Genomic DNA, 71,826 nt, shown 5'->3' with positions numbered 1-71,826 from the left:
ACCCCCAATGCTTTTCTGATGCCCCTCATTTCTGACCCATAACCCTTTGCTCCCCTCCCAGTTCTGATGATGCCCCTCAATCCCAACCCAAAGCTTTCTGCTATTCCAGAACTGGGATTCCCCTCCCTCCCAGCTCTGCCAGTGTCCCTCAATCCTGTCCTTGCAATTCCTAGACAAAGGGATTCTAGTCAGAGCTTTGGGATTTGCTATCATGTCTCTTGCCCATGTCTGGGGAAAGGGGCCAAGAACTTTGCAGGGTTTTTGTAATGGCAGGAAATGCTGTGTGAATACTGATTCTGGGGGCTTCAAGCTCAGCTTTGGCTCTGGCACGAAGTTGTCTGTCAGACAGAGTAAGTTGCCTTCCTTTGTATGTAATTTCTTTGCCTTAAAATATGTTTTGATCTTCGAAGCTCAGTCCTGTTTCTAGGGTTACATATCCATCTGTCCATGCGTCTATCCATCCATCTATTTATCCATCCATTCTTCCCTCCAGAAGAGAGGGAAAGAAATACAGAGTGAACAAAAGATTCCTTGAAGGGAGGGATAGATAGATAGACTTGTAGATTCCAAGACCAGAAGGGACCATTGTGATCATCTAGTCTGACCTCCTGTGTAACACAGGCCATTCAACTTCTGCTCTAGGAATAATTTTTGGGGAAGTTCTCTGGCCTGTGTTATACAGCAGGTCAGACTAAATTATCACAGTTGTGCCTTTCTGTCTTGCAATCTATCTAGATATCCATCCTTCCTTTCAGGGAATCTTTTTTTCTTTCTCTTCTGTCTTTTCATATTTCTTTCTCTATATTCTGATTTATTCTCTCTCTCTGAATATCTCGCTGTTCTTCCCCCTAGAAAATCTTTCTTTCTTTCACTATGCCTGTGATGGTAGTTTCTGACTGCCCAACTCTGTTAAGTCTCTTTGTTGGTTCACTCATTTGTGTCAGCTCTGTAAAGTGCTTTATAGAGGTGGCAAGCAATGTTTTTGTTACTGTGAGCAATAACAACTTCAAGTTCACCTTTGGAAATGGAACAAAGCTAGCAGTGAATCACACTAAGTATCAGGAATATTATTCAATATGTCTAATAAGGCAAGAACAAGAGGCCATTCAATAAAACATGACAGGCAGCAAATTTAAAAAAGCTAAAAATACTTACACATAATTAGCCTGTGGAACTCACTGCCACATGATACCATTGAGCTTGACAGGATTTTTAAAGAAATGATTGGATATTTAGGAATAGAAGACTGGAAGGGGCATCCTGAGACACTGATAATGAGTTGAGATTTTTGGAGGAACATAGAAAACCTAAATCTACCTACCTCCCTACCTATGTTTGTAAATTCAGTTATGGTCAAATATTGAAGTAGTAACTATTTGAATATGTTGTTTAGCCAGTGTATGGACCTAAACTCAACTTGCAAAAAAAGTGCTTCAGCATCAGATTTTCCAAGATATTTAGGCACCAGAAGGTGCTGATATGGCATCTTTCCAAAAGCACCTAGATACCCAGGTACCTTTGAATTAGGCAACTATGCTCTTTTGAAACTCCCAGTAGGTGCCTATCTCTGTCTTTACCTACCTAAACACCTTTAAACTTCTGGTGCTAGATCCTTAACCCTCCTGTATTATGCGATGAAGGATGGAAGTGTAGGGAGCCTTCCATTGCACAGGAGAAGGCTCTTTTTTCTTGCTGTGTGGTTCTTGTAAAGCTGCTGTGGGGATTCTGGAGGATTCGGCGCTAAACTAATTTTTGGAAAGGGAACGAAACTCTTTGTAAAACTGAGTAAGTGGTGAGGTGCTAATAGAGTTTCTATAAATGCAACCCACATGACATGAGCTAGGAATTTCCAGAGCTGCTCAGGTACTGTCGCGATGGTCTTTGCATCATTGCCTAGATGTATAGATGGATTATGAGTGGGGATAGAGAGCTAGATAAATAAATCTGTTTTTAGACAGACAGACAGACAGACAGACAGATAGATATGATGGACAAATAAACAGAGATCATTCCATATCTACTCACGTGGGACTTCATTGTGCCAAATCTTGAGTAAGAATAATGTTCATAACACTGAATTTACAATCGGTTGGGGGATATGGCAGTAATTGCTGTATGGGCCTATCTCAGTTTTATTAGGGAAAGAAAGCAATTCACAATCCCTGGGCCCTTAATATCTTATGTATACTAGCAAAGATGGAAAGGTAGGAAGCCTTCCTATTTGGAGAAATAGGTTCTCTCTCTCTCCCATATATGGTTCTTGTAAGGCGGTGTATTGTTGTGGGAACTATGGGGGAAGCAACATTAAGCTCATCTTTGGAAAAGGAACCAAACTCTCTGTTAAACCAAGTAAATGGTTTTATAGTGCATAGTATGTACAATGTAATATATCTGATTAATATTCAAACTCAGAGTTACTAGAGGCAGTCTCACAAATTGGCTGGTTAGATAGGTAGACAGACAGACAGATAGACAGATGCCGAAGAAGGTCTTTTCCAATTTTAATTTGTATGATTCCATGGTACACAATTGTTTTGTGGCTAGATAATTATCGGATCATCAAGGAGTTGGAGTGAGGTGCATAGCAAGTTTCTGGAGGGGCTAGTAACAAGCAGTGACTCAGTAAAGACCCTTTTTGTAAGGGGGATTGTCACAGTGCTTCTTCAGAATATGCAGAGAAACTTATCTTTGGAAAGGGAACTAAACTGCTGATTGAACCTGGTAGGTACTTTCAGATTATGGTCCAGAAAGATTCCAGTCATGTGGGATTGGTGTGATCAGCAGGAATCTTTGGAGCTGGTGTAAACTGAGTATAGCTCCATTGGAGTCAGGGGCCAGATCCCCAGCTGATGAAAATAAGCCATAGCTCCATGGCCAATGGGGGTTGATCCTCAGTTGATATAAACCAATCATAGCCCCATTGGAGTCAATAGGGTTGGGACCCCAAGTGGTGTGAATGGATGTAATACCACTGAAATCAATGACTCAAGTGCCAGTTTACATGAGCTCAGGATCTTATTCAAAATCATCAGGATCCTACTTTGCCCCCAAACTTGTAATCCCTATGGCTAGAGTAAGCGAGGAGAGTTTTTGCATTGTTCTAAATCACTGTGCCATATACAGGAGGAGCAGACAAGTTGATTTTTGGATCTGGCACTAAACTGATTGTCCGGCCAAGTAAGTGTCAAGGGTGAGGGCAGCAAATTATTTTTTCTATGAAGAATTGCTTGGCAGTCTTCTTCATTTGCCTCACTTTTTATTGATCTGTTGCTTTCGTTTGTGGGACTAGATTCAGTAGGAGAAGACGACAGTAAAAAGGAGCTGAGATGTTCAAAAGAGCCTAAGGGAATTAGGTGCCCAATTCCCACTGAAATCCCGTGGAGGTCAGACCGAATGTTCTAATGGTCCATTCTGGCCTTCAAAGTCTATTAGTCTACCTCAGTAGGTGTTCTTTGAAATCCCAGCACTAGGGGTTTGTTATTGGGTTTGTCACTGTGCGGCTTCTGGATCGAACTGGAAACTTACCTTTGGCAAAGACACAAAATTAATGGTGAATCCAGGTAGGCATGGATATGGGCAGAGGTAACACTGGAAAAATAGAAGGCTCAGATTCTGCTGTCCTCCTTAATCATGATGAATAGCCCCTTGCTTCTGGAATAGACCCACTGAGGTCAAAGGAGCTATGCAGCTTCACACCAGCCAAGGGTCTGGCTCCTTGGACACAATGGTCGCAGAATCAGGGTGTAAATATGCTTGCTAACAATAACTATGAACCAGGCAGGAATTCTGGAGATACAAACCTGCATGTTTCCTCTTAGAGAGGACAGACTGTCTCAAAGACAGTCTCATCAGATAGTGGTTACATAGCTTGGGCTAAATCCTCCACTGATGCAACACCATTAAGTTAATGGATTTGCACCAATAGAAAAGTTTAGCTCCTACATCTACTGTTTGGTATAGGAATTTCTACTGCATTGCAACCTGTCCATCCTGCAAAAATAGCAAATTCGTTGAGTCCCACTAATATTACTGTGAAATATATCTATTGGTTCTACCTTTACTTGACACTTGTAAAGACTGTTCATTGGGTCAAATTTATTCATGATCTGTGGTTTGGTTGGTAACTACTGGATGGCAAATTTATTATTTTATCTAATCTGATCTCTTTTGTTATGCTTGTGATCAAACTATATTATTATAGGAATTCCTTTTGCTAAAATAACTTTCTTTCTTTCTTTCTTTCTTTCTTTCTTTCTTTCTTTCTTTCTTTCTTTCTTTCTGTCAACAGGTTAGATCGTTTGTCTGTAGAGCTAGTAGCAAAATTAAAATTTTAGGCCAGATCTCCAGTTGTTTGGAAATTGGCACAGCTGATTGAATTGAATGAAACTATTGTAGTTTACCCTAGCTGAGGATCTAGTCCCTTCATTAGATGGTCACACTGTGAAAGTAATCCTTTTAAAAGAAGATTCATTGTTGAATGTGTCCCTTTGTTGGTTCACTCATTTGTGTCAGCTTTACAGAGGCAAAAAGCGAGGTTTTTGTTAAGGTTTTTATTACTGTGAGCAATAACAAGTTCACCTTTGGAACTGGAACAAAGCTAGTAGTGAATCCCAGTAAGTAACAGGAATATTATTCAACATGTCTAATAAGGCAAGAACAAGAGGGTGTTCAATAAAACATGAGAGGCAGCAAATTTAAAAGAGCTAAAAATACTTACACATGTTAAGCCTATGGAACTCACTGCCCCATGATACCTTTGAGCTTGACAGGATTTTTTAAAAAAATGATTGGCTGTTTAAGAATATAGGACTGGAAGAAGCCTCCTGGGACACTGAGTCCCCTCCTCTACTATTGTAGGCAACCCTGTCATATAATGCCATTGATTATTGGGGCAGGGGGTGCTCAAAGTGCCTCTGGTATTTAGAAGCATAAATGTCATTGATTTGCAATGGAACAAATGCTCCTAAATCCTTAAGTGCCTTTAAAAACTTCCTCATATATGGATTATGAGTGAGATTTTCAAAAGAATCTACACCATTTGCCCCACTGCAAGTCCCCAGGAGTTAGGTGCCTAACTCACATTGGAACTTTTGGAAAGCTCACCCAACGACACCACGTGCAGAGTCATACCAGAGAGGGTGGAATGCAACAGAGCTATAAGTCTGCTTGCTTCCCTACATGCACCCACCACTAAATGGTGTGGAATTAGGGAGAAACAGCAGACTACAATATCACTCTCTAAGTAGGGGCTGTGGTACCTTCCTCTGAGATAGCGGGTTCTAGTTATTGTTGGAGCCTGGTCAAGGTGGTCTTATCCACTCTGGCTATTCCTATGTTTCTGTTTCTAGTAGGAGGCGGAGAGGTATGCTTTATTGGTCTAAAATCACCCCTTTATTAAACTGACTGATCTGAAAGGAGTTACACCTGGGAGGAAGAATTTAGTCCAAATATCCCTCTTATTACAGCCAGTTGGCAGTAATGACATGAACCAGGGAATTCAGCATGGTCATTTATTTCAACAGCTGTGATTGATTAATTTAGAGTACTTAAAACATATCCAGAACCCCATGAGAAAAATAAGCCTTTTTTTTAAGGCAATTTTTGTATCAACTGACTGGTCTTATGAAGTTTTAGAGGATTAAAAATACCATTGCTGTCCTTATTGTGCAACTAGGTGTGTATGTATGGAGATAGATAGATAGATAGATAGATAGATAGATAGATAGATAGATAGATAGATAGATCACAAGTTTCCCACTTGGGACACCTATAATGACATCTCTGTGTGGGATTTATTGCTAGATGTCTTAGCCATATACGTGCAAAGAGACATGCATAAAAAGAGCTGACAATGTAAATTGATTCACTTGGTTTTTATTATTGTCTCTGTCACTCTGTTAACTCTGGAAGCAGCAGGAAATACATCTTTGGGAGTGGGACTAAATTGGTGGTGGAGCCTGGTAGGTGTTGATAACGTTTGTAAATATAAAAGTTTTTGTTTCAAATAACTGATAATGAGGTGGGATTTTGGGGAGGAACATAGATAGACAAATGCCCTAAATCTATGTACCTATATTTGTAAATTAAATTCTGGTCAAAGTACTGAATTTGTAACGATTTAGAGATGTGGTTTTAGCCAGTGTATGGACCTAAACTCAACTTGCAAAATAAAGTGATGTGTAAGATAGTGCCAGATTTTAAAAGGTATTTAGGCACCTGAAGGTGCTGATAGGGCATCTTTCCAAAAGCACCTCGGTACCCAACTACCTCTGAATTAGGAAAGAAGTCTGTATTGAAATTCCCACTAGTTGCCTATCTACATCTTCAGCTACCTAAACACCTTTAAACTTCTGGTGCTAGATCCTTAACTCTCCTGTATTATGTGACCAAGGATGGAAGTGTAGGGAGCCTTCCACTGGACAGAAAAATGTTCTTTCTTCTCGCTCTGTGGTTCTTGTAAAGCTATGAGCTGCTGTAGGAATTCTGCAGGATTCAACGCTAAGCTAACTTTTGAAAAGGGAACGACACTCTCTGTAAAACCGAATAAGTGGTGAGGTGCTAATAGAGTTTCTATAAATGCAACCCACACGACATGAGCTAGGAATTTCCAGAGTTTTCCTGTCGTGATGGTCTTTGCATCATTGCCTAGATGTATAGATGGATTATGAGTGCGGATAGAGAGCTAGGGGATAGAGATAGGATGGAAAAATAACAGAGATCATTCCATATGTACTAACTTAGGACTTCACTTCATTGTGGCAAATCTAAAGGAAGAGTTATGTTCAAAACACTGAATTTATAATCGGTTGGGGGATATGGCAATAATTGTTGTATGGGCCTCAACTCAGTTTTATTAGGGAAAGATAGCAATTCACAATCCCTGGGCCCTTAGTCTTCTATGCCATAGCAGCAAAGATGGAAAGATATGATATATTTCTCTGTGGAGGAATAGGTTCTCTCTCTCCCATACACAGTTCTTGTAAGGCTATGTAATGCGGTGGGAACTATGGGGGAAGCAATACTAAGTTCATTTTTGGGAAGGGTACCAACCACTCTGTTAAACCAAGTAAATGGTTTTGTACTGCATAGTATGTACAATATAATATATCTCATTCATATTCAAACTCTGAGTCACTAGAGGCAGTCTGACCATTTGGTTAGATAGATAGATCGATCGATAGATAGATGCCTGAAGAAGTCTTTTCCAATTCTAATGTGTATGATTCCATGGTACGCAGTTGTTTTGTGGGTAGATAATCGTCAAATCACCAAGGAGTTAGAGTGAGGTGCATTGCAGGTTTTTGGAGGGGCTAGGAAACGAGCAGTGACTCATTAAAGACCCTTTTTGTAAGGTGGATCATCACAGTGCATATTCAGGAAATGCAGACAAACTCATCTTTGGAAAGGGAACTAAATTGCTGATCAAACCCAGTAGGTACCTTCAGCTGTTATGGTCCAGAGAGATTCCAGCCATGTGGGGTTATCAACACAAATCTCTGGAGTTGATGTAAACTGGGCATACCTCCATTGGAGTCAGTGGACCAGATCCCCAGCTGATGGAACTCAGACATAGCTCCATGGTCGATGAGGATTGATCCTCAGTTGATATAAACCAATCATAGCCCCATTGGAGTCTATGTAGTGGGATCCCAGCAGATGTGCATTGATGCAATGCCACTGAAATCAATGGGTCAAGTGCCAGTTTACATGAGCTCAGGATCTTATGCAAAATCATCAGGATACTACTTTGCCCCCAAACTTGTAAGCCCTGTTAAGGCAGATTACAAAGCTAGAGTAAGCGAGGGGAGTTTTTGCTTGGCTCTAAATCACTGTGTCATATACAGGAGGAACAAACAGGTTGATTTTTGGATCTGGCACTAAACTGATTGTCCGGCCAAGTAAGTGTCAAGGGTGAGGGCAGCAAATTATTTTTTCTATGAAGAATTGCTTGGCAGTCTTCTTCATTTGCCTCACTTTTTATTGATCTGTTGCTTTCGTTTGTGGGACTAGATTCAGTAGGAGAAGATGACAGTAAAAAGGAGCTGAGATGTTCAAAAGAGCCTAAGGGAATTAGGTGCCCAATTCCCACTGAAATCCCATGGAGGTCAGACTGGATGCTCTAATGGTCCATTCTGGCCTTAAAAATCTATTAGTCTACCTCAGTAGGTGTCCTGTGAAATCCCAGCCCTAAGGTTTTTGTTATTGGGTTTGTCACTGCGTGGCTTCTGGATCAAACTGGAAACTCACCTTCGGCAAAGGAACAAAATTAACGGTGAATCCAGGTAGGCATGGATATGGGCAGATGTATCATTGGAAATATACAAGATTTTGCTATTCTAAATCATGCTGAGTAGCCCCTTGCTCCTGGAGTATACCCACTGAAGTCAAAGAAGCTATTCGGTTTCACACTAGCCAAGGATCTTACTCCTTGGACACAACGGTCGCAGAATCAGGGTGTAAATATGCTTGCTAACAATAACTATGAACCAGGCAGGAATTCTGGAGATACAAACCTGCATGTTTCCTCTTAGAGAGGACAAGCTAGCTCACAGACAGTCACATCAGATAGTGGTTACATGTCTTGGGCTAAATCCTCCGCTGATGTTACTCCATTAAGTCAATGGGTTTGCACCAATAGAAAGTTTGGCTCTTAGTTTTCCTATTTGGTATAGGAATTTCTACTGCATTGCAACCTGTCCATCCTGCAAAAATAGCAAATTCGTTGAGTCCCACTAATATTACTGTGAAATATATCTATTGGTTCTACCTTTACTCCCATTTCTGTAAAGATTATTCATTGGGTCAAGTTTATTCATGATCTGTGGTTTGGTTGGTAACTACTGGATGACAAATTTATTATCTATTCTAATATAATGTAATATAATCTAAACTCTTTTGTTATGCTTGTGGTCAAACTACATAATTATAGTAACTCCTTTGGCTAAAATAACCTTTCTTTCTTTCTTTCTTTCTTTCTTTCTTTCTTTCTTTCTTTCTTTCTTTCTTTCTTTCTTTCTTTCTTTCTTTCTTTCTTTCTTCAGATTAGATCATTTGTCTGTAGAGGTTGTAGGAAAAGTTTAGGCCAGTTCTCCAGTTGTCTGGAAATCGGCACAGCTGATTGAATTGAATGAAACTATGGTAGTTTACCCTAGCTGAGGATCTAGTCCCTTCATTAGATGATCACACTTTTCATATATTTTTTAAAAGAATATTCATTGCTGATTGTGCCCCTTTGTTGGTTCACTTACTCATAGACTTTAAGGTCAGAAGGGGCCATTATGATCATCTAGTCTGACCTCCTGCACACTTGTTTGTGTCAGCTCTATAAACTGCTTTACAGAGGTGCTAAGCAAGGTTTTTGTTAAGATTTTTATTACTGTGAACAATAACAACTACAACTTTATCTTTGCAAAGGGAACAAAGCTAGTAGTGAATCCTAGTAACTATCAGTAATATGTCTAATAAGACGAGAACAAGAGGGTGTTCAATAAAACATGAGAGGAAGCACATTTAAAAGAGTTTAAAATACTTATGCATAATTAGCCTGTGGAACTCACTGTCCCATGATACCATTGAGCTTGACAGGATTTTGTTAAAAAAATGATTGGATATTTAGGAACATAGGACGGGAAGGGGCCCCCTGGACACTGAATTCACTCCCCTGCTATTGCATGCAAGCCTGTTATATAATCTCATTGATTATTGGAGTGGGGGACATTCAAAGTGCCTCTGGTATTTGGAGCATAAATGTCATTGATTTGTAATGGAATGAATGCTCCTAAATCCCTTAGGTGCCTTTAAAAACATCCTCATATTTGGATTGTGGGTGAGATTTTCAAATTCACCCCTTTATTAAATTGACTGATCTGAATGGAGTTACACCTTGAAAGAATTTAGTCCAAATATCCCTCTTATTACAGCCAGTTGGCAGTAATGACATGAACCAGGGAATTCAGCATGGTCATTTATTGATTGGTTAATTTAGTGTACTTAAACCAAATCCAGAACCCTATGGGAAAAATAAGCCTTTTTTTAAGCAACTTTTGTACAGACTGGTCTTATGAAGTGTTAGCGGCTTAAAAATACCATTGCTGTCCTTATAGGGCAGCTAGGTGTGTGTGTATGGGGATAGATAGATAGATAGATAGATAGATAGATAGATAGATAGATAGATAGATAGATAGATAGATAGATAGATAGATAGATAGATAAGCAGAAGGCTATGTCTGCAGAAGGCTATGGCTGCTGTGCATGGTTATTGTAAGGCTGTTTGTTGCTGTGGGACTTATGTAACAGGCATTGCAAAGTTCATCTTTGGGAAGGGAACGAAACTCTCTGTAACACCAAGTAAGTCGTTTTGCTTTTGCATTTTAATTGAATGCGTAGTTGTGGACAGTACAAAGCTATTATAGTTGTTAGTTTAAATAAGTATCAGTCTTTTATGAAAGAAAATGGATTTGATTCCCTAGAGTTTGTAGAATACAATATAGTTGAAGTTAAATTATAAGAAGGGCTCACGTACTATAAAAGGTAGGTAGATAGATCAATCGTTCACAGGTTGCTCTGTTATGGGATGAGATACTGGACTATACTTTTTTTCTTTTGGAACCTTCTTTGAAGTTAAAATTCATGTGTACATCCCAAGAGACATAAATTCAAAGAGATGTCACTGCACAGTGAATGCACTTTGTTTTTGTTATTTGATGTTTCATTGTGTGTCTTCGGGAGCAAGTTGGAAATTGATCTTTAGGAGGGGGACGAAATTGACCGTGGAACCTGGTAAGTGATAATATCCAAGATATGCTGGTAAATATCGAATGGATTTGAAAGCCTAATTTGTATTATTGAAAATGGGCCTTGGAATCTCTTGGGTAGCTTTGAAAATATCAGCATCAATGTTTTTTGAGAAGACTAGAGATGAGTCTTTTTGCCATGGGTTTTATCATTGTGGGTAACAATGACTTCAAGCTCATCCTTGGATCTGGGACACAACTAATTGTAAAGCCAAGTAAGTATTTGGAATGTTATGTGGTATTTTCAAAAACATCTCAGGGAGTTAGTCATAGATATACTTTAGTTCCAACAGGAATATTTTTGGGGAATTTCTCTGGCCTGTGTTCTGCAGGCGGTCAGACTAGATGATCACCATGGTCCTTTCTGACCTCAGAATCTATGAAAGCCAATGAGAAGTAGACACTTAACTCCCTAACAATTCCCTTTGGAAATGAAGCATAATTCCCTTTTATTAAAGTGATAAATAAAATATAAGAGCAGAAGGAGTGAGAAATTAAGAGAAACACAAAAGGGGCAGAAAGTATTTGAAAAGCGGTGGAGTATCTATCTAATCTCCATATAGGGTCATTGATCACTGTCATATCTGAGCAGGAAAAAAAGTCACAGTGCTTCCAGGAGTAGAATTCTGCCTTTTTCTGATCCATACTTAGATGTGTCACCCATGTGGTAACTCCATTTTACATATTCAGTTTGTAATTGTCCAACCAAACACTCAGGGCCAGAGCCTCAACTTTGTTAACTTCAATGTCATTGCATCAATTTACCCGAGATCAAGCACCTGGCCCAGCAATTTAGATCTCTACATTAGTGACCATCGCAATTTGATATGCCGTCATAGAGAAGGGAAATGGTTAATGTAAAGCTGCGTGTTGCTGTGTGAATTCGGGAAGCAGCTTTGCAAAGCTCACTTTTGGAGTTGGCACCAAACTCCTTGTTATGCCAAGTAAGTGGCTTTGTTTTTGGTTGTTGCTAGGGAGTTTGTATAAAAATACCATAGCCAATTTGTGGTTATTCATGGTGTTGGCACAGTGGGAGGTAGAGAATGGAAGATCTATTAAGTTCCATCATCTAAGAGTACTGCAGGATACTTCCTGACTGTAGAACATCTGTCACAGATTTGTCCACTTCTCATGTTATCTGTGTCAAGAAACAGGGTGTCTATTATGTTCCTACTTATCTACCTAGAGGTCCTCATGGCAATAGTATCTGAACCCTTCTTAACAGACTAGTGCCTACATCCTCAATTCACGTCAGGGCACCATGTAGGTTGCCAGCTTTGGGTGTACGTATTCCTGGAGGTCTCATCACATGACATACACTTTAATTAAATATTGATCTTTAATTCTTGGAGACTCCAGGACAACCCTGGAGGGTTGGCAAGCCTAGTGCCCTTGTGCTGGGTCCTGTACTAACATATTAAAACAAACCCAGCCCGCACAGAGTGAGCTGTGAAAGTGGAGGAAAGAAGCATCGTTTTGCCCATTTTACAGATGGGGGAACTGAAGCAGAGGGAGATTAAACCTGGGTTTTCCAAGCAACCTATGGGACTTGGATGCCTTTAATTGTTTTAAATCTATGCATAAACTGGTGTGGCTCCATTGAAGTCAATGGAGCTGTGACAGTTAAAAACGTGCTAACATTCTGGGCCAAAATATGCATGCTGTGATTTCAGAGATGACTAAGGGGTTTGGGCACCTGACTCCCACTGAATTCCAATGGCCTCTTTGGAAATCCCAGCATGCTTTTCTCCTTTACCTCTATCGCGCAACATGCCCCCGGCCTCTGCAGTAGATAAATTTTTGTCAGGGCAGAGAACACTGTGGGACTACAAGTGGGTACAATAAGCCAGTGTTTGGAAGAGGAACTAGATTGGTTGTCATTCCAAGTAAGTTCCTGTCCTTAATTTCTCCTGCTGTATGGCCTCTGAAGCAGGGCTGGCTGGAAGTTTTTCATCAAAACAGTTTTTCCATCAGAAAATGCAATTGTGACAAAATCTTTTTTTTTAATGAAAATATGTTGGTTTTGCTGAAGTTCACAAAGGGACAAGGCACAAAGGGCAATGCCGTTCCTATCTAAGTCCATGGGCATCAGGCATCTGCCTTTTGAATCATTCAAAAATCTCTTCCATTGCACATAATTATGTTTAACAGAGAGCAGAAACATTTCAGACTACATGAGCGACCACTAGATTCCACTCCCCTGTCCAAGCTGGGCATAGAACCCAGGTGTCGTGACTCCCAGCTCTCTGCCCTACTCTAACACACTAGACTCCACTATCTCCCAGAGCAGGGAATTCAGTCCATTCATCCTGATTCCCGGTCCCTTGCTCTAATCTTCAGGACAGCTCTCCCCTCTCTGAGCAGGGGCTAGAAGCCAAGTGTCTGGATTCCCAGCCCATGCTTCTCTTGCCACTGGACCCCATAATTCAACCCAAAGCTAAGGATGGAATTTAGGAATCCTAATTTAGAGCCCCTTCACACTAAAACTCTCCTCACATCCCAGAGGTGCGACTAGAACCCAGGAGTGCAGGGTCCTAACCCTCCCCTTTTAAGTCACTGGACTGGATTCCTTTCTCGGACCTGGGGATAGAACCCAGGAGTCCTGAGTCTTAGAACCCCGGCTGTAACCTGTAATTATTAAATACAATCAGGGAGATGTAGACAGATAAAATACATCCAGCTGCTGTATATTGGTGTAACATCTTTGGCATCAATGGCATTACACCGATTTATAGCAGCTGAGGATCTGGTCCGTTATATGGAACAATATCAACACTAGGCTAGGATGTATTGGCTGATGCATCCTGAAGAACTTGCGTTTGCACAAGGAACAGCTCTTACGTTTTTGTTGGGGTGGAAAACACTGTGTGAACTACGGCAGCACATTCACATTGGGAAGTGGGACGAGACTTCTTGTGAAGCCCCGTAAGTGTAGCTGATTTTCGTTCCTACTTAGCAGAAACCCAGATTTTCCCAGTGGAAAACCGGGCTGCAGCTTGGGCTTTTAAAGGTGTTTTCCTTTTAACTGTGAGGCTGAAATTTGTATCCAGGAAAAGGAGAACAAGAAAGTTCAATTTAGATTCCACCCTGCTGAAGGTGGACATTATGAACAGCTCTCAGAACGTCCCTCAGCGCAGACCCAGAATGGTCCTGGTATTGTACCTCCCAACAAAATAGCTAATGCCCATTGGTTCTGATTCACAACCCCCACTGCTGTCCCAGCCCTGGGATCTTCACACCACATCCAACTCTTCCAGTGCCCCTTAATCCTGACCCACAGCCTCCCTCTCCCTTTAGGCTCTTCCTTGTGATCTGCCAGTGCCCCTCAATCCTGACCCATAGCCCCCTGCTATTCCAGCCCTGGGCTCCCTGGCCAACACATGCAACTCAATCCTGCAAACAAATGTCTCCTCCTTAAATGCCTGGTTTTCATAATCATATTGCTGGCCTTGAGGTGCTTAGCTTTGCCAAGTGATTTGCGGGGGTTTTTGTTGTGGAGGGAAATGTTGTGTGAATGCTGGCACAGGCGGATACGGGCTAGTCTTTGGCTCGGGGACCAAATTGTCTGTTAGACCAAGTAAGTTCTTTGCTTTCATGGGTACTTCTTCTCTGGCACAAGGGTCTTTTTGGTCTTCAAGGCCCTCTTGAAATTAGCTGCTGATTTTAGTGCTGCATTAGTGTTTAGATATAGGTAGATATTATCTATTCATCCATCTATCTATCATTTTGATGGGTCTATTTTCAAGGGCACCATGGGGTGTGTTGCCTAAGGGGCAGATAGTGGTGCAGCATTGTGCCCCTAGATTCCTGGTCCACGGGTGTCAGTTCCATGGGGGCAGTACCATTCTCTTGGCTAGGGTTTTTGTTGCAGTGGGAAACACTGTGTGAATGATGGTACTTATAAGCTCAGCTTTGGGAGTGGGACAAGATTCCTTGTTAAACCTGGTAAGTCCCCATGGCTGTGTCACGGTGATGGGCATTAGCTGAATTGTAAGGTTCTGAGAATGACCATTTTTGATATGTTTGGGGAGTGATTATTTTTGTTAATGGATGTGGGAGACACCTCAGCTACACTGATGTTACTCAGTCCTCCAAACACTGTTTCTGGTTTTGGGGATCCTATCACCATCCTTTAGGTGCTGAGTTCTGCCCAGTGATTTGCAGGGTTTTTGTGATGACAGGAAACGTTGTGTGAACATTGGCAGAGGGGGATACAGGTTAATCATTGGCTCTGGGACTGAATTGTCTGTTAGACCAAGTAAGTGCTCTGCCTTTCCGTTTAAAAGTTTCCTCAGTTAAAAATGAGCGTTTGGTCATTAAGCACCTGATGAGAGCAGCAGAGGATTTTGTGGATGTGTTAAACCTAGTTTACACTAGACAAAGTTAACTAGTATCACTGTATTGATATAGCTGTACCAGCACAACCCTCCAGTGGAGTGCTTACGATGCTACGGCTTATACCACTCCCCTAACAAAATAAGGTACAGCAGAAAACCTACTCTTGAAGGAGGTTGATACATTGGAGAGGTTGCAGAGAAGAGCCACGAGAACGATTAAAGAATTAGAAAACCCACCTTATAGTAGTAGGCTTGAGCTCAATCTATTTAACTTAACAAAGAGAAGGTTCAGGGGTCACTTCCTTACAGTTTGTAAATGGCTATGTGGGGAACAAATATTTAGTAGTGGGCTCTTCAGTCTAGCAGAGAAAGGTCTAACACGATTCAGTGTCTGGAAGTTGAAGCCAGACATAATCAAATTGGAAATAAGGCGTCAATTTTAAACGGTGAGAGCAGTTAACCGCTGGAACAATTTACCAAGTGTCTCCATCAAGATTGGATGGTTTGCTAAAAGAGCCACTCTAAGAATTATTTGGAGGCAGTCTCTTGCCCTGTGTTATACAGGCGGGGCAGACTAGATGATCACAGTGGTCCCTTCTGGCCTTGGAGTCTATGAATTTAGTGTATGTAGCCACACAATACCATTGTGAGGTAGGGAAATAATGTCCCCATTTCACTGATGGGAGACTGAGGCACAGAGAGTACACGTGATGTGCCCAAAGGGACAGGAATTGTCCATGGCAGAGGAGGGATTTAAATCTGGATTTCCCAAATGCTTTGGCTAGCACCTGGATCACTCTACTTCACACACTGCAGAGCTATTTATTTATCTACATATATGACTGGCTTTTCAAAGGAGCCCAGGGGGGCTCTCTTCCTTTAGGTTCCTTTCAATATCCCATTTGGTATCCATGTCTAATATAATTGGAAACGTTGCCTGAGGTGGGAGGGGCAGCACCTTCCTCCCCAATTCTGGCCCAGGGAAGTTAGTTCCTAGTCAATGCTGTCAGGGTTTTTGTTGCAGTGGGAAACACTGTGTGAATATTGGCGCTGGTAAATTCACTTTTGGGAGTGGGACAAGGCTCCTTGTTGCACCCAGTAAGTGCCGTACTCATGGTTTTAGTTGAATTTCTGAGTTTCTGAGGATGTCTATTTTTAATACATTGTGAGAGCTGGAGAATTACTCAGGGCTGGACAGAACTGAATTTCTCCCACACAAAGTTTTTCTGATGCCCCTCATTTCTGGCCCATAACCCTTTGCTATCCAAGCCTTGGGCTCCCCTTCCAGTTCTGCGGATGCTCCTCAATCCCAACCCACAGCTTTCTGCTATCCTAGACCTGGGATTTTCCCCTCTCTCAGCTCTGCCAGTGTCCCTCAATCCTGTTCTTGCAATTCCTAGACAAAAGGATTCTAGTCAGAGCTTTGGGATTTGCTATCATGTCTCTTGCCCATGTCTGGGGAAAGGGGCCAAGAACTTTGCAGGGTTTTTGTAATGGCTGGAAATGCTGTGTGAATACTGATTCGGGGAGTTTCAAGCTCAACTTTGGCTCTGGCACGAAGCTGTCTGTCAGACAGAGTAAGTTGCCTTCCTTTGTATGTAATTTCTTTGTCTTAAAATCCATTTTGGTCTTCAAAGCTTAGTCCTGTTTCTAGGGTCACAAATCCATCTGCCCATGAATCTATCCTTCTATCTATGTACCCATCCATTCTTCCCTCCAGAAGAGAGGGAAAGAAATACAGAGTGAACAAAAGATTTCCAGAAAGGAAGGATAGATAAATAGACTTGTAGATTCCAAGACTAGAAGGGACCGTTGTGATCATTGAGTCTGACCTCCTGTGTAACACAGGCCATTCAACTTCTGCTTTAGGAATTATTGTGGGGCAGTTCTCTGGTCTGTGTTACCCAGCAGGTCAGACTAAATGATCACAGTGGTCCCCTTCTGGTCTTGGAATCTATCTAGATATCCATCCTTCCCTTCAGAGAATCATTTTTTCTTTCTGTTCTGTCTTTCTATATTTCTTTCTCTATATTCTTCTCTCTCTCTCTGTATGTCTCGCTATCCTTCCCTCTAGAAAATCTTTCTCTCTGTTTCTTTCTCTCTCTTTTATACTGTGCCTGTGATGATCGTATCTGACTGTTCAACTCTATTAAGTCTCTTTACTACATTTTTCATTCTTTTAGGACTTTAGGTGAATGTTTACTGACGTTGTAAGGAAAAATAGGAACAGAAGGGTCAGATCAAGAATCCCCTCATCCCAGGTTTCTGTCTCCAATCATTACCAAATGCTTCAGAGAATGGCTGAGGGAACCTCAAGGTGGACAATTATGGAATAACTTGGCCAGGAATAGCTCAAGGAACCCATTTGTAAGTGCCCACCCTTCAGGAAGCTCTGTAGAACTTATTGTAAAGGTGGCAAACACTGTGGGATTATGGGACTAATAACAAATTAATCTTTGGAGCTGGGACCATGGTCATTGTTAAACCAAGTAAGTTTTTTCCTTCTTTAGACTGAGTAGTGGCAAGGGAAAGAAAGACAGTTGATCATTTTGGCAAAATATATCTATACTCAGTAAAGGCCATAGAGCAGAGCCTTTATTCACGTTGATGAGTTATTTTCATGTATAGTAATTGGTCACTAGCATGAGTGAGAAGTTCACAGCCTAGCACTCATATTTTGAGTGTCTTTTTGACTTGTTTCTTGGCTGAATTTGTCTAACTTTGACTCCCAGCAGCTGGATCTTTTTCTACCCTTTCCTATGTGGGCTCTTCCTTACAGCAGACAAAGTTGTAACAAGATGCAGGGGCTGGATGCTGAAGTTAGAAAAACTTTGAAGTGGAAATAAGATGCAGCTCTTTAACAGTGAAGGTGCTTCATTAAGGGAGCAGCTTCCCAAGGCTGTGGTGGATTCTCCATTGCGTGGAGTTTTTAAATCATGACTGGATGTCTTTTTTAAAAAAACACCAGAAGTTATAGGAATGGTTGGGTGAAAGTCTCCAGCCTGTGTTATTCAGGATGTCAGAGTAGCTTACCATAATGGTCCCTTCTGACCTTGAAATCAAGGGATGTGATTTTCAAACCCTCCTGGTGGTCAGATCCCTCAGGTAGCTTTGAAAATCTCATCCTTTGAATCTATGGACATGTTTTGAATCCATGTATCTTTTCCTGTCAGACATAAGAGCAAGGAATTATGCAAGGAATGAACTTCTGCTTTAAAACAAACCAGAAGGGAAAGGTGAAAAGACTGGAAGATGAGTTATTAGTTCGGTGGAGGTGCTCAGAGACTATGGTGATGCAGACAATATGAAAACCTGGACAAACCATTGTCTCCTCAAGAGTCAAAGCAGCAGTTACATTTGTGTTTAAAGTCAAATTTTGCAAATGTTGAAAAAATATCTTGGCATGAAAGCTAGTCAGCTGTGCTAAGATCCAGGGAGGAGTTTGTGGAAGTAATATTAAATCATTTTAATAAGGGACTCCTGAGACTGGACACTGTAAAAGTGCACTGTTTTCAAAGCTGCATAAATTCTTTTTTTTCCCCCACAGATATAGGGAAAAATAAGGTGAAGGAATCACATGAAACTTTTATCACTTGATCCAGGGCTTATATCCTCATAGAATATTTCCTGGAGCTCCCCCGCATGCTCCTCCACCAACATGCTATGAAAACTCAAGGGGGTTAACAATATTTACTGGCACTGTTCTCCAAACAGCTCTGGCTGAATTTAAGCCCTGATTTGATCCCTTTTGTTGAGACCTAGAGCACTGTATGGAAAAGAAGGGTGATAAATGAAACAGGAGAGAGGGAGTCATGGGCAGAAGAAGTGATCAGTGTGGAAGGTTTCAGTAAAGGCCCTAAGCATTGTGTGACTACCAGGTCAAGTGTTGATAAACTGATCTTTGGAGCGGGAACCAAAGTCTTCATCCAGCCAAGTAGGTGGCTTGTCTCCATTTGAAGTCCAACCCTCAGAGATTAAGTAGAATTCAATTTAAAGTTATGGAATCAGATTCCCTAGTGGGTGTAAATTATCCATAGCTCTATTGAAGCCAATTGGCTCAGATCTCCATCTGGTGTAAATCAGGGGACTTCCATTGAAGTCAAGAAAACTGTGAAAATTTCACCAGCTGAAGATCCAACCCTACAGGTTTAAGTAAAGAGCTATGATACTGTGATAATCAAGGCTATAAATATGACTTTGGATCAGGAACTAGACTGACTGTATTGCCAAGTAAGTATATTTGCTACTACTAATAATTTAATGGTGAGTTAGATATATGTATGAGGTGGGATTTTTTTTTTGAAGCTGCTTAATGTATTCTACTGTCTAACTCCCATTCATTTTATCAAGAATTGGGTACCCAGGACACTATGTGGTCTTTGCTTTGAAACTCTCAGTGTCTTAATGTATTGATAATCCTCTGGAACTCATTGTCACAAGATATCACTGACTGCTAGGACACTGCAAAACAACCCAAAGCAGTAGCTATTGCGCCATCCCTCATTGATTTAGGGTGCCTAAATCTCTTACGGCCATTTGAAAATCCCATCCTCAACAAAAATCTTTATCTCTTTGTCATCTGAAAAAAATTGTGTGCAACAAGGGAGTACATTCAAGAGAAATGGGATGAAATAAATATGAGAAAAGCAGGTATATTTCAATGGGATTCAGGGCCTAGGTCCCACTAATGTCACATAAGAAATCTGTAATAGAGTGGGAAATCAAAACCAGGTCTCTCAAATATCACATGAGCACGTTAATCATTGGACCAGCCTTCCTCTTCCTTGGGCACCCAACCCATCAAGAGGAGGGAAGGGAGCAGGAGAGAGAAAGAGCCCAAAAGGGTTCTTGTAAAGGGGATGTGTATTGTGTGGATGGAAGTTTTGGATGGGGGAAGCCAACCTTTGGAAGTTGATGAGTGTTGACTGTAACTCCAAGTAGGTGACTCATCAATTTAATTCAGAAATGACCAAGACATGATTGATGAGTTGGAGTAATCTAAGCTCAGTGTAGAGATGGTCAAAGAGTGTCAAGTATTTTTCACAGGAAATTATGAAAAATGTTCATTTTTTCTAAATTTCTCTCTCCCCAGATACAAAACAAAACCCCCATAAAACCAAAATCCATGAGTCAAAAATTATTTTCAGATTTCTGTAAAATTTTAAAGCTTTTGAAAACCAAAAATTGAACTGTTTTACTGAAAACTCAAAAGTTTATACAAAAAAACCAACCAAACAAAAACAGTTTCTGGGGTTTTTTTTGTCAGACAAACGGAAAATTTCATCCAAAATTCATTTTGGCCATTAAGCCATTTGTCAGCAAAGGGAAGAATGAGTGGATGAAACATAATTGACCAACTCTACCCAAAAAGAAGGGAAAGATCTATATGAAAATGTTTGTCACCTGTAGATTGCTGGGATTTTTATAGTAGTCTAAGGAGTTAGATACACAGCTGTCTTTGAATTTCTCTGGGATCTGGGTTCCATAAATGCCACTGAAAAACCCAGCCTCAGTCCATGGAACCCCTTACTACAAATAGCCATCACTACTATTATTGTTAAGCTACGTAATACTGTGTGATAACAATGCGAGAAAACTCCAGTTTGGGCTGGGGACGAAGTTATCAGTTCAACCAAGTATGTGACTTTTTCTCTGTATACTTTCCTTCCACATTCTCTTTCTCTCTATCATGGTTTTATCCTACTGTCCATCCCGGTGGTATCCAAGCACTTTCCACATATAATTAATATAATTGCGACGCCCATATTGGATTTCATATAAATACATTGGGAGATTCTTTGTTTAAAAGCAGGAATGTTAAGGCACCATTACCAGATTTGAAATATTTTTTCATAACATGTTACCAGTGATTATTGATCAACTTAATTAATTTCTGTTTGCAGAAGTCATGGATTCATAGATTCCAAAGCCAGAAGGGACCATTGTGATCATCTAGTCTGCCCTCCTGGATAACACGGGCCATAAATCTTCCCCAAAATAATTCCTACAGCAGTTCTTTTTAGAAAACCATCCAATCCTGATTTAAAAATTGTCAGTGCTGGAGAATCCACCACAGCTGTTGGTAAACTCTTCCAATGGTTAATTACTCTCACTGTTAAAAAATTATGTCTTGTTTCTAATCTGGGAAAGATGTGTGATAAAATGTGTTTCAGTGATAATTACTTACCGATAATGTAGGAAATAGTATTCCCATTCCATGAATATTTTGAAGAGTTTAATTTTTTTCTCCTTTTCAAATCAGGATGAAAAGTCAAAATCTCAAAAGTATTCATAAACCAAAAAATGGATTTTTTTCCTGGTTTAGCTCACTTAAATATTTGTTTCAGTACTTTCAAAACATTTCATTTCAGCTTTGACCTTCACACCCCTCTTTTTTTAAAGTCTCATGCGCTGAATAAATTAATTTCAGTTTGACCTGGAAAACGGGAATTATTCATTTTGAAAATGTCAAAACAAAATGTTCAGATAATTTTATAACTTTTTCCTCAACGTTTTTTTTTTCAAACCAGGAAATTCATCAAAACCAATCCAGTTTTTTGAACAGTTTTGGTTTCAATGAATTGGCATTTTTTAAACAAAAAAAACAGTTAGTTGAAAAATTCATGACCAGCTCTAATAATGATATAGGATTTACCAGACTGGGTCAGACCGGTGGTCCACACAGCACAATCTCCTATTTTTAGTAATGGCCAGGATCATAGGAACATGAGACGTAGGACTGGAAGGGACCTCCTAGGTTATCAAGTCCAGATACGTAAGAGGAAGGTGCAAGAAATGCTTATGAGCACAAATAGAGTGGGAGCAAAAGCACCCAAATTGCCTTGATTATCAAGAGGACTAGGACGCCCAACTGACCTCTTGTCCCTTTGAGAATCTCTCCTATGTTAATGAATGACATCAGGAGAGGAAGGGCAAAGGAGTTCTTGCAAAGGGAATGAGTATTGTGTGTATGATGGTTCTGGCTGGGGGAAGATGATCTTTGGAGGTGGAACTACAGTTACTGTAACTCCAAGTAGGTATCTCTCTCTTTCAATTCAGAAATGACCAAGAAGCAGTTTAAGAGATACCATAATTAAAACCCAGTCCCAAGGAAAAGATCTTTGTAGAAGTGTTTGGCATCTATACATGGCTGGGCTTCTTCAAATCATCTAAGGGAGTTTGACCCCTAGGTCTCATTAAATTTCAGTGGGATTTGAGTACTGAAACCCCAGCCTGAATCAATGGAGCTTCCAGTTCTTAGTGTGGGGAATGAGCATTGAGTGGGCCAGAGGTCCATATGACAAACAAGTAGCAGCAGCAGCTGGTATTATTGTTAGGCTTCGTAGCACTGGGTGAGTAGCGATGCAAGAAAACTCCAGTTTGGGGTGGGGACAAAGTTATCCATTCAACCAAGTATGTACCTATTTTCCAGTCTGTGTCCATCCATCTATCTCTGTTTCACAAAGTTTCTTAAAATACTGGGCCTAAATCCAGAGTAACATCATTTGTGATAAGAGTTTGAACTGGAGGAAGACCTGAATCAGCACTCTTGGGTCTAGTGGGTTTCTGATGAAGCTCAAAGCACTGTGTGTATAGCGGGACAGCTGGAAAGCTAACCTTTGGGAAAGGAACCAGGTTAACTGTGAACCCCAGGGAGTATTGGTGTTAAAACCAGCCATTCTGCTTTTATAACACAATAGGTGCCAAGGGTTCTTTGGGGATTCTTTAAAACTTGTATATTTGGTCGGTTTTGATTGATCTGAAATATATTTTCACTCCAGTTGTTGCTACCCTAAGTTGACTTACTTATGTGTGTTGAAATTGGGACACGGAATTTCAAAGCAGCATAAGAGAGCTACATGCCCAAATCCCTTTCAAATTCCATAAAGCTGGGCACACAACTCCTTAAGGTCCCTTGAAATATCGGCCTGAAATGTTCAGCTAGTAAAATAACTTTCTGTTCATTCCCCAGAGTTCATGCTCATATATATGGTGACAAGAACTAGCTGGATGGGTGTGTATTGGGATAGATGGATAGATGTATGTACACATGATAATAGGCAGTTGGAATTCCCTTGCTTGCAGCTGGGAAGTAAGAGATGTATTTATATGGGATAGTCTCACAGTGTGTATGATGCAAACAGGTTGTTCTTTGGAAAGGGGATGGTGCTCTCGTTGATTCCCTGTGAGTATCACAGTCTGTTGGGAAGGTAAACAAAGAAACTGTTTTTTTTCATTATTGTAGAGGTGGTGAAGAAAAGAAATAAATTTAAGGGTGAAAATTTCAAAGGCATTGAAGATATTGAGGGCCAGATTTTCAAAGGTGGTTCGGCACCTAAAGCTGCAGATAGGAGCCCAGTTGCATTTTCAGAAGCACCTAACTCCCATTGAAATCAGTCAGTTTTATGAACCCAGATGCTTTTGACAATCCCACTACGGAGTCGAAATGCCTTTAAAAATCTGGAGCTAAGTCTTATTTGAAATGGAATTTAGCCTACTAAGGGTAGTCTACACTGCAAAAAAAGACCCACAGTGGCAAGTTTCAGAGCCAGGGTCACCTGAGTCAGACTTGTGCTATGCAGTGTTTTGGCTTGGGCTTGAGCCTGGTGAGTGGAGGCATCTCCTCACAGCCTGGCCTCCAGCTCTGAGCCCAAATGTCTACACTGCTCCTTTTCATCCCATAGTGCAAGCCTGGCTCAGTAGATCCAGGCTCTGAGACTCACCAACATGTGGTTGACCCTAAGTCACTTAGGCCTTTTTGAAAATGTTACCCTGAGTACTACCTATTCAGTCACTAGAGCCATTAAAAATTCTCCCTGCGTGATAGAAGGAGAGCTATAGACAGCTCAGTCTTCTAACCAGTCAAATGCAACATAGAGGTCAACTCTCCGCTTTACGTTCCAGGGGTGACTGATAAATAATATCCATGAAAGAGCAAAATCTCTCTCTCAGGGAGGACAAAGCTCTGTTGGTTTTTGCTAGGCCATAGATCACTGTGTGAGTACTAATAGGGACAAGCTGATATTTGGCAATTGGACCATTTTAACGGTGAAACCAGTGAGTAGCATGAATGAATTAAGGATTTCCTTTACTAATAATGATCAATGACAAAATTTTAGTGACATTTAGTGACCGTGAATGGTGTTTAGCAAACCTGATTTCAAAGACCAAATTTCCAATAGCAGTGCATCCATTTTTGTGGCATTTTGTATTCCCTGGTAACCATCCAGTGACTTTCAGCTGCCCTAAATGACTAAGTTCCATGGACCAAATGGGGCAATACTGCCCTTAATAAATACTGAGGATCTGGCTCACACAGGGCTAGGTGGGTACTTAGACTCATAGACTTTAAGGTTAGAAGGGACAATCATGATCATCTAGTCTGAGCTCCTGCACATTGTAGGCTAAAGAACCTCTCCCACCCACTCCTGTAATACACCCTTAACCTCTGGCTGAGTTACTGACAGCCTCAAATCATGATTCAAAGATTGATTTGTGTGTGAAATTACCCCTGCCCTTTTAGGACTGATAGTGTAAGTGTAAAATTGTTAAAAAGAAATAATTTCTCCCCATAAAATGGACAGTTAACCAGTTTGAACTCTTGGCATAGATTTCATTGAGCAGGACAGTTATATGGATAATGATGGAGAATTACATTAGCAAAGAGTAAATCTTATCAGTTTGGAAGGGATCTAAACCAGGGTATAAGCCAAACTCTGGGTTCTCCCATGACTGTCCAGTGCAGGGTCACTTTCACTTTCCTCTGGAACAGCCGGTATTGAACGACTAGCAGAGACAGGGTAACAAACTAGATAGAAAGTCCCATGTTCTTATCTTGTAGAATTAGGATTTTCCAAGTTGGGAAGCTGAGACTTGCTTCCACAAAGAAAACAATTCTTCTGACAACTCTAGTATTTCCTGATAAACATATAACACAATTAAATTTAATCTAATTTACAATCTATTTTATTTCCTAAACTCGCAAAGAAATGAGAATGAAGCAAGTAGCAAACCAGGAGCAATCAGGTTAATTATTTCACCATCAGTAAAAAGCTCAGGACTGGAGAAGGGAGAGGCTAGTTTTGTTGGGACGCAGATCACTGTGTGTTTGATGCAAACAAGTGATATTTGGGGTCAGGAACCATTTTAAATGTGGACCTAGTAAGTAACTATGTCAGTCTATCTACCTTCCCTTGTGTCATCTCTTTTATCATGGCTGGTTGGGAAATTTTTGACAAAATGTTTGGGGTTTTTTTGGTTGGAAAAGGTTTATTCATTGAAAAAGTTTCTCAGGTGCAGGATGGAATTTCTGGTCAAAACATCAGAGAGACCCATCCCATAATAGCCAGGTAATTACAACACTCATCTGGCATGCAGGTGACCCAGGTTCTAGATCCTCTTAATGAGGAATAAAAGGGGCTCAAACCTGGGTTTTCCACATTGTATAAAGTGCCCTAAACTCAGGCTATTGGCTATTTCTGGAATGTCTAGCTGTCTCTCTCTTGCTCTAAAAAGAATAACAATAAAAATCTGAGTTTTGTCCAGGCAGGATGGGATAATCTCAAAAATTCTCACAGGTTGGGGAAATCATTTCCCTTCCATCTCTCTCTACACCTTTAGCATGGAGATGCTGAGAAGGCTAAAGGTGAAGTGCAGAATCTGTTGTGGTATATTTCACTGTGTGTATGATACAGGATATAAGGTCCTGTTTGAAAAAGGAACACAACTCTCAGTGATCCCCAGTAAGTATGAACTTTGGTTGGGAAAGGAAAGTCTTCCTCCCATCAGCTGAGGATTTCTGTATTTTTAACTGTCCTGAGAGAGAGAGAAAGAGAGAGAGAGAGAGAGATTTATACCTCTTTCCTAGATGACCGAGTCAAACTTATTTCTTCATATGATATCTATGGTGTAGGTTATTGTCCAGGGCCCAAGGGCCAGATTACAAAGGTATTCAAGCCCTAAAGGTGCACTCAGTGCCTAAGGGAATTTCAAAAATGCCTAAGTATTAAAGTCCATGGGAGTCAGCCACCTCACCTACTATGGCACTTCTGAAAATATCATTAGGCACCAATTTGCACCTTTAGGCACCCAAACAACTTTGAAAATCCAGCCCTAAATGCTAATCACAACAATAAGAGAAGAAACTCAAGGAAAATAGTTAAAACCAAGACTTGTCATGGGGTTGGAAGAAATATCAAGAAGAGAGCTTGCAGGGTGAGCAGAGGGATCTATTTGTGTAGCTAGAAGGGATTTTGATGGGACGTGTAGCATTGTGTGAATACTGCAGGAAACAGGCTCATCTTCGGGAGTGGAACAAGAATATCAGTGGAGCCCAGTAAGTACAGAGGGAAAAGAGTCTTCCATAGGTTAGAGGGATAGATTGACCATAACATACACAGGGAGACAAGGTGGGTGAGCTAATATCTTTTACTAGACCCACTTCTTCAGGTCTGGGGAACTAACTCAACCCCAGACCTGAAGAAGGGCTCTGTGAAAGCTCGAAATCATGCCTCTCCACCCAACAGAAGTGAGTTTGGGAGTGGGGACCAGGCTTCTTGTTAAACCAAGTAAGAGGCATTGCATGTTCTCCCTTTGAATCCTTCATGGCTGTTTTGTAATTGATGGGACAGGTGAATTAGAATGGCAGCGTGCTAATAAATGAGCCTGATTTGGTGTAGCGAAGATGTCCATGCTGTTTGCTTATTGCGATATGAATATCCCTTCCTCCTTCTAGTTCTCACACAGCTGTCCATCACTCTAATATCTGAGGGATCGATATAAGGAGATGATAGATGGATAGACTGGTTTAAAGTTACTCCTGAATTATACTGTGGTGGATGAGGAGGAATTACCCCCATCCATCCAGGATAACATAAACACAGAGATAAACAGAACATCAGTCTGGTTATTAGCATGTTCCAGGATGCTTTCTGTATCTGTAGAGGTCATTTGTGGCTTCACTACATTAAATCCTGACCCTAGCCTGCAGGAAGATGCATACATTGGTAAAGGGATCAGAGGAAGTGGAGGAATGATGTTTCTGTCACAGCATCAACCACTGTGTGAATAATGTAGGCGCTGGGGCCAAACTCACTTTTGGAGATGGGACCAGATTAAGAGTGAACCCAAGTAAGTGAGATATTAAATGTGCTAGTGTGGTCTAGCAGATTGGGGAGCAGTGTCCTATTCAGACACTCAGCATCTGTTCCTCTCTCTGCTCTGGACCTTGGAGGCATAATTTTGCCTCTGTTTCCCATACCGCCCTTCCTATTTTAGACTGCAAGCTCTCTGGGGCAGGGATCTGTCTCTCCACATGGGCTTTGTGTAGCTCCCCAATGCAACGGGGCCCTGATCAATGACCGCTGTGCCCCAGTCCACAGCAATAGGAATGAGGAGTGATAAGAATGTGGCACTGACCTTGGATGGAGGTGCTAGGTGTTACGAGAGGACTACTAGTAAGAGGGAAGATTATGCTAAATCGACAGGTAGGAAGAGTAACTGCTTGACTTGGTCCAAAAGGGGGTTAATATAACTAGGACTAAGGGGGGCACAGGAAAACATTTGGATGAATAAATGATGTGTATTTTATCCAAGAAGTGAAAGGATTGGAATAAGCAGAGTGGAATAGGTGTATATAAGACGGTCTGGGGAAGGTTTTGTTGTGGTGATAACACTCTGAACAATGATGGCTTCAAATTCACCTTCGGGAGTGGGACGAGGCTTTTATTAAACCAAGTAAGATGCATGTGGTTGATTCCTTTTAATTATTCAAGGAGTGACTGGTTTTACATGGAAGAGATGGGCAATTTGAATGGCCAGGTAATAATAAACAAGTTTAATGTGTTATAGTGAACATGTCAGTGAAGAGAACTAGAAGTACGTCTGTCTATCTCTCCGTCTGTCACCACTAATTTGTGATGGGACCAAATGGAAGAATCTAGATAGCTAGATTGATTGCTCTGGGGAGATCTGTGCTTTGGGGTTGTTAAACATTATCCAGTTAGATTATAGCCAAGAGACGTCCACAGATGGGATGAGGCTTCTTAAACTAAGTTGCCCACAAAGTTCTCATTAGGCTCATGTTCCCTGTTCCCTGTTGTATAGTACCTGGAGGTCCAACCACCACCCTTGGGTACCATTTCACAGCTCTCTCTAGATTCTTAACCCTCAACCACCCATGTGACAGCACAGACACACCATTTTGTAGGGCTTTGTACCACAGTGTAAATACTGGCACCACAGGGGAAGCTGGTATTTGGAAGCAGGACCAAACTTCTCGTTACTCCAGGTGAGCTGAATTCCCATTCTCTGTGAGCCTTATTCTAATATCCACTGGCCACAGTTGTAGTGCTCAGATACCACGGTGATGGGCATGACATAAGCACTGAAAGAGAAAAGGACAGAGAAGGAGGAAGACATTGAGTTTCAGGTGCTGGACTGGGACTCAGATGGTCTGGGTTCAATTCCTGGCTTGACTACATGTGAGACCTTGCAATAAATCCCTTAGGCAAGGAGTTTTCCAAAGAGCCTAGGGGAATTATATGCTTGTCTCCCATTGGGCAAGCAAACCCCTTTGAAACTCAACTCCCTTAAATTCTTTGGAATAGCCTAGCCATAATCTCTCGTGCTTCAATTCCTCCTCTGTAAATGGGGACATTACTCCCACTTTTGTGTGTCTTGTTTATAGTTAGACTAAACTCTTCAGGGCAGGGGACTCTTTCATCACCTCGGTGCCTGGGCAGTGACCTGCACTATGCAGCCCTGATCTCAGTTAGGACCTTTATGTTCCACTGTCATATAAACAGTAATACAGTAGGCTTGCACCAGTGTAACTGAGGCCAGAATAACACCCAGGGCATGTCTACATGGCAAGTTAGTGCACAGCAAGCCAGGGTGTAAATCTACTGTACTCCAGCCTGCCACGTACTAACTGTTCAAGGTATCTCCATCCGCACCCTGGCAATAGCAATGCTTTCCAGCCTGACTGGCGGGGTGTGGAGGGTTCATTAATTAATGGTTGTATAGTGCCTTGACAATTTCAAAGGAGCCTGAGGGAGTCGGGCACCCAACTCTGGTCGAATTTCAATGGGATTTTGGCACTCAACACCCTTAGGGTGGCAAACTTGAATGTGGGTCAAATGGTTTTGAATATACCAACATGCCAGTTAGATTTTAAAGATGAAATCTAACAAACTAGATTTGCCAATCTGATAAATAGTATAGCCAATATTCCAATGGACATCTCAGAGGGTTCTTTGAAAATCTCTCTGGAATTACTATAAAATTGTTATTTAATCATTATAGGGGGAGATCAGCAAATACACAAATGGACATTTAGGAACCTAAATCCCACTGGAAAAAAAATCAATGGGAGTTCATCACCTAGCTTCCCTCTGTGCTTTTGAAATTCTTCCCCATGGTTGGCATTAATTTTATTACTGCTGCTAAGTCATGTGAGGAGGATTCCTTGAAGAGAATGGTTGAGATCTTTGTGATTATATCCTTGCTTCTCTAATTGAAGGTGTGATCATGGAAACACCCAATCCATTGTTTTGAAATAAGTGCTAATGAATGGAAGTTGAGGAACAGGTTCTGTGAGCTTAGGTGTGTTTTTGATACAATGCATAGCACAGTGTGAACTATGGGCAGGAGATAAATTCATCTTCGGCAAAGGAACAAAATTATCAGTCAAACCCAGTGAGTATGTAACCCATTGCAAGATAAACAACATCGAGGGATTTCAAGAGGTGATTGAATTATGGAAAAAAATAGTGAAAAATGATTCACTAATTGATGAGTAAATATTGCAAGAATGTATCTGAATATTATTCAGTCATCTCTAGAGATGATAGAAACATTTCTTTGTAAGGGTCTTAACTGAAATTTTATGGGGAAATTAATCAGATAATTTATCCACAAATATTATTTAACCAACACTAAGATGGTATTTTCAGTGGAGTCTAAGGAAGTTAGGTGTGTCAATGGGCTTTGGGTAATGAACGACCTTCGTCTCTATTACCCCAGTCCTCGTTCATATAGACATAAATAACGATGAGGGGAACTATAAGAAAATATAACGTTTTGTGATTCTTGAGTGGGTACTCTGATATTGTGGTGATGGGCACAGAAAGAGAGAGAAAATTTATAAGTACGTTACTGGTGTATCAATATCAAATATGCCTGGAATATTTATCTTACAGCATTCAGAGACAGAAGCACTTTAATTTATGAGGATAGATAGAGATAGATACTCTGAATGGAAGGATTGATACAGGTATTGCAATGGAAAGAAAGAAAGAAAGAAAGAAAGAAGAAAGAAAGAAAGAAGAAAGAAAGAAAGAAAGAAAGAAAGAAGAAAAGAAAGAAAGAAGAAAGAAAGAAAGAAAGAAAGAAAGAAAGAAGTTGATATCTAGGCATGTTTTTGCTGCAGTAATAATTGCTTTTTGCATGCCAGTAGCTTCAAAGTCATGTTTTGGAATGGGATGAGGGTTCTTGTTAAACCAGGAAAGTTGCATGCAATGTTTAAATTTAACAGGGGGAAGTGTCTATATATTTGGCATTGGAGTGATCATGCAACAAATGCTAAATGCTGATATAAATAGGAAAATAAGTGGATATCTCTTGAGTTGCCATCTCTCAAGGTATCCAGAGACGAGACTCTCCAGAGAACCACTGCGGATTCTATAGGTCTTCTCTACTCTCCACTTCAGTGACAACCCACTAGTTTCTTTATCACTTGTGTATTTATAAGTCTCCGAACAGCATCTCTTCACTCACTATCAGTCTGAGATGGGAAAGTTCTATTCCCAGCAATATATTACCCAGGGTTACAATTTCAGCTCCACTGAAGCCAGTGGCCAAAACTTGCATTGACTTCAATGGTCCAGAGTTTCACCCGAGGTTTAACAATCCAATCCCCTGGCCTATAACACAACCCCCAGGTCTTTCTTTGGTCTATGTCCTCGGTGTTGGGGCCCCCTATCTCACTGTCCTAGATTGCTGTCCCTTGAAGACCCATGGGTCTTGACTTAGACACACTATTTTGTAGAGGTCTGTGTCACAGTGTTGATTCTGGGGCAAGGGGGAAACTCGTATTTGGCAGTGGAACTAAACTTCTAATTACCCCAGGTGAGCTGAATTTCTATTCTCTGTGAGTAGCTGGACCTGATGTTAATCTAAGTTACATGAGGTTATACAAATGGGAGTGACATTGATTCCAATAAAAAGAAAAGGAGAACTTGTGACACTTAGAAGCTAACAAATTTATTTGAGCATAAGCTTTCACCAAAGCTTATGCTCAGATAAATTTGTTAGTCTCTAAGGTGCCACAAGTATTCCTTTTATTTTTGCGGATACAGACTAACACGGCTGCTACTCTGAAACCATTGATTCCAATGGATGTACTCCCGATTTGCATTGCGATGAATGGAAAGAGAACCAGTCCCATTGACTCCAGTGAAATTATTCCTGATTTACACGTGGATGAGTGAGGGAAGAATCACTCTGATCTATCTGAGATAATAGAAAATATATATGGGCAGAGAACTAACATGTTCCTATTTATCAGCATATCCTAGAAAGGCTTTTGTGGATCCAAGAGGTCATCTTGCAGAGGCCATAATTGTTCTGCCTTCTATCCTGCACTTAGCACAGAGACCACTGGGTAGATCAGTGAGGAGATGGTGTGGATGCAGGGTGAGGGTTTCTGTCACTCTGTCAACCACTGTGTAAATTATGGAGGAGCAGGGACTGGATTCATCTTTGGGGATGGAACCCAGGTGAGAGTGAAGCCAAGTAAGTGAGATGTGACATGAGAACGTGAAAATGTCTGACAAGCGTGAAGTGGAGCAGAGAGGGGAACAGCTTAGAGTTGTCCAAATTGTATGTAAATAGGGTTAAGGAGGACTAAGAAGGTCAGGGAGTTTGAGGCGGGATTAGGACTAAGCACAACAAAGTTCAATTCCCATATTTACCCTTTTTGGGCAAGTCCCTTAAGCTGGAATTCTCCAAAGAGCCTAAAAGATTTGGGTGCTCAGGTCCTGTTGAAACTCAATAGCAGTTAGGTGTCAAAATCCCAGCTACAATCTCTGTTTCAGTTCCCCAGCTGTAAAATGGGGACATTAATCATTTCCCACACACACACACTTTGGCTTAGATTTTAAAAGCCACCTAGGAGATTTGGACACCCAATTCCTATTAATTTTTAATGGGAACCTGACATCTGACTCCTTCAGGCAGCTTTGAAAACCTCAATAAATTCTCTTAGGTGGGCATGATCTCCGGCTCTGCATATGAGCAGCCCCCAGTTGAATGGGAAAAAAGTATTTCCTTTTATCAGCATTATATTTGCTGCCTTTCAATTTCTTTGAACGTCTCGTTGTTCTTGTACTATAGATTTTCATAGCCGAAGGATATGGATAACACAGGCCATAACATCTCATCCATATACCTCTGCCCTGAGCCCAACAACTAGTGTTTGGGTAAAGCATATCTTCCCGAAAGCCACCTGAAGTCACCACAAAATGGAAGACCCACCATTTTCCATGGTAGCTTGTTCCAGTGTTTAAGAGGCTGGGTAAATAGATGTGCCAGATCTACCATTTCTCTCTCACTCATTCATATTTTATATTCCTGTAGTATGTCTCCTATTATTCTCTTGACTGGCTTTTTCAAAGCTGCCTCAGGGAGTGAGCTGTTCGTCTCCCTTTAATTTAAATGGAAACTTGAATATAATGAGGTGTATATTGGACTTGAACTCAGCTGATGTGGTTTCTATTCACAACTCTTCCAGTAACCTGCTACTTCACTGCCCCCTGCCTCAGTTTCCCCATTTGTAAAATGGGGATAAAGATGCTGACCTCCTTTGAAAAGTGCGGTCAGATCTACTAATGATAAGAAGCAGGTATTGTTATCATTAACGCTCTTCAGCCCCTTTGAAACTCCCAGCCCTCTTCTCTAAAGTATGACGAATTCAATGAGAGGCTAAGTTACAGGAAAAGGTCATATCAAAAGTGTGAAGTGTAAGAAAGACAGATAAAAATATTGGTTTCAGGATTCAAAATGAGCAGTGGGTTCTGAGGAACCACAGGCATGTTTTTGGCAGCACAGTGGGGGCTCTGCCGGAAACAATCTGATTTTTTGGACAGGCACAAAGTTATCAGTTGAAGTCAGTAAGTATAAAACCCCATAACAGACAAAACAATGTCAGGGAGTTAGATGTAGAAACTATTATTCATGATATGAATAAATCATGCACTGATTAATGGGGGGAAATCTCATCTGTTTTAATTGATCATTATTAATCCGGCCACAGTGCCGGGAAACGTCTGTTTGCAGCAATATGCACTGCTAAATGATGGGGAAAGTGTAATTAAATACATTAGTCATAGCTGACAGGTTTAGTCATAGCTATTATTCCACCTGCTCCTGCCGATGTAATGTGAATAATTAGAATGTGGCTGTAAGCTGATATCCAGTGTAGTAGCCATTGAATGGAAATGGGCAGTAAGAGAGAAAGAAAAGACAGACAGACCTATGTGGAGGTTGCCATGGTATTTACTAAGTGATAAATACAGAGAGAGTGAAAGGGTCAGAAAAGCGGCCAAATGAATGGAGAAAAGGAGGACTTGTGGCACCTTAGAGACTAACAAATTTATTTGAGCATAAGCTTTTGTGTAGCTCACGAAAGCTTATGCTCTAATAAATTTGTTAGTCTCTAAGGTGCCACAAGTCCTCCTTTTCTTTTTGCGAATACAGACTAACACGGCTACTACTCTGAAACCTGTCAAATGAAAGGAGAATGAGTGATGGATTGAGGGATAAATAGAGGCACAGACAATGATCGATAGAAAGAGCTGGTGGCCAAAGTGGTAGAAAGAAAGAGATAAGACTTAGTGCTTATGATGCTTGCAAGTGTTTTCAAAGCTCAATGCAAAGAATATGTGGGCCAAATCCTCAGCTGGTGTAAATCAATGTCGCTTCACTTCACTTACTGTCTAGTCCCTTCCCCTCCCTGCCTCTTTATCCCTATTTCACAGAAGGTGATAATGGTATGAATCTCCTTCGCAAAGCATATTGAGATCTACGGATGGAAAGTGTTGTAAGGGGTAATATATGTTATTGGACCAACATCTGCTGGTGAGAGAGACCAGCTTTTGAGCTACACACAGCTCTTCTTCAGGTTCTTGAAAGCTTGTCTCTCCCACCAACAGAAGCTGGTCCAATAAAAGATATTACTTCACCCACCTCATCTTGCCAATATCCTGGGACCAACATGGCTACAACAACACTGTGACTAAAGAGTAGTTATTATTATTAGAGTCCCAGGAACTACACTCATTTACACCAGGTGAAGATCTGTCCCATGTGGAATAAGTGCTGTGAGTCTGATTCTTCTCACACCAGGCATTGGCCAATAATAATTCCACCAATTCCGGTGGAGCACCTCCTGACTTTCCCTTTTCACTGAAGTGGGCGTATCGGACCTTTTGTAATTCAGGGAGGCAGTCAAGGGAGAATGGAGGTTGCATGGGTGTGTGGGGACAATTCTGAGCACGTTTTTGTTGTACCAAAAAACACTGTGTGAACATCAACAGCTACGAACTCATCTTCGGGAAAGGGACCAGGCTTCTTGTCAAACCAAGTGAGAGGCCAGAGTTTTATTCATTTGAGCCATGGCTAGGGCAGCTGGATTCCCAGTGAGTGTTATTAAGGGCAATTTAGGGTGGCAATACACTAGCGAATATATGTTTGATGTTGTAACAGTGAAGAGATCAGTGAAATGTAGCTTGCTGTCTAATTAACATCAATCTTTCATCTTTTTTCCATTGATTTCCATCACCGTAGTATCTGATGGGCATCATTAGAGCAAATGGAGATTAGATAAATAAATAAAGTGGAGCAATTATTTTAAATAACCCAAGTGTCACGAATTCCATCCACTTCCTATGAGATACCATCCACAAACCAAGACTTCCTGTGTATTGCCCAAAATGGTCTCCCACTATGGTTTGCTTCTCCTACACACCATTTTGTAGTGCCTCGTGTCTGGGTGTGAACACGGAGGGTTACAGCAAACTCACATTTGGAGCAGGGACCAAACTTCTGGTATCTCCAGGTATGTTTAATGCCCCAGGGTCTTTTTTAAACTGGTTTGTCAACTTCATTAAGAGTAGAATTATATACAGGTACGTAGGGCAATTCCCCCATTGGTGTAAATCAGGATACATTGACTCTCACTTGAGTATGGAGCTATGTTGATTTACGCTAGACCCAAAGATGCCTGTGTGATGTTCATTGGTGGAGTTGAGAAATTCAGTAATAATTAGAGATAGTCAGAAAATGGAAGGATATTTTTCATGAAAATTTTAAACAAAAACACAGGGGTTTTTTGGTTCTTACTGGAATTTGTATCAGAAAAGGTCAACGTTTTAGTGGAAAACCCTAAACACCCATACTTGCTCTATTGCCAGCACCTGAAAACCAAAAATATTCAGCTGAAAAGTTGCAGGTTTTGCCCAACAATTTTTGATTTTCATGTTCTTTGGGTTTGCCAAAGAAGAGTTTAAAAAAAATTGAAAAGGCAAGGCAAGGCAAGGCAAGGCAAGGCAAGGCAAGGAAAGGAAAGGAAAGGAAAGGAAAGGGGCAGCTTCCATGAATGTTTTCATTCAGTTGAAAACTCAGTTTTCTTTTGAAGGGAAGTTTGGCAGAAATGTTTCCGACCAGCTCTAATAGGGAAATCAATTTTATTTTCATAGCCCTGCACTGATTTTTTTCTAGAAAGTGGTCATTGTCTTGTAGTTAAGGCATTGGCCGGGGACTGAGAATAACTGGGGTTTCTTTCCAATTCTGCCAGTGTCTCCCTGTGTGATCTGGGACAAATCATTCCTGGTGCTTCAGCTCCTCCTCTTCAAATTCATAATATGGTACTTTCATGTCTATTTCCATTGTAGGATCTTTGGGGCAGAGGCTGTCTCTTCTTCAGTTTGTACAGCTCCTACACTGTGCTCCTGGTTTTGGTTTGGACCCGTAGGTGTGTTACAGTAATATTTGTGTGTGTGTGTGTGTGTGTGAGAGATTACACATATATTCTCTTTACGTATAGCTGTAAGTGTATATATACACACATACACATAGCTGGAGCCTGGACATTAGCCGAGTTGCTAAGAGGAACTCCCTGGAGAAAAGCAGGGAAGTGGAGTTTTGGTTGCATCCAAAATCACTGTGTGAACTAGGAGGCTCAGGAACCAGACTCACCTTTGGGAGTGGCACCCAGGTGAAGGTGGAACCCAGTAAGTGAGAAGTAAGATGAGGAATATGGGTTAATATGCAGGGTGCAGACACCAGAGGGGAGTGCTTAGTTTGTTGGAGGGGCTGGAATAATGGGGTGAAATTGAGCAAAAAAGTAAGAAGTCTTGTTAAATGACAAGGGACAGAATAGATGCCCGAGGTGCTCAGATATCATGGGAACAAGGGTCATGTGTGTACTGAGACAGACAGATGGACAGAGATACTGTGGTGAAAGATACCCCAGTTGGAAGGACAGACAGATAATACAGATGAAATAAAGGGCACAGACACTGTGGAAGGACAGATAAAGAGAGAGAGGTGCCCAAATTTACCTGACCTGGGGAATGGGGCTTCCATCCCCTTCCCTTGGTGGGTCATCCCACTGTTCAGTGCCTCCTGTGCGCGGATAGAGCTCCGCACCCAGCCCAGAGAGCTGTCCCCGGCCCCACCATTTTGCAGAGGGTTGTGTCACAGTGAGGACCGGGGGATTCGATAAGCTTCTATTTGGAGCTGGGATTAAACTTGTGGTTTCTCCAGGTACGTTCAGTGTTCCAAGTGACTTTTGTTTTGTTTAATCTGCCTTGGAGTTTTGGGAAGCGCTTTCCCAGTTAGCTGGTTGCGTTTTGGCCCTGCCAGGAGTAAAGGTGTAGGTCAGGGCCAGCCCCGTAGCTGGTATGAATTGGTGTAGCTCCATTGACCCCAAAGGATCTGTGCTGATTGAGGCCTCCTGAGGCTCTGGCCCTACACCACGAGCCATTAGAGGGGTCATGAATGGGCCGGTGGCAGGAGGAAGTGCTAGAAAGTGACTGAGTGCCTTGCCAGACTGGAGCAGACCTGGGGTCTATCTGATAGAGCCCATTGTCATCATGAATGACTATGGATGGAACTATGAACGCACTGTGGATAGTCAGTCTCACTCTTCGCCTGGCCCAGTGACTATCTACTTATGCGAAACCATCTGTTCTACCTTGGAGTTAGCTGTGCTGCTCTGAGTACCTTTCCCAGACCTGAAGAAGAGCTCAGTGTAGCTTGAAACCTTGCCTCGTTCACCAGTGGGAGTTGGGCCAATAAAAGATATTACCTCACCCAGCTTGTGTCGCTATAGGCCAGTGGTTAGGGCGTGGATGTATGAGACCTGCATTCAAGCCCCTGCTCCATTGACTTAACTAACTATAAAAAGTGGAACAGCTTCAACAGGAGAGAATGAGAAGGCCTCGTCCCACTCTATCCCACAGCCCCAGTGGCTACAGCATTCTCCTGCAATGTGAAAGAGCCGGGAACAAATCCTGTCTCCACATCAGACAGGGAAGGGAATTGGACATGGGTCTTCTACATCCTAGGTGATTACCCGAACCACTAGGCTAATATTTATAAGGTAGGTCCCCTCCAGTCTAGGCTAGGCCTGCACCAGAGGCAGGTACCCCTGACAACCAAGTGTAGACGGTACATGTTGGGAGGAGTTAAAATACTGCCATGTGAGACAGGACTCCTGGATTCCATTCCTCCTCCCGTGGCTGACTCACTTTGTAGCTGTGGGCCAGTCATTTCTTCTCTGTGACTCAGTGCCGTCAGGAAAGCTTGTGGAGGCTTCCTGGGCTGTGTGGAGTTTGGAGCAGATCAGCTGCCATTTGGACGAGGGACGTGGCTAAGGGTCAGCTCAGGTGAGCAGGACACGGACAAATCCACAAAAGCAGAATGTGGAGATGCACGACGGAACTGGAACGCAGCACTTCATATTTTGTGGCTGGTTTTCATGAGATAGATAAATATCACCTGGGGATGCACTATTTGCCCTATTAAGTCCTTATAACCCTCCTATGTATTGCTAGAATCTCTCAGGATATCACATACATCCTAGAGTTACAGAAGTCAGGGATGAAAGAGACTGGGCAGGGCTTTCCCCATCCATGTGCCAATGGTCTGTTGTTCCTATAGTATTCACTAGGGACCTTTTACACTCCTTCCCATCACTTCCTTTGGGAAATCATTCCCCAGTCCTCTGACCTGTTTTGTACGACATGGTAACGGGAATGAACTGGGACCTTTGCCTGCATTTTGTAGAGGCTTGTGTCAGTGTGAATAATCAGGGAGTGTGGGCAGTTGTATTTGGAACTGGGACCAAGCTTCTTGTTACCCCCGGTGAGTTTGATTTGCCTAATGCTGCGTCAACAGCAAAGCCAGCCATCCCTTTTAGACAATTATGGTGTACTGAAAAACGGTGCTAAAACTACAAGATTTCCCTTTCATTTCCAAGAGGGCTGCTTGCAGATTAGGGGGCTCAGGGGGAAGTTCATGATCCTCAGCAGTTATTTGGCAAAGAGCCAGCCCAGAGCAAGTTGTTCCTCTCTTCCTTAGGGAGAAGCCTGCTTTGTCTCTTGCTGGGTTTGGTTCTTGATAATGAGAGTTGTGGAGTCTAAGAGATAAAGCAGTGTTACCTTGCAATCTTCCAGAAAGATAAAACTATAAACTACTCTAACTTCTCTGCATGTATGCTGTGAATATAACACCAGCGAGGGGATGGGCCAGGCTTTCATGGCACCCAGGTTGCCTAGACAGCTTTGAGGATGTCAGCCTCAGTAACTTGACCAAGGTCACACAGAGTCTGTGACAGCAAAGCTGGGATCTGAAGGCAGATCTCTTTTGTACCAGCCCAGCCAAAAAGAACAAAAATAAACCAACCAACCAGCCTTTCCCTTTACCTCTTTAGTGGGACCTAGGAATCCCTGGGGATGGAACTAGATACCTCTTTTCCATCTCCAATTCCCATGCAATGGTGACAGCAAAAGGGGTCACATGGAGAAATCCAGTTAGAAGTGGACTTATAGACCTGGTGTCCAAAGTAGGAAATGTTCTGGAAACCCTAACGGAGGGCAGAATCGTGTCAGACATCAGCCCAGTCACAGATGTTCTTGTACAGGCTTCCTGGGTTGTGTGAATTGTGGAGATGGGGGATATAAGCTCATGTTTGGAAAGGGGACCAGGCTGGCGCTCAAGCTGGGTGAGTATAAAATAATGATGAAATGATAAGGGCAGAACAAGAGATTGTGTGATGGCTGCAGAAGACAATGATTCACGTTCCATGGAATAGAGAGAGATACCTAAGTGATCCTGCAGATGGAAAGATAGAAAGATAGACCGAGGGTTAGGAAGAGGTATGCCTGGGGATAGATCAATACAGCAGTGCTGCACAAAGAAAGAAAGAAAGAAAGAAAGAAAGAAAGAAAGAAAGAAAGAAAGAAAGAAAGAAAATATAGTAACGAGGGACTTATAATTAGACAGATGGATCTGAGTAACTAGATGTGTACATGTACAGAAGGCAGGGTACAGATAGATAGGATCTTGAGGCCTGGAGTAGATTCTATTAGGTGGACCCACTTGGGCATGAAAACCCTTGTATTTATTGAGAGGGAGTACAATTTTCAAATGAATGACCTTGGGTCCCATCTTCGAGTGACTCAGGAGGCTAAGGGAGGAAAAAATCCTATGTGACTTAGAAGCCTAAGACCCATTGATTTTCAGCGAAACTTGGGCTCTTAATGGCCAACTTTTCCTAGGTATTTTGGTGACTAAAGATGCAGATAAGAATTCAATGGGAGTTAGGCACCTTACTCAGTTGACACTTTTGTGAAAATTCTGACTAGGGGCCCTATCCGCATCTTTGGGCTTCTAAATACCTTTGAAAATCTGACCATAAGGTATTTAGTGATGAGTGGGATTTTTCAAAAGCACCTAGACACTTAACAACTATTGATGTTAATAGGTGTTAGGTGCCTAGGGACTGTTGAAAATTCCACTCGGTGCCTAAATACCTTTAAATCTGGCTCATGTCACTTCTGAAAATGGGACTTCAGCTCCTAACTCACTCAAGCACTTCTGAAAATTTTATCCAGAATCTTTTCACATGATCATATAATGCCTAGATTTACAAGAGTAAGGGTAGGAAATTACTTTGTAAATCACCCAGTCAAACACCAATCTCTGGGTAAATATTGGATTCTTGACAAGAGATTTCCACCAGGGATTTCTTCAGTTCTTGTAATAAATGACTCGAGTAATGTGATTTTCTCAGTCTAAACAAAATAGTTTTACAAATTTTATGTCACCTGAAAAAAAATCAGACTGAGTTGAGACAGTCACCCTCCCATTTTGTAGAGGCTGGAGTCACAGTGTGAAAACTCAGGGCTATGGAAAAATCATATTTGGAACTGGGACTAAACTTCTTGTTACCCGGAGTAAGTTGATCTCTCGGTGCTGCTTTAAGGACCATTTTAAAGGAGTCTGTGGTACAGCTGGGAATGGAACCAAGATTTCCTGAGTCCCATCCCAAACACAAGACCATCTTTGCCCTTTAATACATTAGCAAGTCGGGTGATGGATCAGCCAAGACCAAGGGTCTGGGCCTAGATGGAACTTTTCCAACTCCAATTCCTATGAAGTTTTGAAATCAAAGAGGGTCCATAATGGACACATTGGAACCTCAGCTGGAAACAGACTTGCAGACTTTGTATCCAAAATAGGAAACATTCCATAAAAGTTTAAGTGCAAGCAGAATATTAGATAAGGTCAGCACCATGAAGAAGGTTCTTGTAAAGGTTTCCTGGGCTGTGTGAGTTATAGAGGAGATAAGCTCACGTTTGGAAAGGGAACCAAGCTGATGGTAAACTCATGTGAGTATGGCACAAGGACAAAAGGAAAAAGGCTTAAGGGAGAGAGGGAACCAGTTCTAATTGAAGTTCAATGGAAGTTGGCTGCCTAACTTTGAAAATATCACTCACAATGCAGAGGATACATGATAGAACTGAAATGCAGCATCTCAGTATTTTGTGGTAGGTTTTCATGGCAAATCAATAGATCTATGAATGGAAAGGGGATGGATAGATACCACATTGATTAGCCATTAACTTTAAAAAATAGTTTTCAAAACCTGGACATTCTGAAAATGTCTGTCAGTTACAAAATGGAATTTGGATAACTCCCATTATGAATCAAAAATGACTAATCAAAATGGGTATATTAAGGCTATATTTATAAATAATGTATACAGGGTCAATAATCGGTTATTCGGTTAATGAGCCTGTCAGAGGCATGATTAGTATGTACTGTGAACAGTTATAACTCATCAGTAGAAAGTGCTAAAGAAAGGTAAAATCCATGGTTATGAGCTAGTTTCTGACTTGTTGGATTCTTTAACAGTCTAAGAACAGTTGATTAACCATTCAATAAATACCTATCAGTTGTTTCTTTAACTTTTATAAACCATATGTAAATGGAACCTGAGTATAACTGGTTGGAATCTAGTCTATTCGGTGTCTATACCCCACTCCTCACCATAGTATCACAGAGGGCTGGTAGGTCATATTTAGCTGAAATCCACTCTAACAATATTTTTCCTTGCCATATACTGTAGGAACCTCACTTAGTATCTATGCGAGCTTGGAAGATGCCCAATTTGATAGTGACAGGCACCAATGCAAAGCCCTGCTGTAGACAGACAGACAGAGGAATGCATGGTTTGCAAATGTACTAGCTGACCCACCAAGGTCTTATAACCCTCACTTATTTTTCTTCATGTCATTCTATAAATTCCAGAATGACAAATGTGAGAGAAGAATAAGGGATTACGGGTCAGCCAATCCATGCCTCCATCTCTTAGCCATCGCTGGGTTTTTCCCACCCATCTGGTTCCCCAGAGATGTGTTAAATTGTTTTGTCCAATGGGATTTCCCAGCTCTTCACTGGTAGAGCATTTCACAAGCTTCTCCACTTTGTATCCAAGATGAGCAGGAGTTGAAAGAGTCACCTCCCATTTTGTAGAGGCTGGTGTCACAGTGTGAGTAATGAGGGGCGAGGAAAACTCATATTTGGAATGGGAACCAAAGTTCTAGTGACTCCAGGTAAGTTTTTATCCCCCCTGCCCCCCCCCCCGAAGGGTTTGAAGTTTTTGTTTAGCTGGATTCGGTTTGTTCTGAAGCGGTTTCCCATGTAGGTTTAAGGCCAGATAAGAATGAAAATTGCTCCCTATGTTATTATTCATCGTGTTTATGACATTAGTGCCTGAGGCCCAGCCCGGAAAGGGGCCCCGTTGCACAAGGTGCTGTACAGACACAGACACTGCCAGTTCCTGCCCCGAAGAGTGGACAATCGAAATAGAGCAGACAGGCCACTGGTGAGGGAAAGAGTCAGAGTGAACAATGGGATGGCAGCACATGGCATGTTAGTGCCATGATTTTTTAACTGAATTTAGTGAGGAGGGAATCAGCTAAACAAAAGGAAAAGGGAAGGGAAGGGGGTGAGGAGGACAGGGCAGGGGAGAAGGAGGTAGGAGGGCAGTGTGAAGTGCTTAACATAATAAATCTTCACAATCCTACCAAAATAGAAGAAAATGGATTTTTTCTCCAAAATGGAAAATGTTCCAAAGTACAAATTTTTGCTATGGGGGAAAAAAAACAACAACAGCCATGTGACAAAAATGTGCAATCAAAGAATTGCTAATGAAAAGCTAAATGACAACTGAAAAACAAGCGTAATGAGAAACAATCATTAACAATTTCAAGGAAATCAAATCCGTTAGGTGGCTTTAAAAATCATAGAATCCTAGGACTGGAAGGGACCTCGAGAGGTCATCTAGTCCAGTGCCCTGAACTCATGGTATTATCTAGACCATCCCTGACAGGTTGGAAGAAAATCGAGGGCAATGTTTCCCCATTTGAAAATCAGGCATATTTAATGGGGGAAGAGAGGTAGCAAAGAAAAGTTTCAAGCACCTCTACTTGGTATCCATAGAATGAAGTATTCTAGATTAAGTAACCAAGGGCTAAACTCTGGTAAATGGAAATAGGCCTGGGAAAGCTCCCCTGGCGTGTGAAATATGGAGGTGGAGGCGGTCTGGTTATCTCTGGTTATCATGCTGGCGGTCAAGACACAAAAAGGAAATGAGAAGGGCAGACTAGGAGAGCTCGCTGCGGGAACCAGAGTTGAATGATTCAGGGGAGGCCGTGGCATCCAGGGATATTTTAAACAATGGTTTCAAAACTGGAAAGTGTAGAGAACAAATGCTTTCCATTTCAAAATGGAGTCTGGACAACTCCCAGCAGGTTTCCGAATTGGTAAAGGAAATTTTACATGTTGGATTAAAAACTGAAATGTAAGAATGAAAACTGCAGGGGGGGAGGGGTCAAGTAAAATTTGAAACTGATTTTTTTTTTGAAAAATGGAAAAAAATCAGTTTGAGAGGGGGGTAAATATCCATTTTCATGAAATGGCCTAATAACTGAAATATTTTGAATGAAAAATTTCAGCTCGCATACCTAGACTGTTTCCTACTTTGGCACTAAGAACACGTCACTGAGAGCAGAAACACTGGAATAGGTCAGTGCGGTTTTGGCAATTCTTGTAAAGGCCTTGGCTGGGGTGTGAATTATGGTGGTGGAAATGACAAGCTCACATTCGGAAGAGGGAGTAGGCTGAGGGTCAAGCCCGGCGAGTATGACCCAGAGAGGCAGGCTATGAAAAGGGTAGGATGGAACCAGAGTGCAATGATAGATAGAGAAATAGATGAAACTCAAGTCCACTACCACTCTGGTGTCTGTGAGGATCAAATCCATGCAACTTTATGAGGGGCTAGATACTATGAAGCTGGAACCTATGTAAGCACCTGGATTGAGAGAACAGTAAGAGGAACCACCACATTCATCCTGAAGTCGGAGAGTTTCCAAGTGGTTTCTCTGACTCATTCTTGGAGGAGAGTATTTGTAATGGTTCGGACTGGGGTGGGAATACTGGATCTAGGACAGTGATCTTTGGAGCTGCAACAGAACTCTTAGTGCTTCCAAGTAAGTTTCCTAATTAAAATAGTCATTAAGGCAGAGATTTGTAAAATCATCTATTTTCTAACCAGGAACTTTAATATGAATGAGGTATCCAGCTCCTGAAGCAGCCAAATCTAGGCCAAAAAATTCTTTTGACTTTTCTAGATCAACCTAAAAATCTTCTATTTTATGTGCATTTTCTTTCCCCCCCCCCCCGCCTCCACCCCCCCCCATCCCCCCACACTTCATTAAGTGGAGTTTTTTGGCACTGCTTGAAAATTATATTTTTTAGAGCTGGTCAGGATGTGGGTTTTTCCTCCCCCGTCCCTGTTTAAAAAAAAAGTTTCAGCAATTTTTTAAACTTCATCTAAATATTGTTCAGAAACTTTTTGTTTCCATTGAAAAACCGAACCTCCCTAGAATTGGTTTTGTTTTGGGCAACCCAATATGGTTATTTGAAAAAAAAGAAACAGTTTTGGATTTTGCCACAAACAACCCAAAAAACCCAAACACGGTTTTCAGGTTTACGGCTCTTCAACAAACATGCCCAAGTTTGTCAATGAAAACAGAACTTTATTGCTCAAATATTTTCATTTAATTGAAAAGCAATTAAAAAAAGAGGGAAGATGTTGTACCAGCTCAGATATTTTTTTCCCCTAAGGGGATTAAGTTGTTTTGCTTGATGTAGGTGTTCCTGCCTGGGGTTCTCTGGCCTGTGTTATACAGATCAGACTAGATGATTTTGTGATCCCTTCCCGCCTTTAATTTATGGCTGGTGATTTCAAAAGGAGCCAGATGTCAGGTCTACACTGCCGCCTTGGGTTGGCATAGCTCTGTTGGTTAGGGGCGTGAAGAGCTATGATCCCTGTGCTGGCTGAAGTCCCTAGTTTAGATGCGGTTAGACCAGCAAAGCTGCACTTTTACTGACAGAGCTTGTCCCTCTCAGAGGGGTGGGTTGATGACACCGGTTCAAAGCACACCTTTGCAGATTTAGCTGCGTCCACACTAGGAGTCCTTTGTGTTCATGTAGCCTAAGGGAGTTAGGCACCCAGATCCAAACTCTATGGAAGTTGGGCATTGAACTCCCTGAAAGGCTCAGCCTGTGCATGTATGTAAAGTTAGCTCCAAGGAATTTGTTTTGTTTTTTTCCCCCAATGAGTTTAACAAATTCCTTGGGAAGAAATTTCTGCTGTGGGAAAATTGTCTCATAAGGGCCAGATTTTTAAAGGTATTTTGAAAAGCATAAAGGAACTTAACACCCGATATCAATATGTATAATGATCCAGCCATGACAGCCCACTGCAGAGACCCTTGTATCTTCCTGGGAAGCAGCTGGCCCTGGGCACTATCAACGGGGCTGGGCTATATGGACACTGGGTCTGATGGGGAACTCTGCCACAGGCTCACTGTGAGCAAGTCACTTTCTCTGGGTCTTTTAAAAGAGATTTAGGCACCCAAATCCTTGTAAATGTCAATGGGGTTAATTATGCCTAACTCTCTTTGTGCTCCTTTGAAAATCTAGCCATACAATATCTGAGCCTCAATTTCCCCTGGAGTGGGAATACTCTGAGTGGCATGGGAGGATAACTTGTCTGAGCAGCTCAGCTACTAAGGTGCAGAGCGCCAGACAGGAACTTAAAAGTTAGGTTACAACGCTGATGTTGTGCCCTCAGAATCGCTTCCATCGCGCCACACTACAAGGTCACAAATGCAGCATTCCAATGACTTCAGATGCTAAAACACAGAAAATCGGGGCAGGGGAAGAAATACAAGAAATAAGGGGGAACACTAAATTTCTTTCTGTGTCAATGGTTAACTTACTCAGAGCAGGGAGACATTTTTCTTCTGAAACTTTTTGCGGTAGAAATTGCAGAGTCAGCAACACCGCTTAGCATTTCGTGAGTTTGTCAATTGCACCAAATGGTTCTTTGGAAAAAGGAAAAACCACCAAAACCTGAAGGGTCTCCCCGCAATGTTTCATTTCAACATCTTTGAACTGAATTATTGACTTTTCAATCTGAAAGAATTTTGCTTCAATATTTAATTTAATTTTATTTAAATAAATTCAAAAACATTTTAAAAAGTGGTGAAAATTGAAACAACAAGGAGTCTGGTGGCACTTTAAAGACTAACTGATTGATTTGGGCAGAAGCTTTCGTGGTAAAATCCCCCTTCTCCAGATGCATGGCATGAAAATGACAGATCCAGGCATCGATACACTGACACATGAAGAGAAGGGAGTCACCTCACGAGGGGAGAACCAGTGCTATACATAAATATATTATCTCAATGCCTGCATCTGTCATTTTCATGCCATGTATCTGGAGAAGGGGGGGGGGGGTTTACCCACGAAAGCTTCTGCCCAAATCAATGGGTTCGTCTTTAAAGTGCCGCCAGACTCCTGGTTGTTTTGTGGGTACAGCCTGACACGGCTGCCTGCCCCCCCCCCCCCCCCGATACTTGGAAAAATTGAAACAAAACATTTCAGGTTTGTCCAAGGGAAACATTTAGTTTGACCCCAATCATTTTTACACTTTTCCGCTCACCAACATTTTAATTTCCGGTCTGACCCCAAATGAACCATTTTGGGGTTGACTTTTCAAAATGACCAATGAACCAAACCCATATAATTTTGTGATTTGCCCAGCTCTAGTTTAACTTTGCCCCAGGCGGATTCAGCCCTTTAATGGTTTGGGGTAGGGCGTGGGATTGTTTTTGCAATGCCATTTCCCTGAGTGTGAATTATGGAGGAAATAAAGTCACTTTTGGTAGTGGGACCAGACTAACAATAAAGGCTAGTAAGTAAAGTTACGTTCATAGTGTACATTTCTGTGCACAATCCATGTACAATGGATGGCTCAGTGGGACAGGGAATGAGATATAAGGCTTTTTGTTTCTAGGGGGTGCTGTTTTCAATTTGGCCCCAGATCTGGGATGGGATATGGGGCTTTTCATAGCTGGGGGGTAGTTGCAATCCAGTCCCAAGTCAGGGGGGACCGGCTGGCTCAGGAAAGTTGGGGAATAGAATGGGGGCATTTCAGATGTACATGGCACTGATTCCCATCCAGAGGGACCGGTGAGGTCAGGGGATAGGATTTGATTCCTTTCGCCAGCCCATGGCTGAGGGACTAGCTGGCTTGGAGAGGATGGGCAATCAGATACCGATCCTCACACCTCAAGGACATGAGCACCAATCTAGCTGAAAGGTTTCTACGTTGGCCTGCATGGAAGAAATTTGGTCCGAGGTTGTAACTGAACAGACATTCACCTCTGAGTCACCACTGGGGATGGCCTCCCAGTTAACGGCTCAGGGACTGAATGGTCCCTGGACTTCCATGTGATGTCTAGGCAAGGCCCTGGCAGTGGAAAGTTGAGGTGCGTTGACAGGAGGTTTTGTATAGTTTGGACCTGCCCGTCCATCCTGCACCTGTTCTGTCGATAAAGGACCTCAGAGATACCAGTATGCAGCAGCTCCGACAAGCCCTCTGTTCATTTAGACAGAGAGAATAACAGGAAACGTGGGTGATAGGGCTGCGGTTATAATAGCGCCTATTTACCAAAACAACCTGCAAAGTCTCAGAGCGAGAGGTGAATTCTGTGGGTGGTTACAGGAAATCGGCCTTCGGAGCTAGAACAAAGTCACCAATCGCTCTGAGTAAGCTTGAGAAACAAACACACGTCACAGGCGTTGCACTGTGCAAAACCAGCCTCTAATTATTATTTGCTCAGTAAGCCGTTTGCAAAAGTACTGCACAGTCAGAAAGGGAGTGCAAAAACAACCACCACACACACACACACCTCTGCTAGTGTTAATCAAGGATTTGGGGTACGTAGCACAGAGTCAGGCAAATAATGATTAACTGTAAAACTAAGGAAGAATCTATCTGGCCTTTCTCCGGCAATAGCTAGCTAGCTAGCTGCCCAACCATATCCATTATTTCCTCTTTGAAATCTACCCATTGATCCGTACTCCTCCAATATCCATCCATCCATCCATCCATCCATCCATCCATCCATCCATCCATCATTTCCTCTGCAGTCTCTCTCTCTCTCTCCATCCATCCATCTTTCCCTTTGTAAGACCTATCCTTGTCTCCCAAATAGTCCAAAACTGAAATCTAGCCATCGATGAGCAGAGACCAGAGAGTGGAACTGCCATAACACACCATGACACATTCAGTACAGAATGGGGGTGAGAAAGTGACTTTTCTGGGAATCCCAAACCCATAACGAAGGGAATGCAGAGAAAAACCAGACAACTGAGCTGCTGGCTGGAGGGTCTGATGTTTGGGGAAACATTAAAAAAAAAAATCCATAGCTTGAAGTGATCATGTCGATAGGACAATTATCAACTAGTATTCAAATAGGTGTAGGGAGGAGAAATTTTTAAATCAAGGTTGCTCTTTTTCTAGAAAGACATGCTCTAGTGCGAACAGGAATTAATTCAGTCAACTCTTACGGTCCATGTAGTACCTGAGGCCAGACTAGATTAGAACAGTGGCCTTTCCTGGCTTTCTAAGCTATGATTTTGTTCTGCCTTTGCTAGATTAAAGAAGAGCTGGCCACTATCAGAAATCTCTTCCTTTTGTAGACTGGGGTGAAGTTGCCCCTTGCCCAATCTAGTCTATCCAAGAGGAAGTTATGTTAAGTCTCTCGCAACATGGCCTGGTTTTCAGATTTAGATGATGAGGCATGCAAGGACTGTGGTTACTGACCCCCCCCGGCCATGTGATTTTTCTCTTTCACAGATCTCGAAAAATCTAAGGGTTCTATCTACCATGTGAAGTCCCAAACTGAGAACTACTCAGCTTGCATTATCACGGACTTCTCCCCTGGCAACATCAGAGCTGGGGACCCAGAGGATGGTCTCAAAGAAACCAATGGCTCCATTGTGCAAGTGAAAAACCCAGACAGTGGAAAAATGGAAGCAAGCTATGGGATCGTGCTCTGGAAAGACCAGCGGAACTTTAACTGCCGTGCCGAAAATGAAATGGGAAATGCCACTTTGGACAAGAGTGCTGAGGAAGGTAAATGTGCGGGCTGGGAGGTGGTCTCTAGGCTGCAGGCTGGGCTCTGGTCCCAGGTTGGTGGTGATCAATGAAATGACCCATTCTCATTGGCACATGGGAGATATGGATGAGCTGGTGGCAGGGATGATGGGTTTTGTAGTAGAGGTCCACAGGCACCGGTGCTAGGCAAGATGCCATTAAATCTCTTTATCAATGACCTGGAAGTAAATATAAAATCGCTGTTCTTAAAATTTGTGGGTGACCCAAAGATTGGCAGAGGGGTAAACAAGGGGGCGGCCAGGGAACCCTGGTTCACGTGGCCAGCCGGGCCCAGTCAAATAAATAGGTGCCTTGAGACAGCTGAAGGTAGGGTTATACATCTAGGAACACAGGTCACCTCCACAGAACAAGGGACTGTATCCCTGAGAGCAGCGACACTGAAAGGGATTATGGGGTCACGGCAGACAAACAACCAAACAACAGTTCCCAGTGCAGCCCTGCAGCAAAAGGGGCTAAAACTATTCTTGGACATGGTAACAAGCATCTTACGCACCCGAATGCATCCCTTCACAGCCAAGGGCAGCGGAGCAGCTCCTGGCTGGGCTAGCGTGCCCCTGGTGAAGGTCCCTGCAGACCTGTGGGGGTTTCTTTGACAGGTGGCTCAGCCCTCCGGCTGGGTCAGTCTTTAGCCCACCCCTGCTGGGGTCACAACTCTCCAAACTAACCTTCCAAGCTCTTTACCAGAAACAAAACCTTCCAGCCTCTCCCGCAGCCAGTCTCTTCCCCAGTTACGGAGGGGCTGTCTCGGGCTTCCTACAGCCATTGCCCTCTGGCCTTTCCCCCAGCTGGGCCTTCTTAGTGCTTCCACCTGACTCCAGATACCACTCAGGTGGGGATTGTCCTGGAATCAGGGTGGGCTGGGCCCAGCCTCGGCAGCTCAGCAAGCGTGCCACCCTGTTACAGAGATGTAAACAGGGGAGTGGTGAGTCGGACTGGGTAGGGGGTAATTTTACAGAAACCATTTGAAAGGCTGGGAAAATCCCTTGCAGTGAGCGACCTGCGGAGCTCAGTCTGTTTATCTGACCAGAAGGTCAAGGTGGCTTGATTAGAGTGCCTGAGTCCTGCCAAAGGGGGAACACACAGGTCCTGGAGGGCTCTTTCACCTAGCTGAGAAAGGCACAAAGGAGCCCCAGGCTGGAAACTCAAGCCAGATATGCTGAGATGAGATTTGAGGCACAACGTTCTAGCAGCAGGGGTGATTAACCACTGGGACAAAATCCCCAGGGGAGTGCTGAATTCTCCAGCTCTGGCTGTTGTCAGCCCAAGCCTGATGTCCGTCTGGAAGATGCTTTACTCAGACACACGATTGGGATCAATACCGGGGTGCCTGAGTGAAATTCTCTGGCCTGTCTTATGCAGGGGGTCAGACTAGATCTAATATCCCTTCTAGCCATAAAATCTGTGACACTCTGAACCTTAGTCTGTGTTTCCACAGCACCTAGCACGAGGAATCCCTGTTCTCAGCTGGCCCCTTAGCACAGCCATTGTAAACATGCTAAATAAAAAGACACAGATACTTATGTGAATGTAAATTGTTTTGATTATTTCTACTAATAGCTGATGGGTATTTTTATTTACAGGTGACACATGCAAGATAATGGAGCTGGATGACAATTTTGAGACAGGTACAGATGCAGCGTCCAGGACAAAGCTAGGACTGATAAGAGGAAGCACTTGCATAAGACCATAAGAACGGCCAGACTGGGTCAGACCAAAGGTCCATCTAGCCCAGTGTCCTGTCCTCTGACAGTGGCCAATGCCAGGTGCCCCAAAGGGAATGAACAGAACAGATCATCACCCAGTGATCCATCCCCTGTCGCCCAATCCCAGCTTCTGGCAAACAGAGGTTAGGGACACCACTTCTTTGACCTGTGGAACTCTCTGTTGTATGAAATTGCTGAGGCAAAGAGCTTCATCTGGAACTTTCAAGTGGGCCAAAGGGAGCTAGAGACTGACTTTCAAAGGGAGTTGGGCACCCAACTTGTGAAAATCCCAGCCTCTGTGAACAGGGTCAGCTAGTCTCTGGTAGGGTCGATGTCATCCCATTCCTTGTAACTTCCAGCTGCATCTAACCTCCGAGTAAGAGTCAGGAGTGAGGCAGAGGTCAGAAACCATCGTGTGTGTGTCTGATCTTTTGTGACCTTTGCTTTCCTGTTGTCTTACAGACGAGAAGCTGAACTTCCTGTCATTCACGCTGCTGGGCCTGAGAATCGTTTTTGTAAAAGGAGTGGCGGTTAACCTGCTCCTGACCGTCTGGCTGTGGAAAAGCTAAAGTGAGTGGCATGGGGAAGGCTACGGGAATCTGTGTAATCCAGCCAGCCATTCTTCCTTCACCCTCAAATCTCTCTCTCTATCCATCCTTTCCTCAGCAGCATCTATCTGTGTAGCTATCTAGCCATCTTCCCCTCCAGAGTATCTTGCTTTCTGTCCAATCTATCCACCCATCTGTCCATCCTTCTCTCCACGGCATCTCTCTTCTTATCACCTGTCTATCCTGGCTTCATAGTCTCTATTATCCATCAATCCATTCTTCTCAATATCTGTCATCTATCTACCTATTACTTTCTATCCTTTGTTTGCACTTGTATTATCTATCTAAGGATCCATCTTTTCTGTCACTCCTTGCTTCCCAGGATCTGTTTATTCATCTCCACCTGTCCTTTTCACTATCCGTCTATCCACCCATCCATTTTTCCTTCCCACTATCTATCCATTACCATACACATCTATCTATACCCATACACACCTCTCTGTCCACCCAACCCCATAAACAGCTATCTATCCATCATACCCACTATCCACACATCTGTCAATCCATCTTTCCTTGCCAGTAACTATCCACCTGGGTATCCATCTCTCTCTTTTATCTTTCCATTCCTAGTTCTCTACCCAGCACAATGAAATCCTTCATCCTGGCTGGGGTCTCCAGACCTGACTGAGCTGTAAACAATAAACTGACACTCTCCTCCTGCTCTCTCATTACAGGAGTGGAAGGAAAGAGGACAGATGGAATCTGGAGTGATGGGAATTCCTCAGAGACCTGGTGTCATCTCTTCACCTTCCCATGCAGCAGGAAATATAATGAAATGAATGATCCCCATATCACCTCTGTATATAGGCCTGATGTATAATGATCTGATGTGTTTTCATTTAGCAAGTTTTAGAAGGATCTCACCTACCTAGCCTGGTTTTTCCATGACCCTCATCCCTTTCACCCTCCACAGACTGACACATTTATCCTCACAAGCTCCTAGTGTGAGGCAAGGAATTGCTATTAACTAGAGCTGGTCAACAAATGTGTGTGAAAACATTTTTCGATGGAAAACTGGGTTTCAATTTTTTTGGCAGAAAGTCCCCATTTTCCTAGAAAACAAATTTTCATCAGAAACCGAAAATGTTTGGCTAAAAACTGAATATTTTTCAGTTTGTTTTTTTTAAAGTTTTTGGCTACAAGATTTTTCAGTTTTTGTCTGAAAATTTTCAGTTTTTAGTTGTCAAACACCAAAACCAACTTTTTTTAACAATTTTTTTCCCGTGCAAATTTCAACATAATTAAATATTTTTAGTCTTCATTGAAATTTTCTGCAGAACAAACCGGCTTTACCATTAACCCTATTTTGAAAAGGGGAAATTGAAGCACAGAGACACTGAGGCTGAGATTTTCAAAGCCTAAGGGCTTTGGGCACCTGTTTCCCTTTGAAATCAGTGGGAATTGTGCATTAAAATCCCCTAGGTTGAATTTTACACTCTCTGCCGCACACTGGAATTTTCAAAGGGGCCTAGCGGAATGAGGCACCCATCTCCACTTGAAATTCAATAGCATTTAGGCAGCTAGTTCCTTTGAAAATCCAGCCAATGCATTTCTGATAGTAGTGGGTTCTTTATGGCAGATGCGTGGAAGTTGGCGCTAGACAAATTCAGCCCGGCAATAAAGTGCAAATTAACAGTGAGGGCAATTAACAATTGGACTGTCTTAACCACGCATGTGTGGATTTCCCCTCACTTGTGCTCTTTACATCAAGATGTCTTTCCAAAAGGCCCGCTGTAGTTCACCTAGACATTATGGGCTCAAAGCAGGGATCAGTGGGCAAAACTCTCTGGCTTGTGTTATATGCAGGAGGTTGGGCTAGACCAGAATGGTCCCATCTGGCCTCTGTGACTTGAAGAAACTCATACAAATGACTCCATGCCGCAGTCTCCAACCATCCCTGCTCTGCAGAATTTGAGACCAGATCCCCGGGTGGTAGAAGTCAGCACAACCTCACCGATTTTCATGCAGTTACAGCAATTCTGGAAGATGTGCTTTAGCCAAATACCAGATGTGCTTTAGTCACATACAGATTCTGGGTTCATTGCAGGGGAGATGTAATAGCCAGGAAGTCAGACTAGTCTTTCATGCCATAATCGCTATGACTTTATACCAGCTCTGGCCTGAACCTACATTTTATTTTTCAAAGCTGCATTTATACTGTCCTTTAGCTCTGTTAACCTGACTTTCAGAATGTATCTCCCTATTTTAAACATTTTTAAATTGTGATATTTGCTCATGTTTATGCTTTGGAAAAGATTTTATCTTTTTTTTTTTTCTTTTCATTTCCTGCTGAGCTTCTTTGTATCGCATTGATGAGATGATAATGTACTCAAATTTCTTTTCTGGTCCACCTTGGGCTGCTATTAAAGAACTTGGCTGATCGTGAGAACTCTTGCTGTTTTGTGTGTCTAGCCCTGGGGGATTTATTTGGACCACCAGCTGGGGAAATACAGGAAGGAATTCCACCTAATGGACAATGCGTGGGCTTGGGTGAGAAGATGGTTGATTTTTCTCCCCAGCATCCAGTGTTGGCTGTTATTGGGAATGGGATAAAAGGCCTTTCCCCTCTCCCCGGCACAGGATGGGGGGTCAGGGAATGGGGTACTGGAGTTCTCCCCTCTAGCCAGTTCCAATTCATCCCCACGGCTGAGGGACTTGCTGGCTCAGAGGGGTGAGGAATGGGATATGGGGTCTTTCCCCTCTAAGGGGCACTGAAAATATCAGCCAAAGCAAATGGCCCACATTGAAATGACAGGTCAAGACTAGAACCCAGGTCTTCCGGGGCCTGTCCTAGTCACTAGCCACACTGCCTCTCCAGCAAGAGGTGCAGCACACGCCAGCGTGAGGCAGCTCAGCTGGTTTCCAGCTGCTGTCAGGAATGGTCCCGAGGATGTCCCATGGGACGGCTCATAGCCAGCCTCTGCCCAACCATCCTCTTCATCTCTGCTCCACCACGGGCCCCGGGGAGAACAGAATCCCCTGCCCTCCTGTCAGCACGCTCATAACTCCTGCAGCTCTGCATTCAGCCGCTGGCTCTCATCCGTTCTCATGCTTCAGGGCTGCAGCCAGTCGCTGGCTGAGACACGATTGGCCAGATATATTCCGGATTCCTCCCCGCTCCTCTGAAGCATCAGGAATTGGCCCCAGCTGGCGATGGGACACCAGGCAGGGCTGGCTAGAGCGCTGCAGTGGTACAGAGAATCAATCCTCTTTCTAGATGCTGGGCTGGTGCATCTAGTTCACGTGATCAGGATCACTAGATTTGGGGTCAGGAAAGAATTTGCCCTGGGTCAGATTGACAGAGACCGGGGGGCAGTTCGCCTTCCTCTGCAGCATTGGGCACCGGATTTACCTGAGCATCACTCACCTAAACAATTCCCCGCCATGTAGGGGACTGTGTCATACAGGGGTCAGACTAGAAGCTCTAATGCTCCCATCTGGCCTGAAATCCCATGAAATCTACAAAACAGCCCTTCTCTCTAGGCAAACCACAGACCCCCGTCACCCTAGGATCTGAGCCGTGCCCAGCTCTTGAGGGATTCTACAAGGCTACCTGTAACACTGCATGCAATTCAGTCACCTGTGCTCAAACCGAGCCAGGTGCAGTGAAGGGCAACTGGGATGATCAGGGGAATGGAGAGCAGCTCGTAGGAGAGGGGTGAACAGAGCGCTCGCTGTAAATATCCCAGGGGGTGAGGAACACTGAGCAGGGAGCTATTGCAGCAGCTGGAGGACAATGTTGGCCAAAGAACAAAGGGGTATAAACTGGCCATGAACAAATTAGAAAGTTTCTAACCCTCAGAGGAGGCAGGGTCTGAAACAGCCTCCTAGCAGGAGGCAGTGGAGGACAGATGCCCAACGAGGTTTAGGATGGAGTTTGGTACGTTTATGAATAGGATGGACTGCGCCGGCAGGGTACAGGACTCAAGAGCCTGGGAGGCGCCTTCCAGCCCTGTGTCTGATCGTTAGGGCCCTACCAAATTCACAGTCCATTTTGGTCAATTTTACGGTCATAGGATTTTAAAAATAGTAAATGTCACGATATCAGCTATTTATCTAGTATCAGGAGGTAGCTGTGTCAGTCTGTAGCCACAAAAACAACGAGGAGTCCGGTGGCACCTTAAACGCTAACGGATTGATTTGCCCATAAGCTTTTGTGGGTAAAAACCCCCACTTCTTCAGATGCATGGCTATTTACCTGAAATTTCACGGTGTTGTAATTGTAGTGGTCCTGAACCAAAAAGGAGTTGTGTGTGCGTGTGTGTGTGTGGCGGGGGGTGTCACAAAGTTATTGTAGGGGGGGTTGTGGTACTTGCCATCCTTACGTCTGTGCTGGTGGTGGTGGTGGTGCTGCCTTCAGAGCTGGGTGGCCAGCGGGTGGCGGCTGCTGGCTGAGGGCCCAGCTCTGAAGGCAGAGCTGCCGCCAGCAGCAGTGCAAGAGTAAGGGTGGCCTGGTGTGGGACTGTCACTTCTGCACTGCTGCTGACAGGGCGCCGCCTTCAGTGCTGGGCCCTTGGCCAGCAGCCGCCACCCTCTGGCCACCCAGCTCTGAAGGCAGCAGTGCAGAAATAAGGGTGGCAATACTGCGGCCTCCCTAGAATAATCTTGTGACCTCCCCCGCAACTCCTTTTTGGGTCAGAACCACCAATTGAGAAATGCTGGTCTCTCCCATGAAATCTGTATAGTATAGGTGTAAAAGCAGACAAAAAACTAGATTTCACAATCCATGGCACATTTTTCATGGCCGTGAATTTGGAACGGCCCTACCTATCATTCATGCTCATGACCTGTGAGGCCGGGAAGGATCATGATACCCTTGTCACAGATGGGAAACCAAGGCACAGAGATATTAAGTGTCAAGTTGGCGGTGGGAGGGTCACCCAGGGAGTCTGAGCACAGCTGGAAATTGAACCCTCGTGAAACAATAACTTCCGAGAGAGAGAGTCCCACCGCTCAGTCTACTGAGTTTATCACAGGGAAGGTGAAGAGGTGAATAGGGAGATTTCTGATAGCACAGGGCTCTCTAACCTGGCACACAAATGCAAAATGGGATCCTATGGCTGGAAAGTGGAGCTAGATACTAAGGGGCAAATTGCTAACACTGTGGGTAATTAAACACTGGAGCAAAGCCCCCAGGGATGTGGTGGAGTCTCTCTCAGTTGGGGTCATTAAGGCTAGGATTTCAAAGAACCCTAGGGGAGTTGGGCTCTGAAGCTGGATTTTCCATTGCACAGGGAATTCTGTGAGTTTGAACTTCTTCCCCAGTCTGAAACCAACCAATTATTAAAAAATTTCTCACAAAATGAAATTAAAAAAAAAAGTCATTCTGGGTCAATCCAAACATCTCCCTTTGATACCACCAAGATATTTTGTTCTGATTTTGACCTATTAAAACACGTTATAATTCTTTAATATATATATATATATATAAACAAAAACTCAAAATGACCCATTCCATAATGGGTGGATTCGACACGGTCGAAACGCTCAGACTCATTCTGCTCGATGTGTCCCCCAACTTTTTGATTTTGCCGAAAAATGGCATTTTTTCATCATAAACTGATTGGATGAGACTATTCTGAGTGGCTCTATTAGGCATGCAGCATCCAGCTGCCCCTTTGGAAATCCCAGTCTGCATCGAGATTGGATGCCTCTTCCCAAAAGATCAGCTCAATCGCTAGTGATCAGGCTAGACACTGGACTCACCAGGGGAGACCACCAGGGCCTGTGTTTTTACCAGAGGTCAGATGAGATGATCTCATGGTCCCTGTTGTCCTAAAATGCATGAGATGCCAAGAAGCTAGTGAGTTTGCTTCACAGACCCTTTTAGACTTTGAAGTTTCCTCCCCCTGCTCCACTTTGGTTTGTTGTATATGTCAACAAGTCCCCCCCCCACGCAGCTGGGAGGCAGGAAATAACAAGTAGGACAGGATGTGGAAAATGACTCAGAACCCAGGTGGGGGTGAGGTTAAGGACACATCAACATTTCCATGACAACACGGCCACCCAGAGATCTGGGTCACCTTTGAAGCTCCCCCCTCCCGTGCAAACCACTTCCTCTGGAAAGAGGAGTTAAGTTAAGTGCAGAGAGGGGCACGTGGCTGGGTGAGTGGGGTGCACGTGGCAGGGGGGAGGGGGGCATGTAGCGGGCGGGAGGGGGGCATGTGGCGGGGCAGCCGTTAGACCACCAGCCAGGGCAGTCAGGAGACGCTGCCCGCAGAGCACGTGGCCCCCGACCGCACCCGGGGGTGTGTAGAAAGAACAACCTATGTATAGAGTCACACAAGAGGAACGGAAATTACCCTGAGGGGGGAGGGGAGCTCTCCATAGAGACCCTGTCCCTCCCCCTTTCATTCAAGGAGTGGGGGTCCCCTTTGGGATACATCCTTTCCACCTGCTACCAACTCATGTACCCCCCTCTATACAGGGCAGGGCCCCCCTGGGGATAACCCCCTACCCTCCTCTGCATCCCTTTATACAGGGCAGGGTCCCCCTGGGGATAACCCCCTACCCACCTCTGCACCCCTTTATTGAGGGCAGGGGCCCCATGGATAACCCGCTACCTTCCTCTGCACCCCTTTGTACAGGGCAGGGTCCCCCTGGGGATAACCCCCTCCCCTCCTCTGGACCCCTTTATACAGGGCAGGGTCCCCCCGGGGATAACCCCCTACCCACCTCTGCACCCCTTTATACAGGGCAGGGTCCCCATGGAGGGATGGGCCCCCATCACCTGCTACCTTCCTCCTGCATCACCTTTGTACAGGGAGCTGGGATTCCCCTTGGAAATACACCCCCGGGTAAGATTGCCGCTTCCCCCCTCTTCCCACATAGGGGCCAAGGCTCGGGGTTTCTCTGGGACTGTTGCAGCTAATGCAGAGCCAGGACTCGGCCCCTGGGACCTTGGGCGCCTGGGGAAATGAGAGAAGATGAAAAGGGGGAAATTAAAAGGAATAAAATATAGGAGGGAAAAAATGTCAGCCTGTGCAATTGCTAAAGTCAGCCAGCAGAGAGCAGCAGCACCCGCAGAAACTGCAAGAAAGGAAGAAAGACAGAAAGATTGTGAGTCATAAAGGGGTTTAAAGAAAAATATTCTCAGGTAATTTGGGACCATTAGTGGAAAATCTTCCACCACCAGGGGGAGAAAATGTCGCCTTTTAAATCCAAGGTACTGGTGAGTTGTGAAAACCCACCAGGCGGCACTCATGTCTCGTCAATAGGAACAGACACCCCAGAGGGGGAGGCCCTGTGCCCCATTCCTTGCCCTCCTGAGTCAGCCAGTCCCCCTGCCCTGGCCCGAGATTGGCACAAGGGATGTAGAGGAGTTGACACACCCGACTGGCCAGGTGCATGTGGTTGCCCTGGTGTGGCAGGGCTTGGGGAAGAGACCCGGGAGTGGATGGATGGTGCTCAGCAATGCGGGCAGGGACCAGCTCCCTTGCTCGGATCAGTCATGGCAGGAAGGAAGGAGGAGTGGTGTGTGGAGGAGCCCATTGGCCTGATCTGACACAGCAGGAAGTGTGTGTGTGTAGCAGACTAGGAAAGGGACAGATTTTAAAATTTTATTAAAGCTCATGTAAAAAAAAAGTTCTATAGTACATAGGTTGGGAAAAGCGTGTCTGTACATCTGGGTATAGTGCTTAGATTATCCACAAATATAACGTTAGTTTTTAAGTCAGGATACAGAGAGTACACAATCAGCAATAACCCAAACCAGTACTAAAACAGAAAATACCCTAATGCCACTGTACACACCCCCAGTTCTGGTCACCTCCTCTCAAAACAGATACATTAGAATTGGAAAAGGTGCAGAGAGAGGCAACAAGAATGATGAGGGGGATGGGACGGCTGGCGGATGAGGAGAGATTAAAAACCCTGGGACCGGTCAGCTTAGCAAAGAGAGGGCTAAGGGGGTATGAGAGAGCAGTGGTTCTCAGCCAGGGGTACCCAGGCCTCATGAGCACGCAGGGGTCTTCCAGGGGGTACAGCCTCAGCGTACAACAGGCTACATGGAAAGCACTAGCAGAGTCAGTACAAACTAAAATTTCATACAGACAACTTGTTTATACTGCTCGATATACTGTACGCTGAAATCTCAGTAAAATGTTGACATTCCAGTTGATTTATTTTATATTATATGGTACAAAGGAGAAAGTCAGCCATTGTTCAGTACGAGTGTGGCTGGGACCCTTTTGTATTTTTAGGTCTGAGTTTGTAGGCAAGTAATTTTTAAGTGAGGTGAAACTTGGGGTTACACAAGACAAAGGGGTACAGTCGTCGGAATGGTTGAGAGCCACTGTGACAGAGGGGTATAAAATCACGCCAGGTGCGGAGAAAGTAATTGTTATTTTCCCCTTCACCTAACAAGTCTCTGAGTCAGAACCAGGCTCGCCCAATGAAACGAACAGGCAGCAGGTTTAAAACAAACAGAAGGAAGCTCCTCTTCACACAACGCACAGTCAACTTGCAGAACTGGTTACCAGGGGATGTTGTGAAGGCCAAAACTATAGCTGGGGTCAAAAAATAATGACATTAAGTTCCTGGAGGCCAGGTCCATCAATGGCAATTAGCCAGGAATGCAACCCCATGGCCTGGGTGTCCCTAAACCTCCAGCTGCCAGAAGCTGGGACGGGACAAGAGGGGCTGGATCACCCCAAATTGCCCTGTTCTGTTCATTCCCACTGAAGCACCTGGCTTCAGAAGACAGGACACTGGGCTATTGGACCATTGGTCTGACCCAGAACAGCTGTTCTTATTTCAGATTTCAATGATGTGGAGGCAACTTTCGGCAGGACGTCCAAGGACCGGTTAGTTCCCTGGATGCTCTTGGGTTTAAGGATAAAATGTAAAAATTGTCCTTTGGGAACATTTGTCAGGTAATTGCCTCGATTTGAATGTGTCATAGAGGGGCACTGCAGCAAAATGACCAGCCCAGGACAGCGTTTTGGTGGGTGCCGCGTGGAAGAGGAAACGGATGGTGCCAGCTTGCCCTGAGCGGGAGCAGTGCCAAAGGCAGCAGGGGCAGAGTGGCAATCCCCAGGGAAGCCAAGCCGTCCCACCCAGGGCTCTGCGGCACACGTGAGGAGAGGAAGCAGGAGGTGCTCAAGGATCCATACAGTTGGCTAGGCTGGCCGGGGACCTGGGAAAGCTGGTAGCCCCAGAGACCCCCGGCACTTGGGAGAATCCAGAATTGGAACAGGAAAGCTCAGCATTCATGCCAACAGCCAAGTTTCTCGCCCTTGGCCCTCTGGGGAGCATGGGAAGGGTGGACCCACAGCCAAGGCTGGGCACTAATCTCCACTCGACACCTCAGGGTGTTCCCGGTCCTTCAGCATGAGCACCCAGTGCTGAGACATTCACCCCCAGTGCTGGACTATGTGTTGGGGGGGAGGGAGTTTAGGCCCCAGGGAAGGAGTTGCCATCACAGGCAGGAGCCCACAGGGCAGGCACCCTTTCGCCCACAGCTCCCTGCTTGGCCTGGGGCCTCCTGTCAGCACCGCCAGGCTTGGACGCTGATGCCAGGAACAGGGAGCAGCAGCTCGGCAGCTGGCTCCTTGCCCCTTCGCTCTGCCTCTTGGGACGGACCACGAACAGGCACCTCACTGAAGAGCAGCCCGGCGTGACTTGGTGGGAAGCATGGGGAGGAACGGCTGCCCCCTTCTATTTAACTGGCACCCTGGGGGGGTGGGGAGACAGCGGGCGAGAAGGACCCATTGGGCTGCTCCCGTGCAGCAGGGGTTCTGTACACAGGGGAATCCTGGGCTAGGCAGGCTCAGGGCCCTGATCCCATAGAGCCAGGTACATATATGGGGCAAGGAAAGCTCCAGGGCTTGATCCACAAGGGTGCCGGGGTAGCAGGTAGCGAGGCCCCTGCTCTACCCAGCCCAGCGGCGAGGTGGGGGCTGCTGCGTCCACTCAGCAAGTAGGTGTAGAGCTCGGCGCATTCGCTGCAACACCTTGACACCCCGGCCCCCGTGAATCCTGATACTCTTGACGCGTGGAGAGGCCAGCGCTGACCTTTGAACTGGGCTCTTGTCCCAAAGTCACGTCCCTTGCTGGGCTCCCAGCAGCCTCCGGCCAGCACCCTGGGCAGAGGAGACGGCAGAAGCGCTGCTCCGGGAAAACATGCGGCTTGAAAAGCAAGCTGGGAGGCGAGCTCCACGCTGGAGCGGGGAACGGCCGCATGGAAGAAAGCGCAGCCCCGGGGCACTGGAAAGCGAGGGAGCGTAAAGACAATGTCGGCATGGGACCACACGGGATAAATCGGCCCAGAACAAACAATCTGGAAATGACTGAAAGGTTTCCAGCGCTCTCCAAGGAGCGAGGGCCTGGAGCGGCCTCCCCTAGCAGGAGTGGAGACAAACCACCTAGCCGGTCTGGAGATGGAGCGGGATGAATTTACGAAGGGGATTACGGGAAGGGGTTGCCTAGGACAGCAGGGACTGGACTCGAGGTCCCTCGCTGCCCCGTTCTCAGCTCCGAGACGCGTTGATGGAGAGATCAGATTGAGGGGAGACGCGCTTTGGGATCTCAGGAATGGGGAGGGTCCAGTACAGGGGTGGGCAAACTACAGCCCGCCAGCTGTTATAATCCGGCCCTCGAGCTTCTGCTGGGGAGCAGGGTCTGGGGCTTGCCCCACTCCAGTGCTTCAGCCGGGGAGCAAGGTCAGGGGCTGCTCCATGCGGCTCCCGGAAACAGCGGCATGGCCCCACTCTGGCTTCTACACATGGGGGCAGCCAGGGGGCTTTGCTCTGCACGCTGCCCCCACCCCAAGCACAGCCCCCATTGGCCGGGAACTACGGCCAATGGGAGCTGCAGGGGCGGCACCTGCGGACAGGGCAGCGTGCAGAGCCGCCTGGCTGCAGCTCCGCATAGGAGCCAGATGGGGAACATGGCCACTGCTTCCAGGAGCTGCTTGAGGTAAGCGCCTCCTGGAGCCTACACCCTGAGCCTCTCCCCCTGCCCCAGCCCGCCGAACCCCTTGGTCCCAGCCCAGAGCATCCTCCTGCATCCAAAACTCATCCCCAGCCCCACCCCAGAGCCTGCACCCACTCCATTGCCCAGCCCCCTCCCACACCCTGAACTCATTTCTGGCCTCACCCCAGACCCAATTTTGTGAGCATTCACAGCCCACCATACAAATTTCTATTCCCAGATGTGGCCCTTGGGCCAAAAAGTTTGCCCACTCTTAATCTACAGCCCCACTCTATACCCCAGCTATCCCATGTCCACCCCACAAGCAGAGCTTCTCCCTTCTGCTCACCCCAATCAGAGCCCAGAGTAAGCAGCTTGCTCTCCCCAGCCAGCCTACAGCTACAGAAGACAGTGGGTCAAGCCCAGCCCAGGAGTAACAAATTAATTGTCCGGCTGGTCATTTGGGAGCTCTCAGCCAATTGGCACGGAGCAGAAGCTGCCCTCGCCCGTGGTAGCATAAGGGGAGAGGCTCAAACGCTAAGTGGGGTGGGGGAGTCTCCCCATAGTTACAGCTAACCCCAATGCCCCAGAGCAGAGTCGGGGAGCACTGCGCTAAACACGGCAGGGGGCATTCATCCCAGAGTCACAGCTGGCCCCAGGATGGCACAAGGAGGCACTGAGCAGGGAGGGTTGAGGAGGGTGAGGTCCGCCCCAGGGTCACAGAGGGGAACACTCTGCAGGGGCACAGAGCCTTCCCCCCCTGCAGCTGCTCCGGAGACCCAGAGGCCAGGGGGAGAAAGCACACACACAAACAGATGGGGGAGCATTTGCCTGGAAGATCCTAAAATAGAAACAACCCCTCTTCTTCCCCCCAAAGTGCGGTTTCAACCCAAACTTTCCACAGCTCCCCCCCGCAACTGCTTTGGAGGCTGGGCCCCTGGGCCACAGAGTGATGGTTTCCACGTGATAAGAGACAGGAAATGGGGGGTGAGCATCGGCTTTGGGTTTCCATGGCAACCCGCTTCCTGCTCCCCCCCGAATCTGGCTCATGCAGAAGTGACTGCTGTGGAGAAGGGGTGGGGCTTGGTGAGTCTCCCTGACTGGGGGGAGAGGTGGGGTGAGCTGGGGAGGGGAACAAGCCCCTGATCCATCACAGAAATGCCAGACTCAGCACTCCAGAACAATGGGGTTTATTGGGGGAGGGGGTCACAGGCAGTGGGGGGAAGAGGCTACCATCTTCTCAAGAGGCCTCATCAGTTTGCATTGCTGCAGCCCTTCCCCATGAGGGGCAGGATGCACGTCCACGGGGGGCTGGCACATCTGTCCCCTGGGCATGGCATCAGCCGACCATGAGAGGTAGTCAGGACCTGCAGGGAGACAGAGGGGGCACAAAGATATCTGGAGTTACTGCAGGGGAAGATGGGGGATCCCCCAAATTACACAAATTACTCCCACCCGACCTCCAGAAACACCGTGACCCTGAGCTCGCAGCCAGGTTCCATGACCCCCATCTCCTCACATTTCTTCCCTCTCAGAGCCCTGGTCCAACCTCCTCCATCGCCCCAAATTCCAGCCCTGTGTCCTCTGCAGCTCAATAAGAACGGCCATCCTGGCGCAGACCAACGGGCCATCAAGCCCAGCGTCCTGTCTGCCGACTGGCCAATGCCAGGCGCCCCAGAGGGAACGAACAGAGCAGGGAATCTCCGAGTGATCCATCCCATCACCCATTCCCAGCCTCTGGCAAACAGAGGCTAGGGACACCATCCCTGCCCACCCTGGTTTGGGGTCCTCACCCAGTTTGAGGACCTCTCATGTAGATCATACAGATCTCCAGGCCTGTAACCCCCCAAACTCTATCCACTCCTTGGTCTCCCACTAAGCCCCGACACTCTGCCTCTTCCAGGGGCACTACACCAGGATTAACTCCACTCCTCTCTCAGCCAGGGACAGAACCCAGGCTCCCTGTTCCCTCTGCCTGACAGCAGCACAGAGAAAAGACATCTCCAGAAATCCTGTTTGCTACTGACACACTTCAAAGGGCACATCAGCCTCAGGAAGCAAGATGAGCAGTGGGGGTCTTGGAGTCAGGATTCCTGGGTTCTGTCCCAGCTTGGCCGGGGGGGGAGAGGGGGGAGGGCACTGGGTTACAGCAGAGGTGCCAGATGTCAGGACTCCTTGGTCCTATCTCGGCTTGAGGAGGGGAGTGGGGCCCAGTGGGTTACAGCAGAGGGGCTGGCTGTCAGGATTCCTGGGTCCTATCCCAGCTCGGGGAGGGGAGTGGGGCCAGGTGTCAGGACTCGTGGGTCCTATCCCAGCTCGGGGAGGGGAGCAGGGCCCAGCAGAGGGGCCAGGTGTCAGGACTCGTGGGTCCTATCCCAGCTCGGGGAGGGGAGCAGGGCCCAGCAGAGGGGCCAGGTGTCAGGACTCGTGGGTCCTATCCCAGCTCGGAGAGGGGAGTGGGGCCGGGTGTCAGGACTCGTGGGTCCTATCCCAGCTCGGGGAGGGGAGTGGGGCTGGGTGTCAGGACTCGTGGGTCCTATCCCAGCTCGGGGAGGGGAGCGGGGCCCAGCAGAGGGGCCAGGTGTCAGGACTCGTGGGTCCTATCCCAGCTCGGGGAAGGGAGCGGGGCCCAGCAGAGGGGCCAGGTGTCAGGAACTGTGGGTTCTAGTCCCAGCTCTCTTCTAGCCCACAGAAGTTTAAGCCGCCAAGGCAAACAGACTGGCCCCCAGTCGGATCCTGCTGGGCCCCACCCCTGAGCCGTACCTAATAGTACCCTGGCTCAGCCCACGAAGTTGATGACGACGAGGTGCAGGATGGTGCTGGCGAAGAGGAAGTCGGCGAAGGCCCGCTCTGGCGAGATGCCCTGGAAGTCACCTTTATTCTGCGGGTTGATCTGGATCCGCAGGCAAACTAGGGAACGGGAGGAGAGAGCAGCTTGCACCAGGGGCCGTGTCTGGGGGACAGGGTGGGGAAGGAGACCAAGAGAACAGAGGACACAGTGCAGCTTCTCCAGGCTGGAGCTGCTCATCGTGCTGCTGAACCCCCACAGGAAGGGGCCCATGTCCAGGCAGTGTTGGGGACAGGCTCAGCCCCCAGGAGGAAGCTGCCCATAGCTCTGAGGAAGGGGCTCAGAAAGCAGCTGAAAGGAAGCACCCAGGCTGGGCGGGAGTGCTGCTCACTCAGGGATGGGGTTGCCATGGGGTGGTATGTCGTTGCCATGGGTTACTCACCGCCTAGGATGAAGCTGCCCACAGAACTGAGGGACCGGCGTAGGCAGGAGCTTGAGTAAGAGATGCCCAGGCAGGGGGGGGGGCGCGCTGGTTACTATGGGGTAGGGATGCCAAGGGGGTTACTCTAGGAAGAGACTGACTACTACGGTGGCCTGGGGACAGGTTGCCACTGGTGCCCACCACGTAGAGCGAAGCTGCGCAAGGAGATGAACCTGCTCAGAAGGCAGCTGAAAAGGAGGGACCCAGACAGTGCAGGGGAAATCATTACAGTGAGACACGGTTGCCATAAGGGGTGTGACGCTTTGGGGATCACCCAGACCAGTGAGGGGTTCAGCCAATACCTACCTTGCAACTCTGGGTGCCTTAAACACTGTGCCTCACAGCCCTGGTGCCCACTGCCAGCCTACCAGCCTGATGCTCTAACGCTGGCTTCCACCGCCCAGCTACTGTTGCAGGGGGACCTCCAGTCCCAAGCTCTCCCCAAAATGTTTTTCTGCAGTGCTGAGCCCCCGTGACTTTAATAAGTACGTGGCTCCTATAGAGAGGCAGGGCCAAGCAGTCTGTTAGCTGAATTACCACAGCCTCCACTTCAATACACAGTTCTGAGCTGGTTTACAGTAAAAGTAGAACCAAGTCCTTAGCGAAGGAACAGATTTAAGGGGTACCAAGTAGAAGGAATAGGGACAGAGATTGTTTCAAATTTATTGTCTCAAATAAACCAAAGTAAAAAAGTCTGCTTCTCAGACCGAGGCCTCACTTAAACTAGAGTCTTTGTTCAAACTAGTTTTCTCACCACGCCTGCTTCCAGGATGGCCGGCCAATATTCAGCCAAGATCCAAACAGAGCCCGAGGCATTTGTTTTCTTCGTTTCCTCAGGTGAAGGATGATGCCAATGTCTCTCTGCCCCCCCCTTATGTTACCCCAAAGTTCACTGTTTTGAGAGCCACAAAGGGTTCCAGGGGTGCAGAGTCTGAGCCCCCTCTCTGCTCAGTATGCTGCTGCTTCTTAGCTTTGTTTACCAGAGAGGAGAATGTGCTTTCATCGTCTTGTGCCAGGAATTGAGCCGGCCAGACAGGTGAAAGAACGTGGCTTTACCTAAGGAAAGTGTGGAAAGATCGTATGCCACGTAGTTGTAGCCGTGTTGGTCCCAGAATAGAGAGAGACAAGGTGGGTAACGGAATATCTTTTAATCGGACCAACTTGCATGAGCAAGAGGCACAAACTTCTGAGCTTATGGAGAGCTCTTCTTCAGGTCTGGGAAAAGCTCTGTGCAAGTGCCAAAGCTTGTCTCTGCTGACAACAGAGCTTGGCCCAACGAAAGAATTATTTCACCTCCCTCGTGTCTCGGCCAAAGCGTGCACCGTGCTAGAATTACGTTACAAGTTGTGCTTTCTTCGCAACCTTCCCTGCCTCTTTCACGCGTAATCACTTAAACCAGGCTCCTGGTCAATATGCTTATTTTTGTTGGACGACAAAAGCACCCTAGTGACGTCCGATGAACTGAAGCGCCCGTCTTCAGCTCGAGTCCCAGGCGGGCGCGGGCCGTTGGGAGGCGATGAATATGATTTGAATGAGGGTCCCGGGAGAGGGCGCGGACGCCGCTGGTGCCGCCCTGCGAGCAGTAAGCAGGCCGCTGGAAGGCAGGCGAGGCCGCTGTGCTGCGCACCGGCTGCTGCTCTCGGGGCTCGGAGGCGAAGCTGCACAGAAGCCCCTAGGGCAGGCGGTGACAACCCCCTACCGGCCTCGGTGAACCCCCGTAAGATCGCAGGCGCTTATTATGGGATGGTGCTGCCATGGAAAATATGGTGGGGTTACCATGGGGGTTACTCTGGGGTAGAGCTCCCATAGATACAGGCACCATGAGAAGATGCTGTTGCCACGTGGGGCAGCGGGTTGCTATGGGATAGTGTTGCCAGGGGGGATTACTATGGGAGGTGAAAAGCAGGGAGAATACTACAGGAGAGTATTGGGGAGGGGCTTACTATGGGATGGGGTTGCCGGGGGGTTACCAGGGGATGGCGTTGCTGGGGGGAGGGAAAAGAGGTCACTATGGGAAGGCGTTGCCGGGGGAAGGGGCAGGCAGGTCCCGGGGGGGGGAAGAAGAGGAGATCACTCTGGGATGGCGTGGGGGGGGGCGGGGGCCAGAGGGTCACTCTGGGATGGCGTTGACGGGGGAGGAGGCAGCGAGGGGGTCACTCTGGGATGGCATTGGGGGGAGGGGGGACGGGGGGTCACTGGGATGGCGCTGGGGGAGGAGGGGACGGGGGGTCACTGGGATGGCGTTGGGGAGGAGGGGGTCACTCTGGGATGGCGTTGGGGGCAGAAGGGGGGCAGGGGGTCACTCTGGGATGGCGTTGGGGAGGGGGGTCACTCTGGGATGGCATTGGAGGAGAAGGGGACGGGGGTCACTGGGATGGCGTTGGGGAGGGGGGGTCACTCTGGGATGGCGTTGGAGGAGAAGGGGACGGGGGTCACTGGGATGGCGTTGGGGGCAGAAGGGGGGCAGGGGGTCACTCTGGGATGGCGTTGGAGGAGGAGGGGGCGGGGGTCACTGGGATGGCGTTGGGGGCAGAAGGGGGGCAGGGGGTCACTCTGGGACCGCGTCAGGGGGAGGAGGGGGTCGGCGCGGGGCGGGGCGGGGGGCTCACTCCGGGTTGGCGTCGGCGGGGCGGGGCACTCACCGCCCAGGATGAAGCTGCCCACGGCGGAGATGAAGCCGCTGAGGAAGGAGTTGAAGGGGAAGGTGCCGACGCCCAGGCAGTAGCCGAACTGCAGCGCGCCACTCAGCAGCACGTAGAGCAGATACGCGTCCAGCACCTTGAGGCGGCTGGCGGTGCCGCCGCTGTACTCGGCCAGGAAGCGCCGCACCACGGAGCCCACCGAGCCGCCGCCCGCCGCCGCCGCGCCCGACATGGCCCCGCCGCGCGCTGAGCTGGCCGGAAGCCCCCTGCCGAGCGCGGCGAGCACTTCCGGGGCGCCGCGCGCAGGCGCAGAGAAGCAAAGGGCGGACCGCGCCGGCGCGGTGACTGAGCCGCTCAGTGCATCCGGCCGCTTCCACGGCGGATTTTCCTCAGTGCGCATGGCGCCGACACTGACGTTACGAGGCATGCGCACGGTGCACGTCCGGGGAGCTTGAAGTACAATTCGCATGCGCACTCCCGACCTAAAAAGAGAAAATCACCCCATGTGCGCATGCGTAGAATCTCCCTTTTTCATCTCCTCTGTTCCGCCGTCCTCCAATCAGAATCCAGCGATAGCCTGTTGCTGGGTCGATTACCAGCTTGGGGAAGTGGGGACGGAGAACCAGGGCACCGAGACCCCGGAATCACGGTTCCGGAAACATTCCGTAACTACATGGGCACCTGAGGACCCCCCCATTATACCCCCATGTGTGCCCCCAATACAGTGTCCCTCACAGCCTTCCGAGCCCCCCCTTGTGACCCGCGTGCCCCCGCTAATCCATCCCCCTTCCGAGCCCCCCATTGTAACCCGCGTGCCCCCCGCTAAACCACCCCCTTCCCAGCCCCCCATTCTAACCCGCGTGCCCCCCACTAATCCATCCCCTTTCTGAGTCCCCCATTGTAACCCGCGTGCCCCCGCTAATCCATCCCCCTTCCGAGCACCCATTGTAACCAGCGTGCCCCCCACTAAACCGTCCCCCTTCTGAGCCCCCCATTCTAACCCGCGTGCCCCCCACTAATCCATCCCCTTTCCGAGCCCCCCATTGTAACGCATGTGACCCCGCTAAACCATCCCCCTTCCGAGCCCCCCATTCTATCCCGGGTGCCCCCCGCGAAACCATCCCCCTTCCCAACCCACCATTCTAACCCACGTACCCCCCGCTAATCCGTCCCCTTTCCGAGCCCCCCATTCTAACCTGTGTGCCCCCCGCTAATCCATCCCCCTTCCGAACCCCCCATTCTAATCCGCGTGCCCCCCGCTAAACCATCCCCCTTCCGAGCACCCATTGTAACCAGCGTGACTCCGCTAAACCATCCCCCTTCTGAGCCCCCCATTCTACACCGCGTACCCCCCGCAAATCCATCCCCTTTCTGAGTCCCCCATTGTAACGCATGTGCCCCCCGCTAAACCATCCCCCTTCCGAGACCCCATTCTAACCCGCGTGCCTCCCGCTACACCATCCCCCTTCCGAGCCCCCCATTGTAACCCGCGTGCAACCCCGCTAATCCATCCCCTTTCCGAGCCCCCCATTGTAACCCACGTGCCCCCCGCGAAACCATCCCCCTTCCGAGCCCCCAATTGTAACCCGGGTAACTCCGCTAAACCATCGCCCTTCCGAACCGCCATTGTAACCCGCGTGCCCCCCACTAAACCATCCCCCTTCCGAGTCACCCCATTGTAACCCGCGTGCCCCCCGCTAAACCATCACCCTTTCCAGCCCCCCATTCTAACCCGCGTGCCCCCCGCTAATCAATCCCCTTTCCGAGCCCCCCATTGTAACCCGCGTACCCCCTGCTAAATGTTCCCCCTTCCGAGTCCTCCACTGTAAACCGCGTACCCCCGCTAATCCATCCCCTTTCCGAGCCCCCCATTCTAACCTGTGTGCCCCCCGCTAAACCATCCCCCTTCTGAGCCCCCCATTGTAACCCACGTGACCCCGCTAAACCATCCCACTTCTGAGCCCTCCATTGTAACCCGCGTGCCCCCCGCTAAACCATCCCCCTTCCCAGCCCCCCATTCTAACCCGCGTGACCCCCACTAAACCATCCCCCTTCCGAGCCCCCACTGTTACCCTCGTGCCCCCCGCTAAACCATCCCCCTTCCGAGCCCCGCATTCTAACCCCCGTGCCCCCCGCTAAACCGTCCCCCTTCCCAGCCCCCATTGTAACCCACGAGCCCCCTGCTAAACCACCCCCTTCCGAGCCCCCCATTCAAACCTGCGTATCCCCCGCTAAACCATCCCCCTTCTGAGCCCCCCATTCTAACCCGCCTAACCCCCGCTAAGCCATCCCCCGTCCGAGCCCCCCATTCAAACCTGCGTGCCCCCGCTAAACCATCCCCCTTCTGAGCCCCCCATTCTAACCCGCGTAACCCCCGCTAAACCATCCCCCGTCCGAGCCCGCATTGTAACCCGCGTGACTCCGCTAAACCATCCCCCTTCCGAGCCCCCCATTCTAACCCGCGTGCCCCCTGCTAAACCATCCCCCTTCCGAGCCCCCATTGTAACCCACGTGCCCCCCGCTAATCCATCCCCTTTCCGAGCCCCCCATTCTAACCCGCGTGCCCCCTGTTAAACCATCCCCCGTCCGAGCCCCGAATTGTAACCCGCGTGACCCCGCTAAACCATGCTCCTTCCGAGCCCCCATTGTAACCCGCGTGACACCGCTGAAACATCCCCCTTCCGAGCCCCCCATTAAACCCGCGTGCCCCCCGCTAAACCGTCCCCCTTCCCAGCCCCCATTGTAACCCGCGAGCCCCCTGCTATACCACCCCCTTCTGAGCCCCACATTGTAACAAGCGTGCCCCCGCTAAGCCATCCCCCTTCCGAGCCCCCCATTCTAACCCGCGTGCCCCCCGCTAAACCATCCCCCTTCCGAGCCCCCCATTCTAACCCACGTGCCCCCCGCTAATCCATCCCCTTTCCGAGCCCCCCATTCTAACCCGCGTGCCCCCTGCTAAACCATCCCCCTTCCGAGCCCCCATTGTAACCCGCGTAACCCCGCTAAACCATGCTCCTTCCGAGCCCCCATTGTAAACCGCGTGACCCCGCTGAACCATCCACCTTCCGAGCCCCCCATTCTAACTCGCGTGCCCCCCGCTAAACCGTCCCCCTTCCGAGCCCCCATTGTAACCCGCGTAACTCCGCTAAACCGTCGCCCTTCCGAGCCCCCATTGTAACCCGCGTCCCCCAGCTAAACCATCCCCCTTACGAGTCACCCCATTGTAACCCTGTGCCCCCCGCTAAACCATCCCCCTTTCCAGCTCCCCATTCTAACCCGCCTGCCCCCCGCTAATCCATCCCCTTTCCGAGCCCCCCATTGTAACCCGCGTACCTCCCGCTAAACCATCCCCCTTCTGAGCCCCCCATTCTAACCCGCGTGCCCCCCGCGAAACCATC

At 46.0% G+C, this 71,826-nt stretch overlaps 1 protein-coding gene, 1 long non-coding RNA gene and 1 gene segment (V, D, J or C); 2 read left to right on the top strand and 1 right to left on the bottom strand.

Annotated features, from left to right (window-relative positions):
- LOC122456492 overlaps positions 1–14,687 on the top strand; it is a 17,481-nt gene extending 2,794 nt beyond the window's left edge. The window contains exon 3 of the long non-coding RNA XR_006275416.1: positions 14,633–14,687. This is a non-coding gene — a long non-coding RNA (uncharacterized LOC122456492). The remainder of the gene's footprint in view (positions 1–14,632) is intronic.
- Positions 14,688–17,585: 2,898 nt separating this feature from the next.
- On the top strand, positions 17,586–53,547 carry LOC119842055. The segment is given in 5 exon segments: positions 17,586–17,619; positions 48,975–49,253; positions 50,876–50,920; positions 51,461–51,568; positions 52,281–53,547. Coding segments are annotated over 4 exon segments (450 nt in total).
- Positions 53,548–63,692: 10,145 nt separating this feature from the next.
- Positions 63,693–68,912, bottom strand: DAD1 (defender against cell death 1). Its single transcript, XM_038369710.2, has 3 exons — positions 68,429–68,912; positions 65,281–65,427; positions 63,693–63,884 (listed from the first exon to the last, which is right to left on the bottom strand). The coding sequence occupies exons 1-2, from the start codon at positions 68,895–68,897 to the stop codon at positions 65,297–65,299; spliced, it is 600 nt and encodes a 199-aa protein (XP_038225638.1). The 5' UTR covers positions 68,898–68,912; the 3' UTR covers positions 63,693–63,884; positions 65,281–65,296.
- Between the last annotated feature and the right edge of the window lie 2,914 nt (positions 68,913–71,826).

The sequence above is a fragment of the Dermochelys coriacea genome, chromosome 13 (genome assembly GCF_009764565.3).
Source record: "Dermochelys coriacea isolate rDerCor1 chromosome 13, rDerCor1.pri.v4, whole genome shotgun sequence".
In the NCBI taxonomy this organism is placed as follows: domain Eukaryota; kingdom Metazoa; phylum Chordata; order Testudines; family Dermochelyidae; genus Dermochelys; species Dermochelys coriacea.
Note: the sequence above shows the minus strand (reverse complement) of the source record. Positions and strands in the feature narration are given on the sequence as shown.

Bases quoted from the DNA above. Each gene is read 5' to 3' on its own strand.
- DAD1 (XM_038369710.2), bottom strand. From the start codon at position 68,897: ATGCGAATTGTACTTCAAGCTCCCCGGACGTGCACCGTGCGCATGCCT. The intron at 65,428-68,428 runs GTGAGTGCCCCG...CCCGTTCCCTAG, and splicing joins GGGCAGCTTCATCCTGGGCG to TTTGCCTGCGGATCCAGATC.